Genomic DNA, 56,515 nt, shown 5'->3' on the forward strand with positions numbered 1-56,515 from the left:
AGGGTTCAGACAAGAGGCACAGTTAGAACACTCTGCCATCCAGGGAGTACACGGCTCTCATCCTCTTGTAAAAAAGCCTGGTGGCCTTTGGGTGTGTTTTATGAGAGTAACTGTCGAGGTGGAGCAGGGCGATGGAACCCTGGGGGTTTGGGGAAGTCCCATGACTAAGTCACGTGACGGTTTCGGCGTGGAAAGCTGAAAGCACAGTCTAAGGGAACTTCTTAGCAGGTCCCTGACAGAGATGGACGACAGGAAAATCAAAAGTATGGGGTTAACTGAGAAATAACCATTTTCTATGAAAAATAATGACTTCTCCTGGGGCTCATGTCAAGATTTATTGACCCAAGTGGTTACAAAGGATCAGAACCAGCGCGGGTACAGCCTGAGACCTTGGAGGGAGGGACCTTGGGCTGAAACTCACCGGGGTCAATACACATGAATGTCAAAGCGCTCTCGCGCAGGTTAGCCAGATAAAAATGTGTCTAGCACTTTCTGTGGATATACTTTCTCTCCGCCCACAAGAGTAATTTTACGGCTTGGCTCCTGCATCTACAGCAGTCTTCGGGATGCCTGGCCTGATTCTCATTAGTTTCCCCGTCACCAGCTTCCCTTCAAGGACGCCGTGCCAAGGCTATAGCCTGCTGCACCTGCTCCGTACCCAGGGAGGGTGGCTCTGGGGCGGTCCTGGCTGTATGGTGTGTGTAGTCCTAATGGGCCTAGGTTTCCCCACCAATTTCCATGAAACTAGACTGGGCAGGGGCACGGGGGGTGTTATGAAATTTGAGGCAAATTTGCAAGGTTTTAATGGGGGCGATTTATTGCCATACCAAACGTGTGTAAAATACATAATTTTTCTCACTCAGCCTCATAAATCCAAAGGGGTTAGTGATAATTAGGGGGAAAAAAACAAGTAAAATCGAGGCCAGCCTGGTCTACAAGAGCTAGTTCCAGGACAGGCTCCAAAACCACAGAGAAACCCTGTCTCGAAAAACCAAAAAAAAAAAAAAAAAAAACCAAGTAAAAAAAAAATTACAGACCAATTCATTCCAAAAACCAGAGGCAGTCAATAGGAAAGCTGAAGGTCAGAAACGTGTCTTAAAATTATTTACACAGGCTGGGCGGTGGTGGCACAGGTCTTTAATCCCAGCACCTAGGAGGCAGAGGCAGGTAGGGGTGGATCTCTGTGAGTTCAAGGCCAGCCTGGCCTACTCTGGTCTAAGAGCTAGTTCCGGGACAGGCTCCAAAGCTACAGAGAAACCCTGTCTCATAAAACCAAAACCAAACAAACAAAATTATGTACACAGAAGAGTACATATTCCATGACTGGGCCAAACCTCTTTTGTGCTCTGGTACCAGCTGGGAAGCCTGGTGCAGGATCTTAGCTGACAGATCCCTGGAGCTATAAATCTACTGGATGTACTAGACAAAAGTTAACTTACTGAGCAGCTCATTGGAGTTAAGGGGCTGGGATGCCCCTGAGGCCAGGTTAAAAGTGAGTTTGCTAGGGACTTCACAGCAGGGGCCCAAAGGAATTTAAGTGGTCTAAAAACCAGCACCTAAGTGTGCAGCAGAGGCAGGACGAGTCTGGTGGCTTGGCACCAAGGGGCTTGTCCGTTCCACCTGTTTGTTAAATTTGGGGTCCCCAGAGGCCGTAAGCTAGTCAGAGAAGATCATGCCATACAGCTGGGAGTCTGAGCATGGGTGGGAGAGGCCAAGCCCTGGATGGATCTGCACTGGACTCACGTCCCTAATGTTGTGCTTTCCTGTCCCTTTAAGCCACACCCACTCCCATTACCTCTGACCTGCCCACCGCCATCTTGGGCCCTTCCTTTTCTGCTTCCTTGACGTGCGTGCTTTTTATTATAAGGAAGACCTGGGAATGTTATGGTTTTGGTCCCTTTAAGAGACAAGCCACACCCATTCCCCTCCCCATCAGCTGAGGCAGGCTGATCTTCAGCTTCTGGCCTGAGCTCGCTCTCTTTTCCATCTTCCTCTGGGAGAGGCAGCTTCGCTTCTGCCTCTCTGCCCACTTCTCTGCTTCCCCCATTCTCTGTCTCCTCTCTCTCTCTCTCTCTCTCTCTCTCTCTCTCTCTCTCTCTCCCCCCTTCACCCTTCCTCCTCCATAACCCCCTGAATAAACATTCAACCTCACCTTGCATGTCATGTCTATCCATGTTTCTGTCTTCTGCCTGCCCGCCCGCCATGTGTCTCCCTGCCTGGGACCAGCCATTGCTCAGGGACCAGCAGCCGTCTCTGCCTGGGGCCCACTGCCTGCTGCCACATGGCCCGCCACCACTGCTCTGCGACCAGCAGCTGTCTCTGCCTAGGACTGGCTGCTCCCAGGGCCTGCTGTCTGCCGCCACATGGCCTGCCGCCACCACTCGGGCTGCCGCTCTGGGACCAGCAGCCATTTCTGCCTGGGACTGGCTGCTCCCAGAGCCCGCTGCCTGCCACCACATGGCCCGCTCCCACCATTTGGGGCCTACAGCATTTCTGCTGCCTACTGCCGCGGGGATCTTGCAGCATTCTTTAAAAAAGAATAACATTTTGGGACTGGCTGCTCCCAGAGCCCGCTGCCTGCCACCACATGGCCCGCTACCACCATTTGGGACCTACAGCATTTCTGCTGCCTACTGCCGCGGGGATCTTGCAGGATTTTTTAAAAAAAGAACAACACCTAAGGCTAGCAGGATGCTCACCTGTCGGAAATCCACACCCACAAGGGGCCTTCTTCTCACCCAAGAAATCAGCTGTACAACTCTGTGACAATATTAATAGTCACTAATATGTACATTTTTAAAAGAAAACTATGGTATGTGAATTATAATCCATAAAATTAGATTAGCAGCCCAGTGGTTATGGTGCACGCGTGCCTTTAACTCCAGCACTTCAAAGGCCTGATAGAAAGTGTGGAAATACAGACAGTGCCAGCCTGTAATGGGCATGAGAGAATCTCACCTATGACTGCCAAATACAGGTGATCATTGGGCATTTACAGGTTGAGACAAAGGCAGATCTCTGTGAGTTCGAGGCCAGCCTTATCTACAGAGTGAGTCCTAGGAGAGTCAGGGCTATTACACTGAGAAACCCTGTCTCCAAAAAACCAAAAAGGCAAAAAATGAAAACCACTTGGTTAGAAGAGTCCAGAGAGCTAAGAGTAGTCCAGCAGCTAAGAGTACTTGGCGCTCTGGCAGAGGACTAGGATTTGATTCCCAAGCACCCATGTTGGTGGCTCACAGATGTTTGTGACTCTAGTTCCAGAGACTCAAACCCTCGCACCAAAGTACACGCATGATGCACATATATCCATGCAGACAAAACAGATGCACACTAAAATCTTTTTGTAAAAAGTTTTTTTTTTTTATTTTTCGAGACAGGGTTTCTCCGTAGCTTTTGGTTCCTGTCCTGGAACTAGCTCTTGTAGACCAGGCTGGCCTTGAACTCACAGAGATCCGCCTGCCTCTGCCTCCCTAGTGCTGGGATTAAAGGCGTGCGCCACCACCGCCCGGCTGTAAAAGTTTTTAAAAGAGAGTAGAAGGGCAGGGGTGGTGGTGGGTGGGGGATGAGACTCACAGTGGAACACTTCACTAGCTCTACACTGGGCCTTATATTCCAACCCCAGCACTGGAAATCAGTGGTAAAAATGTAAGCTGACCACCGCAGGCCTGTGCTACTCTGGAGGCTGAGAAAGGGGGATCGGAGGTCGAGGGAGTTCAAGGCCAGCCTGGGCGTTTCCTAAGAACCTGTCCCTCCAGGTCTTTCTTTCTCCAGGTGCTGACAAAAAGTAAAAGGGACTTGCTGAGATGGCTCAGTGGATAAAGGTGTTTGCTGCCAAGTCTGATGACCTGAATTGGATCCACAAAATCCACGTGGTAGGAGGAGAGAACTGACTCCCAGTTGTTCCATGACAGCACAGACACTGAGGCACCGATACACATACAAGTAAATGAATGCTAAGTAAGTGAAGAGGGGCTGGGAATGTATTTCAGTCTTAGCACATTTTCCTAGCTTGTGCTAAAGCCTTGGGCCAATCCTCAGTACTGGGTGGCAGGGGCTATCTCGGCATATACAGAAGTATAAAGATGAGAAAAGATTTTCTGAAGATAATTTCTTAATATTTTAGACTATTTACCCAAGTAGTTCCTTTATTTTTAAAAATTATATATAAAACAAGAATATAATATTACCTGGCTACTGTGTTAAGTGTTCTACTGCTTTCATGTGTGGAATTTCTCATGATCAGAGAACTAAATTTCCCATGGTCATGAACTGAGCGCCAGTTCAGCGACCCAGCCTTTTCATGGAGCACAAGCCAATGTCATCGGCCCAGATTACGCCTAAGCATTGTTGAGGATTAAAGTAAGACGTGAGTGAGGCTGAGGGACAGAAGGGGAGTGGGGGAGGGAGGAGATCAGGGCAAAGGATGAATGTAGTCGAAGTACATGATGCACTTGGGAAACAACGCCTTTATGAAATCCAGAAAACATCAATAAACAGGGAATTAAGACAAAGCAAATGGTGGGTGACAGATGAATAGATATGCATGCCCATGTATATACAAACATGCACACGCTGTACAGGTACGTACGCATGCACACCCATGTATGCACGCCCATGGATATACAAACATGCACACGCCGTACACATACATGCGCACGCACGTGCTGATTTAAGACACGGGAAAGTAACCTCTAGGAGTTCCGACTATGTATGTGAGCCCCATCCCATGAAATCCTGCTCAACCCTGATGAGTCAAAAACAGAGTCAAAAGCGGCTTCTTCTAAAAGACTTCTGGGTCTGTGTAAAAGCCTTTAGGGTGTGTGACAACTCATGCCCATAATCCTAGTACTTGGGAGGCTGAGGCAGAGAGATTTACTGAATTTGAAGCTAACCTGGGTTATTAGAGCAAAACCCAGTCATATAGAAACACATACACACAGTGCCACTTCCCCGGGGTACTGAAGACAAGAAGACAAAGATGCACCAATAAGATGTACCAGGACAATCCCACCTGCATGGGACATCCAGGCAGAGGAGTCTACAGGGGTTTCTAGTATCCCTAGAATCCCTAAAGATAGCCTATGCCTCTAATCACTCTGGGTCCCAGAAAAGCCTCCGAGGAACTAAAAAAGCAGAGAGGTTTCCGCTGTTGTCTGAGGCTGTGGGCCAGCACCCAGCAACTACAGTTGGTTGGGACAGCACTCAGCTATGGGGCAGCTAGGAGGAGTAAGTGACAGGCAGGCTGTTCTCCCTCAGGAACACAGCAGAAACCACTAAGGGAGGAGAAGGTTTTCCCTGACAGAAGTCACTGCTTTAGCGGCCTGTCTTCACCCTATACGTGCCCCCAAATTGTTCTGTTCTAGGGGACTGACTAAAGGAGCCCATCCCTGGGCCACTCCACTTCCTGTAGAGATCCTGTACCCTAGACTTACCAGGAGTCTAGGGTACAGGATCTCTTCAACCCCCAGCTGGATGAAGCCCTGGGCACTGCAAACAGATTTCCTCCTCTTGATTTTTTTCCACACAGCAAATCCTTCGGGGTTGGATCAACAAGTCCTTGGATGTGTGTCCTGAGGAAAAACGGCATTCTTGTGAAGAAAGGCCATTGCTCCCTTCTACAAGAGCCACTGGTGTCACTTGCCCACACTCTCAATCACCACTCTGGTCATTCTGTCCTGGAAGGGCCCTAGGGAAGAAAGCAGGCAGTCTAGGCCTTTGTCTAGTCAGCCAGGCCTATAAGGGACAACATGTCTTTTCGGGGCCCAGTCACTGTGTTCCTGAGAAAATTATTGTCTCAGAAAGTCCCATGAGAGCAAAAAAATCAAGAGCAGGAGAGACCCTCAGCCCCTGGGGACAAGCTCTAGGCCTTGTTTGTCAAGGGTGACCAGGTATCCGCTCCCCATCTCCATAGGATGAACAAATGTCCCTCAGTCAGAAGCACTCTGTTGGAAACAGGAGACATAGCAAGCTCGAGATGGGACCGAAGAGATGGTTCAGTTGATAGAGCACTTGCCCTGCAAGTATGAGGCCCTACATTCAGTTCCCAGAACCAGTGTTTATAAAACAAACAAACTGGACATAGACAGCTCAGCCTGTAAAGCCCTTGCCATGCAAGCCTCATGAGCTGAGTTTGATCCCTAGGACCCACTGCAGAAGGAACCAATTCCCAAAAGTTGTTCTCTAACCTCCACACAGGGACCATGGCATGCGCTTACACACACGCATACACACACACCCTGCTCTTCCAGAGTACCCATATCAGGTGGCTCACAACCACCTGTAACTCCAGTTCTGGGCTTCTGACTCCCTCTTCTGGGAATCCAAGTACACCTGCACACATGTAGCAGATACATACCACACACACACACACACACACACACACACACACACGTCATGGTAGGTGAACATTGGGCATTCACAGGCTGAGACAAAGCCCTGGACAGTTCCTCCATGCACTCTAGTCACTCCCCCCTCCCCGTGGTCTCCAACACTAATTTTCCCCCTTGGCCTCACTGACTCCCACACTGCCTAGTTCTAGCTGGAGCCTCTGACCTCCTGGGCTTTCCTTGGCCAGCCATTAGACACCATCCCATGTAGCCTTTGATGTACATGCCTCAATCTCTGAGGTTAGGACCCCTCAAGAGCCTGATAGAAAGTGTGGATACTCTGCCCAGGGAAATACAGAGCCAGCCTGTAATGGGCATGATAGACTCTCACCCATGAGATCAACAGACTGCTTCAGATAACCATCCTGCCAGCCAGAGGCAGCGTGAACATTCTGTATGACAGTCCACATTGGGGAGACCTGGTCCCTCAAGTCAGGTCCTTGTATAGAAAGGATAGACAGACAGACAGACAGACAGACACACACACACACACACACACACACACACACCACAGTCGCATGTCAGATGGCTATGAGTTCCTATCGCCTAGGGGCTGTCTCCAGGGGTCAGCCCTGACACTGCAGCCAGAGAATCACATAAGATCCTCCTGCTGAGCTGGGTGGACACCACATCCAGTGGCCCAGCATCTCCTGTCCCTGGAAAATCAACACAGGCACCAGAGGCAGGGCCAAAAGCCCAGTCTCTCCTACAGAGCTGCTGTCTGTCCAACAAATCCTGGAGCCTGGGCTGGTTCTCTATCCAGCAGCTCTGGCCTTCTGTCTTCGCACTAGTGTGCTTAAGGGATTCATCCTGGCCACCTACCACCGAGGGCACTGGGCCTGCGGGCGGGCTTTCAGAGGGTCCAAACAAGGAGGGTGAAGATGTGGCTGCCCTTCTGTCTAAGAGGTGTTCTATTCCTTGCTGGTGCTCTGCACCCTCAGAACACCGCACTGCTTCCCAGGGTCTACCCTGACTGCCTGAGGCCTCTGCAAGATTCTCTCTGGCCGCACAAGCCATTGGGGATGGACTCAGGGGCTGAGCTGACAGTCTTGGGGACATATCAGGGGCACCGACCACCCAATTACTCAAGGGAGGTATTGAACTTGAGTCATCCAGGCTACCACCGTGCCCAGATGCTCTCAGGCAGTGCCCTGACTTCTGGGGACCCTGAAAAAGGGCTTCCTCCAAAGCCCCCTCAGATAAGGAGGACATATCCTCAGCAGTAATGGACATATCTTCTCCTAGGGTGTCCAGTGAGTCACCTGGAAACATGGCCTCCTCAGGCGGAGAAGGGAAGTCTTCTGAGCTGGGGCTGGGCTCATTTATGTCACTCTTTGCTTGGGGAGTTGGAGGAGGCAGAGGGAGATGAGCGTCCCTGTGGATGGAGGATGGAAGGTCCCCACTGCCATAAGACAGCTCCTCATCCACAGGAGACAGTATTTCAGTCAGGAAGCCTTCTATATATGAGGGACTGGCTACCTCTGTGACAAGGGGAGCTTTGTCCTCAGAAGGAGCCTTCGGGGTCATGGTGGCCTTAGGATCAGGCAAGGCCTGTAGGGGCTTCTTTTGTATGAATGGACCAGTGTCAGCATCCTGTGGTTCCTCAGGAGGCATATTTTCTTTACTGGGATCTGTTTTTTCTGAGGTGGACGTGTCCAAACAGAAGGACAGTGGCAGAGTTGAGTCATTAGTAAAAGGGGTCTGATGTGGGAACACTGTGAAGGTGGCCACAGGAGATATCTGCATGGTTTTCCCTGTATTCGATGTCCCAGTGGGGCTTCTACAGGTTCTGGAAGCTTCTTGTTCCTCCCCAGTTCCCGGGGAGGTATGAGTGGCATAGGATGCTCCATTGTCTTCCATGTCCAGGGAACCACGTGCAGGCAAGGAGCTCCCTGAAGGTGGCTCAACACCAGGGCTAGGTTCTTCAAAGTTCTCCTCATTGTTCTCATCCCAGATTTGGCTGGAGGACTCTGACAACTCGGACCCCAGTCTTGGAGAAGGGGCACGTGGGAATGACAATGGCCAGCCTGCCTGAAGTAAGTTGTACCCTGGCTCTAAGTCTCCTGCCACAGCTGCCTCCTCAGAGAAGCCACTCAGGAGTCTGGTCCTCCTGCCTTCCAGTTTCTGTAGGGTCACTGGACCTACATCCCTAGGAGCCCCCTCCAGCTGAGGAAGTCCCTGGGGGCCCCAGAAGGCAGGTAGGCCGGGTTCCTCCCAGGAATCATGAGCAGAAAGCTCCCTAGACCAGCTGGGGTCTGCATGCAGGGTATCTTCAGCTTCCAAGCTAGACAGGGATGTGGAGCTGTTAGAAAGATGGACGAGGGTGGCCGTGGCTTTCTGGAACTCCTGGAGAGATGAACAGGAAAGACTACTTGCTGAGCCCGCTGAAGGGGTGAGGGATAAGGCAGGGGCTTCCGAAGACCCTGAGCAGCTTCTAGAAGCAGACTTAGAACTTGTGTCCAAGATGGAAGCAGGCTGGGACGGAGGGCTGTCTAGGTGCCAGGCAGGCTGTGCCTCCTCCTCGCTGGCCACAGGAGCTGCTGAGATGAACTGAATTAGGGAGTGGCTCACAGTTGCTCACAGTTCCCACACCCCTCATAGTAGACTATCCCCGGAAGCAGTCCCAAACCGAAAAGATGGTCCAACAGAAGACACTAACAAGGGCGCTGGTACAAGTTACAGTCGGTGCTAACGTGCTCAGTCCTTTGATAACCCCTCGTAATTGTCCCAGCCCCTTCCCTACAGGTGGGTCATCATGTACCGATCCCTGAGTGTCTAGATTCAGTCTATACCACCTCAGTTATTGTTAGATCTGGTGGGTGGCTCTGTTTGGCTTGTTTTGAAGTTTTAGACTCAGACTATAGCCCCTGGGGCAGGGGAGGGGAGTCAGCAGGGTCCCCCATCCCACCCCAGCAGTATGGAAAAGCCTCACTTTGATCTAAGAACTGGTTTTGAATAGCCTCTAAGTGAAGACTTAAGGGTCTCTGAATAGCCCAGGGGTGGAGGTGAGAGTCCTATAGGGGTAGGAGTCTCACCTGGGGAAGCAGCCTCCTGGTCAGCTTCCAGGTGGGTGGAGGGGATGTCTGGGTTCTCCTGCTGAGAGGTTCCTCTCCTGCAAGCACACGGTGAAGTCCTGGCTGCTAGGGAAGGAGTCTTGCCTTCCCATTGCCTTTGCTCCAGGGCTCACAGTCAGCAACCCCCATGACACTCTTATGAACAGCCCTGGCCGCTCACCCACCATTGGAAGCAACCATTGCCACACAGGGGGTACCTGGGAGGGGGGTGGAGGGTGAGGGCAGTGGGAATGTGTGTGAGGGGGTGGGGGACATCTGACTACCTAGATCAGGTGACAGATGGAAACACTTTCAGACACCTGCGTCCCCCAGCTGTGTCTTGGGCCTTCACTGGGCAACAACTTAGATACCAAGAGGGAGTCAGAGCCAGTGGTGTACAGCTGGGCCCAGTTCAGGTGGGATGGGGGTGGGGTCTGGGTACTAAGAGATCCCAAAAGCTGACCAAGACTGTCTCTCTCCACGCGTCGGTGCCTTACCCTACCCACGTTCCACACCTTTGCTGCTCTGACTTCCAGTGTGCCTCTTCCTGGGGTTCCCCCTTTGGGCTTCTGGAAACATCCAGGCCTTGACTTGTTCTTTTTTCAGCCACCTGCAAGAAACACATTGGAAAAGTATGATACCCATTAGGGCCTCCCCCACCTCCTCTGTTGGGGATCAAAGGCTGTGCGCTTCCAGAGACAAAAAGGGTCCTTGAAGAGGGCCCCAAAGATCCCAATCATCAAACACCTCTGTCCACCCTGGGAAGACTTTCTGCTCACTCATTGAGTGCGAGGTGAAACCCATGGAAGCTGCAATTTGCAGAACCGCATGTAGTACCTGGAATGTCCTCTGAGCCCTCATCCCATGACAGCATCATGTGGTGTACAAGGCAGCCTCCAGAGGACACACAACAGGCCAACGCCCCCAGAGTCTGCAGACAGCACATGGCCACACCCTGACTCACTCTGGCTTCTTCACTTAGGGACTCTCCACACGGTCCATGCAAGCTCCAAGCATGGCTGTCCATAGGCTCTCTCTCCACTACCCAGGCTGCACTGGGCTTGGTCTGTAGGTGGCCTATGGGACAAACAGACCGTGAATACTGACATGTATAGATCTTGGTGTGGGGGTGACTCCCAGGAAAATTATCTGAAAATTCAAAATGGATGCAAGACTGGACTGTGGCATTTGATTAGTGTGAGTACCTAAAAGATGTGATCATGTGTTTCCCAAATTATCCTGTTAGATAGTTAGTGATATGAAGTCCTAGGGGGAGGTGAAGCACATAGAAAAATCATTTTAAATTTAAATCCAGTTGGTGGCACCCACCTTAAAACAAGAACGTGGGAGGCAGAGGGAGGCTGATCTCTATGAGTTCCAGGCCAACCTGGTTTATATAGTGAGACCCTTGTCTCAGAAAACAAACAAGAACTGTGTATCTCTCTTTCCCGCCTTTGGGGACCTCCCCTGGGTGGCTGGGAACCCTTGCCAGGGCTGTTCCTTTCCTTGTCTTAGCACTGTGCTGAGGCCCTTTAGTGCTGTGAGGGGATAGGCACTCAGGCAAGGGTAGGCCTTGGCCACGGCATGGTCTTCCATAGCAATCTAAAAGACCAGTCAAGTGGGCACAAAGCAGGGCACACAGAGTCAGGCTAGACCTCCGTATTCCTAGATCTGAGTCCTGCCTAGACCATGGTAGACTTTTGGGATCCTGAAGGCCCAAGGCCACTGGCCTATGGGACCAGAGCTATGTTGCCTTAAACTCTCATCCAGAGCCTGGGATGGAGGCTAAGGTGGCAGGGTCATTGCAGGTAGGACCGTGGACTCTCGAATGGCCATACTGGGGTGCTCCCAAGAACCTTGCAGGAGCCATCTTCTGACAAGACAGCAGCTAGCACCAGTCAGACAGCTGAATCCTGGACCATTCCTAACAAGCTCACCATCCAGGTACTTCCGTCCTCAGTCTCCTCTCCTGCAGGGTCGGTAATGAGTGTGCTCAGCTCAAGAGACAACTGGCTCCCTGGTGTGGTGTAAGTACTGATTGGCTTCAGTACGCGACAGCTAGCCTACACATGGCCACAGGGCAGAAGCCAGTGACATGAACGGCGAGGGGCACCAGGCCTAACAAATGTCCGCAGAGCCCTGAACAACAGCCAACAGAGGTGTGGCTTCAGCAGACAGGAAGGCCATGGAAATGTCCTCTGTATGTCCCCTGCTCACCCTGGTCACCTGTGGACTCCTGGGAAACCCCATCTGTCCCAACCCTCCTGGATAATCCTATTGCACTGGGAAGGGCTTGCTTCTTTCTATCCTAACTGACTTGGAATTCACTCTTTCCAGCCCCAGATACAAAGAGTGCCCTGGTGCCGCAGAGTCTGACAAGATTTGGCTTCTGAGGGTCGATGCTGAGTAGTGGGTGGAGGGGTGGAGCTTATGAACCTAGAGCTGCAATCCGGGGGTGGGGAACTCAGAGGTGGAACCAACTCACAGAGAGCCAGCCAAGCCTTGCCAGTCCCTCAATGTCAGTCCCAGGGCAAAGCCCCAGAGTGAGAAGTCACTCTCCCACTCCCTGAAGATCAGGAGTTCTGCCCTCAGGGAGGCCTCAGGGCAAGTGCATGGTTCAGAGAGTAAAGAATTTGATATGGATACAACTGGCGTCCGCTAATGAAGATGCTTCTGGCAGTGCTGCTTTCTAAGCTCTTGGAAACATCTAGATAAACCAAGCTAAAGCTGAAATAGCCAGATCAAGTATTGTCTTTAATGTCCCCAGAGGAGTAGCCAAGTCACCTCCCACAGGCAATGGAGTTGGCCAGTCTTCTAGCCAGGAAAGGGTCTGTGGTCTCGGGAAGGGGCCATGAGCATCCGTCCTCTTCAGCTTTCCCTGGGGACCTCCCTGTTCCTGCTTGACCGCTGGACACCAGACTTGGACAGGGTCCACTGGATGTGGAGGAAGCTCCTGGAAAGATCCACACAGGGATGGCCCACAGACAGTTTCCAGGGGCATTACCTGGAAGAAGCAGTTCCTCGGTCTCCTGTGGCTTCAGCTGAGAGACCGGGTTACCATCTTTCTCGACCTGTGTCAACAAGATAGAAGGGGAATCATGAATCCAGGAGCCACCTGAGGACAGAACTCCAAGGACTAGGATGATCAGGGCCACCAGCACCACGGGCGCTAGCTCATGGGCACCCAGGAGTCCCAACCAAGATCAAACTATAGACTGGGAGAATGGTATGGGAGGTGCCCCAAACCAGCAGGGCTGGGGAGAGGGACTTCCTGAGGGTTGCATACAGGAAAGGCTGAGTGTTTATGATGTTCAGAGTCCAGGGAGCTCGAGTGCAGCAGACCAGGGGGAGAGACACAAGGCTGTTTTCCAGGTCCTGAAAAACACAATTCCTGGGGTCACTCACGCTGATTAGCAAGTGTAGAACCCCGGACTTAAGATACGCCACATGGCTTGCTGCTTTGGAAGCTAGATGAGGCTCTCTACTGCTTTCCGCTGCTGCTCCCAACACCCTCCCCTCCACACCTGCCTCATATTCCGGTCATAATGTTGTCTAGTTTTCTGCCCCTGTGCCCAAACCTCTTCAGCATCACCAGACATAGATGCTAGTGTCTGGGGGGTGGGTAGCTCCACCATGTGTCCCCCAGACTGTGTGCTCAAGTATTCTGGGGTGCTCAACTCATAAGCTGAAAACCTGGGAACGAGAGCTTATTTGTAAGAGGGCCTTTGCAGATATAATAAGAATCTCTAGACAAGCCCATCTTAAAGTTGGGCAGGTCGTAACTCTAAAAGAAATGGGAGAGGGCTGGAGAGATGGCTCAGAGGTTAAGAGCATTGCCTGCTCTTCCAAAGGTCCTGAGTTCAATTCCCAGCTACCACATGGTGGCTCACAACCATCTGTAATGGGGTCTGGTGCCCTCTTCTGGCCTGCAGGCATACACACAAACAGAATATTGTATACATAATAAAAAAAAAAAACAGGAGAGGAAATGGACACAGGAGAAAAGAGACAGGCACAAGGAGACAGAGTCTGGAGACAACCTTAGATCTGGGGAACATCTGGAGCCAAAAGGAGCCAAAAGGACCTTGTCCTGGAGCCTTTGGAGGGAACATAGATTTTCCCCTTCTGGTCTCCAGAATGTGAGAGCACACATTTGCTTGAGTCATTCAGCTTGCAGAACTCCGAGTGGCAGCCTCCAAAAATGAATATGACATTTATCTCATCATGAGGAAGAGACTGAGGTCAGGGAGGGGGGAACATGGTGGAGGCAGAATGGAGCACAGGCCAAGTAGTCACACCAGCAGCCCGTGGACGGATGGAGCACAGGCCAAGTAGTCACACCAGCAGCCCGTGGACGGATGGAGCACAGGCCAAGTAGTCACACCAGCAGCCCGTGGACGGATGGGGGCAGAGAGTGCACCCTTATTTTCCTGGATTCTTCCTTGGGGGACAGAGAGCAAATCTACCAGGCCACAGCAAGATGGGGAGGGACAGCCAGGAATCATGTTAGACTGCGTCCTACTATGTTTCTGCCCTGAACCAGGAAAACGGACTCCCTTTATGCCAGGGAAGGGCATGTTCAGTCTCAGTCCTTGCCTGGCAGCAGGGGGACATGGCCAGGCCTTGCTGTTGATAGGTTTGTGTTCTGACAGTCCCAGGCCTGCAGTGATGGGCAGCCACATTAACTCTGAGCAGCTGCTCCTGCCTGGATCTCTCTGCAGTAGGACAGCCTGCCTGGGCAATTTCCTGTGACATCCCATGTCTGTGTCTCCGAGGGTTGAGGGGCAGGTCCAATGGGCACTTGGCTACAACTCAGATGTGCCCAGGGAGGCCTGGGTATCCCAGGTCACACACTGGCCTGATGGCCTGGTACGTAGGACTGTCTCACCCCAAGCTTAATGTTGCCCCCACAGAAGGCTGGCGCTGAAAGATTGAGCAATTTTCTGTTCTGGACTACCTTGGCTGTCATGTCCACTCTCCACAGATGGGCTTCCAGTCCCCGGTGTGACACCTGCCCACTTCAGCCTCTGAGGCTGCAGGAGCTTATCTGTAGCTGAAGTTGTCTGGGGAGGTGCCACTTCCTTCTGCTCTGGAGAAAGGCTGCAGGACAAGACACAGCAGACTAGATGTGAGTGGACCTCCAGCTGCTCCAGCCAGGGTGCCCATCCCTGACCACAAGACTCAGCAAGTCCTTGTCCCTAGAACCACCTTGAGCTACATCCAGGGGCAACTGGACCAGTGGCCAAGCAGAAGACAGGGTCCTGGTCCCTCTTCACTCAGCAGCTTCCCAAGCAGGGCCTGGGCCTCAGATGGAGCAGCTTGCTATGGGGCATAGATGGGGGCCTAGGAGCCTCTGGTCCTTTTCCTTGTTGCCTGGGCCCACCATCATGTGTGAACCAGTCAGCCTGCCCCTTAGGGCCCTGGGGAAACTCTAGAGGTTCAAAAGGGAGGGCTCTGCCTAGGGGCAGCTTCTGGGTCCTGGCAGTTTCACCAACATCAAGTGCTGTAGGTTCATTCAGGGCCTGGAACAGGCATGCTATCCTGGCCCAGTCTGTACTCTGCTGACAGGCACAGAGAGGAGGGTCCAGAGTGACTGTTCTTGCCAAGGCTGTTGAGAGGTACCAGAGAAAGCTCTAGAAGATCTTCTCTCTTGCAGGCCAGCCCGAGGGAGGTGATTCTATCCCCAACCCCACCCTCAAGGTGGAGGGAAGAAGCCCAGGAACTAAGCACTAGGGCCTGGGTGGTAATAGCCTTCCCAGGACTGGCAGTGGGTGCCTGGGGAAGAGGGGACTGCCAGGATGAGAACCATCCACAGATCACTCCGCCCCGACAGTGCTGCTGGGTGGAGCACAGTGTTTCCTGCTGCGGACTAGCACTTTAACTGTGTACAGGCTGTTACGTTTGTTTACCCTGCGTCTGTTTAATGTTGTAAAGATATGCTGCATTTGTTCATGTAAAGATGTGTTGCTTTGTCGGCCTAAGGAACTTGATTACTTGATTGGTCTAATAAAAAGCTGAGCTGCCAATAGCAAGGCAGTGGAGGGATAGGAGGGACTGGCGGACAGAGAGGGGAGAGGGAGGGAGGGAGGGAGAGAGAGAGAGAGAGAGAGAGAGAGAGAGCGCGCGCGAGCCTGGGCCAGCCAGGCAGCTGCCAGCCAGGAGGAAGCAGTGAAAGTAAGACATACAGAATGAAAGAAAGGTAAAAAGCCCCAAGGCAAACCGTAGACAAAGAGATAAGAGAAGCAGGTTAAATTAAGTTCTAAGTAGGGGGAGGGGGAGAGAAAAGGGAGGTGGGGAGGAGGCGGAAATTTTTAATAATAAAAAAAAAAGAACTCAAAAAAAATTAAGTTCTAAGAGCTAGTGGGATGAGCATAAGATAAGGCCAAGCATTCATTCATTAATAATAAGTTTCTGTGTCCTGCTTTATGGACTGGTGGTCTGAGAAAGCCTGCTACAGTTTCCAGCATGGGGAAGCCACTATAGGGAAAGGCCTGCTGCTCCTTTCACCCATCTGTGGTCAAGGGACACTCTTCATGTCTCTCCTCCGAACACAGGCAGGAACCTCATCCCCTTTTGCTGCAAAATGGCCAGGCCTCAAAGAAAGTCCAGCTGCTGCTGGCCATAGAACAGCTCCTACAGTCCCAGAGGCTGGAGTGGTCACACACATGCTTTCTGCTGCCCCAAGCCAGGCTGTCTGTGTGTTCTGTCATCCTACGCCCCACAGAGTGCTCTAGGGAGCGTCATGTGCCCATATCCCTCAACCACAGAGCCAGTAACTGTGGCGGCTGTTTGATCTGTCCTGGAGTTCAGGGCAGGTCTGGTCCTCCCACGCCCTTCTACCCACCCCGCCCCCCCCCATCCTCCTGGAGTTCAGGGCAGATCTGGTCCTCCCATGCCCTTCTCCCCCCATCCTCCTGGAGTTCAGAGCAGGTCTGGGCCTCCCATGCCCTTCTACCCCGCCCCCCATCCTCCTGGAGAAGTTCAGGGCAGGTCTGGTCCTCCCATGCCCTTCTACACGCCCCCCATCCTCCTGGAGTTCAGGGCAGATCTGGTCCTCCCATGCCCTTCTACCCCCCCATCCTCCTGGAGGAGTTCAGGGCAGGTCTGGTCCTTCCATGCCCTTCTCCCCCCATCCTCTTGGGAGCTCAGGGCAGGTCTGGTCCTCCCATGCCCTTCTACCCCCCCATCTTCCTGGGAGCAGCGGAGTGAAATGGATCCATGCAGCAGAAAACAAATATACGAAAGGCTTGTCATGGTATGTGCCAGAGCCATCTTCCCTCACTCCCACTCTCCCCCACTCACTCTGAAACTTTCAAGCTGTCTGAGAGTTCCTGGGGGTTGTGGCTTTGGGGGCTCCCAGGTCTGTGTTCCTCTGTTTTCTGATGTGTGTCAGAGACCCCTTCCCAGGCGACCTTGACGCTGGAGCTGGAACTCTAGGAAAAATAGCACAGGGCAAGCCTGGGATAGCCACCTTCAGCTGGTGCCCTCTACAGAAAAGCAGGGGGGCAGGAGCACATGGCAGCGGCCACCGCAGGACACCCTTACCACTGTAGATACAGTGGGCACCAGCTGGGACAAGCTGCCCCGTCCCTTACCAGGCCTAGACACCTGCTGATAGGTACAGACAGAAGATAGAGCTTGCTTTCCTGCCCAGAGTTGCCAAGAGGCATAGAGAACTCTAGAGTCAGGTAGTCCGGAGCCCCCTCTCCTGAAGGTTGGCCTGTGGCAGGTGCTTCAGAGATGAGGCCATTGTCTTCCTGCTTACAGAGTTAGGGGAACACAGAGTGCCCAAGGGTCCCTTGCCCTCATCTGTATTCCCTCTCATGCTCTTATCCGGGTGAAAGGAGCAGGGACTCAGCTCCACAGACACAGTGGGTACTTTGTCTGAGTGGCCTCTCCAGCACACCCAGGCCTGCTAGGGACACAGAGGTCCCCATTGCTACTGCTGGCCTATCTGAGTGGTACCTGGGCCTCCTCGAACTAGATCATTACCCCTCCACCTCCACCCACCAGGCTCTCCTCCTCCCACAGGGCCTTTCTTCTCCCCCTGGTCTGTAATAACTGCCATAGCTTGGAAGCCTGGCTCCTCCCCCAGGGCCCCCGGCAGGTCATCTTCTCCCTCAACACCATCACCCTGTTCCAGACCCTTTCCACCTAGAGTGGCAGGTGGGACACAAAGGGACCAAGCGAAGATGCTGGGAGCGCCCACCTGCAGCCGCTGGGTCCGGGCCTGGAGCTCCTGACGCAAGTGAGCCACAGACCTCTGCACATCGAGGATAGACTGCTGGTGCTGCAGGAGCTGCTTTCTGTCACGGTGCAGGGACGCGTACACCTTCTTCAGGTACTGGATTTCCCTCTGAAGTTCCGGAGGAGAAAATTCCAGTTAGGACACCGGGGCAGGGAGGGGACGCCCAGGGGCCTCTGCCTCTCATGCTGCCTGACGACCCACCTCTCCTCTCCCAGGCCTTTTGCCTGGCCCTCCCTGCTCAGCCTCTTAGCTTTTGCTCTCCTCTGGGTTTGGTCTGGGCAGGAGGGAACCCATGAAGCTGGGGTACTCATGCACCAATGACTTCCATATGGAGTTCTCTCTCCCTATTCCCCCTCCTCCCCTCCCCCCCAGGTGTTGGCTACTGCCTTGCCTCTGTACCACCCTTTTATTATAAAAGTCTCGCCAAGACTTCGGAAACAGACACTGCTCTACAGTGGGAACTTGAAACTCCCAGAGGCTAAGCGACTTGTCGCAGGCCACAGTTAGCAGGAGGTTAAGCGTGGTTTAGACCCAGGGATGTAGGGCCATGTGCCACTTAGATTTGCAGTCCTCTGACCGTGGGCTCTTCCAGGCCCCATAGAGTTGTAAGCATTACTGGAGGGTGGCAAGAGCTCAAGGACGTTCTGGGACACAGGGGCATTCTGGTGCCCCCACTGGGAGGGCTGCAGGCCTGCTTCTGTGTGACCGTTCCTTGTCCGTGCCTACCCGTTCCTTCTCAAGCCTGCTGAGGGCTTGTTGTTGCTTCTCCCACAAAGTGGCCCGTGCCGCTTCGCGCCCCTTGAGCCCCAGACACCTAGGGAAGGGAAAAAGCCACAGGCAGTCTTGAGAGTCTCTCCAGATTGGGAGATCCACAAAGCAGGACCAGGCAGCTCCAGCAGCCAGGTACACCTAGATGTCCCCCAACTGAGCAGAGTCTGGGAGCCCCAGGGGCCTCAGCCTGGGCTGTCAATCATCCCTCCCAGCATGTTGATGACTGTCTCATAGTCAAGGGTGTGAAGGCCTGAGGTGATGAAGTCTCCCACCTGCAGACTACATCCAGACAAGGGGTTCCCCACTGATAGATAGTAAGGACATGTCATGCCCAGGGTGGTGGTGGGCTGTGAATAGAGGAACCCCCAGAGGCCAGCCTCAGCAAGGCCAGAGGATTCTGGATTCGTTTCATTTATATATGAAAGTCCTATATCTAAGAAATCACTCTAAGGAAAAAGTTTCTCGGAAGTCATAATAGCAAAACATTGGCTACATAGCGAATGTCTGTAATTAGAGACGGGCCAAGGGAATGCTGATGGCCTGCAATGCCCATGTGCTGGCACGTATGTGGTGACGTGAGGCTTCCTGGCATGCAGCAGCGTGCGAAGCCTAAGCCCCCAGCAACACTCTGGAACACTCTGAAAATACTGCAGACACTACAGAGACAGGGACCGTGGCTGCTCGTTTAGTCTTTTGGGGACACTTACTATCTTCCCTAAATTTCTCCAAATGCCTATCACTGCCTGGATCACTTCAGTCATCTTTCTGTGTCGTCTGTGTCTGTGTGTGGGTAAGAGGGTGGGCACGTGGAGGGGGTGGGCACATGGACTGGGGTGGGCACGTAGACTGGGTGGGCACGTAGACTGGGTGGGCACGTGGAGGGTGGGCATGTGGACAGGGGTGGGCACGTGGAGGGTGGGCACGTGGACAGGGGTGGGCACGTGGAGGGTGGGCACGTGGACAGGGGTGGGCACGTGGACGGAGTGGGCACGTGGATGGGGGTGGGCACGTGGACGGGGTGGGCAGAACCAACCACACATTGAGCTCACCCTATCTGATGCTCCAGGCAGGCCAGCTCCGCACGGGCTTTTTCCTCCAGCGCCATTTCACGCAGTCGGAGAACTGCAGCCTGGTGCTGGGCACGCAGCTCTTCGTCTCTCAGACTCTGCTCCAGCATCGCAATAGTGAAGCGGTGGAAGGTCCTGGACCTTTCTGTTCCTGGCTCTGGTCTCTCTATGTCCCGCTGCAGAGACACAGACCAACCCAGTTTTGTCACTACAAATTCCTCTCAAGGGCTGGGAGCGGTCCCAACTCTCAGGAAGATGCTACAGACTCCAAGAAGTCCTCTCTAAACGCCCACCAGCTTATCCCCCTCACAATGCTCCCTTCCAGGCAAGGCACCCCTTCCTGACTGTAAGCTCCCAGAGGGCAGGCAGGGTCCTCATCATCCTGGACTCACGCCCATCCCAAGCTTGGCAGGACACTTGTTGATGCTCTGCAGGGTTTTAGCAAGGCAAGCTGGGCTGTGCACTGTCCTATCCAAAGCACCCTGTTGGCATGCAGGTCCTCAGCTATCACCCAGGGTGAGAGGAAGAGTTGGGGTAGCTACCAGCTGCAAGGATGGACACTGGGATGACGGGGTGACCCTTCCCAGATCAGGGCCAGTGGGGACCCACTACCCACCACCAGTATTATGTAACCTTAAAGTCATGCCCCATTCTTTTTTTTAAAAAATATTTATTTATTATATTATGTGTATAGCATTCCTTCCACGTGTGCCTGCAAGCCAGAAGGGGGCGCCAGGTCTCATTATAGATGGCTGTAAGCCACCATGTGGTTGCTGGGAATTGAACTCAGGACCTCTGGAAGAGCGAGCAGTCAGTGCTCTTAACCACTGAGCCATCTCTCCAGCCCCTCATGCCCCATTCTTTGTACCTTGTAGGTGGTTCTGTCTGAAGGGAAGAACTTGGTTAGTGCCAGCTGGGGGGGGGCTGGGTCCTGCTGCACCGGCTCCAAGACAGAAAACAGGCCTTGGTGGGGTCCTGAGGGAACCATTAACATGTGCTTAGGGCCTTTCCTAAGGAGGGCCTCTCAAATGAAGTATGTCCGAGGCAAGAACATACTTCATGCATCTACACACAACCTCTGACACACAGCTTCCCACCAGATCACAAGGCAATACTGGAAGGGACTGGTGGCCTCTTGTTTCCTAAACTGAAACTCCGAAATGGAACCCACAATTGTACACAGGACCAGACCAAACACAAGGTTCTCAGAATAACAGCCCTTGCTCTCACACACAGAAGGAGACACCGAGGCCAGAGGGGATGTCCCAAGTCGAGTACTAAGTTGGCACAGAGACACACAGAGACCAGACTCCCTGCTTACCCAGCTCCCTTGCTGCTGACCCCTGCCTACCACCCTGCTATGGTGAGTTTCATAGAGTAGGTGCCCCTCACCTTCACCCCCTGAGACAGGGTTTCTCTGTGTAACAACCTTGGCTGTCCTGGCATCTGCTCTTGTAGATCAGACTGGACTCGAACTCAAAAAGATCCGCCTACCTCTGCCTCATAAGTGCTGGGATTAAAGGCATGCACTACCATGCCTGGCATAACAATGCACATTTATAATCAATCCCAGCACTTGGGAGGCAGAGGCAGGAGGGTCGGAAATTTAAGGTAATCTTGGCTAACAGTGAGTTCCAGGCCAGACTAGGAGACCCAAGGCGAGATGCAAGCATAGTATCCCCATGCCCGCAAAACAAACAAACAAACAAACAAACAAAAATAACAACAAAAACAAAAATCCACAACTAAACTTACATACAAAGTGGACTCTAGGACAAAGCACACTCCAGAAGTGTCTCCATATCAAAAGGGTCAGTTCATCAAGAGCTCGTCAGAAACCTAAACGTTTACGTGCTATAGCACTAATCGAACTGCCCAGGGGTCTAGACAACCTTCCAATCTGAAGGTTCCGTAGTGTGTCTCCCAGCCAACAATAGTAGAAACAAAGAAGAAAAGTCACGAACATGTGGTGGGTCTGAGCAATTCTGTCACCAACTGGTAACAGACTGTTCCACCCAACAGAGAGTATGGCATATCCCAGCAAAAGCCTGAGTGTGGAGATCATCAAAAGTCTACAAATGGGGCTGGAGAGATGGCTCAGAGGTTAAGAGCACTGACTACTCTTCCAAAGGTCCTGAGTTCAATTCCCAGCAACCACATGGTGGCTCACAACCATCTATGATGAGGTCTGGTGCCCTCTTCTGGCATGTGAACATACGTGGAAGGAATGTTGTATACATAATAAATAAATAAATCTTTAAAAAAAAAAAGTCTACAAATGTACTTTATGGCCACCAGAAATCAGCAGAGGGGCCAAGCTTTCCAGGGAAGTAGCTGTGTCAGGCTGGGGGTGAAGCTATAGGCTGGCATACCTAGCTCCACGAGGCTCAAAGCTCATCTGGGAGGTTTTACAAGGTTCTTAGCCCTGCTCTACCCCTTAACTGCCAGCACACATCACACAGGACGCTCACCTGCAGAAGCTGCCCTTGCCTCCTCAGGGTGCTTCAAGGACTCCGTGTTGTCTCTTTGTGGGAAGGGTGGTGATCTGAAGGGCCAGGAAACCACCAAAGGTCACTGTCACTGCCAGCACCTGAAACCTGAATTTAAGCCTGCCCTCGCCCTCCTCTACCCTGTGGGGTGGCATCTGGTCCCAGCCTTGGCCTCACCTGGATTTGGTCGTCACCGTGTTGAGAGACGGTGTACTCGTTGTCACTGTGTTGAGAGACGGTGTACTCGGCTCTAGGCCACCACACGTCTGCTGCTGTTCCAGCTTCAAATCCTTTTCTGGCTTTTGCTGGACTAGGGGTTTCTCCATCCGCTGCTGCAAGGAAAGAATCTGATGTTGCAGAGCGTGAGAGAGGAGGTTTCACAGCCAGCTAGGCCAGGCTGGATCCCAGAATCAGGCAAGAGAGGCATACTGGGGTTTGTATATCACACACACCATAGATTATAAACTCTGAGCTCCAACAGAGACCTCGCTGCTCAGGGCCTAACAGACCCCAGCCTGGGATGAGTGGGAAGCAACGACCCCTATCTGTGACCCAGGTCTGGAACCAGCCATGGGCACCCCAGTGTGGGTGTTTTCAGGACGTTAGTGGCCAAAGCTTCCAGTCCCTTCAAACAAGTCCAGGGCCCCCAATTCATGTGGCTTTGTACTCCCTCCTAGACTAGTGGTGCCTCTCTGTATCCATGCGATGGTGCCCACTTTAGAAGGACCTCAGCCTGGGTGGGGTGGGGTAGAAGGGACATTGGGAGGCGAAGCACACCAGTTAAAGCCCCAGAAGGGGCATCCCACTGACCGTCAGCTGGTGTTTGAAGACAAGCTCATCTAGCGCCATCTGCGTCTCCCATACCTCCTGCTCTGTCCGCTGTCTCAGAAGGGCCAGCGCCTGCTCCTGCTTCTGCTGGTCCAGCTGTCATGAGAACCCATACCCCACGGTTCACCTGTGCCTTGTTGGCGACAGACTATGAGGATCACGTTGGTAGATCCCACACCTGGGCAGGGCCTGCCTCTCTTAGCGAATGACTACTCTTTCTACCTGGGACTTCCCTATCCGGGTTGAGTACCAGGGGTGGGGGCTGCTTCTAAACCCTCAGCTCTGTGTTTTGGATCCTTTTACTCAGCCTCATGCAACGGCTGCTCACAGCTAATCTCCAAACAGAATATGCCTAAAGGGGACACAGCTGTCATTGGCCTAGTATCATGGGGCAGGACATACCTTCAGTGACTGGAGAAAGTCCAAGGATTTCAGCTGGAAATTGGTCAGGTGCCCTCCAGAATGTGGCCCCTTGGGCTCCTGTTGACCTGCGGACCACGGAGGAGGGCACCTGAGTGGCAGGTATGCTCTGAGCCTCTCTCCTGGTTGAGCCTCAGCACTCACAGCTTCTTGGCCTGCAAGGAAACTCAGGCCAGAGGCCGGGAGGGAAAGCCCACACGACGCAAGAACTGCACTGGTAGCCAGCACTTCAAGAAGGGCCCCTTCCCTGAAGCCCTTCGAAACGGCATGGCTGCCACATGGCTGTATTCCCTCTCTCAAGCTGGCTGTGCCTCCCTCTTTCCACCATTCATTTCAGAAGCAGGAATCGAGTTAGCATAGGTGACAGGAGCCACCAGACAGACCCAGGTACCAGTCTCAGCTCTGTCCTGCACTTTCTAGAGGACCCTAGATCACTGGCCAAACAGAGCCTTTGTGTGTGGAGGGGATACAGCTTACCCATGTAAGGATTCCACAATAGCTTAACAGGGCCCGAAGGTCACGGTGGTTGACAGTGGTGCTCAGGTGGGTATGTGTTACAGAGGCGAGTCCAGCGTGCTCCTTGGAATTCTAGGGTGTTCCCCCTTAGATTACAAAGTCTCCAAGGGTAGCAGAGCAGGCTTCTCCCCCCCCCCCCCATGGCCAAGGCTCTACACACTGCTGGTGTTCACTACCCTGTAGGGGGTTCCACCAGGGGAGCTCTGGGGAAGAGCTGAGTTCAGGGGTTGGCTCTGTTCCCTCCTGACCTTATCCTTATCCTCAGCCTCATTTCTGCTAAGAGTTAGCTGTTAGGGGAGGGTTCAGAGGATGGTTGACTTGAACCCTTTGGCCTGGATGAGAGGGCCTTCCTGACAGCCCTCGATGGCCCTCAGTCACTGGCTAGTCATGATAGAGGGAAGGCTACAGAGAGACTCTCAATCCTCTGCCCAAGGAGAACCATCCTCCCTGGCAGACTGCATGTCATCACGGACAGAGAAGGAGCAGAAGAAAAGCTGTGAACAACAGTTACACAATCCCTGGGTATTACCACTGACAGAAAAGATCAGACGGTAGCAGGGTGCAGCCACAAGACATACAACGAGCACTCGAGGACTCTTGGAGGACCCCTGTGTAATTGGGCACAATTCTTGGGTTGACTGAGTTCCAGTTCCTTTGGAGAAGAAGAGGTTTCACTACTATGTCCAGGCCCTTGAGGATTCTAAGGCCAGAGCAGGTGCCCAACTCCATCATCCTTCCACGGACCTAAAGACTGAAGCCCAAAGCCTCTAAGCCATGCATCTGAGGGGGTATCTCCTAGTCTTCTTGGGCCATACCGGCACCCCACAGGCCACAGACTGCCTGTCCCTGAGCACTGACCTGTGACCCAGAAGAAAACTAGGTCAGCCCCCAGCTGAGATCACCATGGGCCTTAATCCCTAACTCTCCTCAAAAGACAGTTAGGAGCCCCCAGAATTCAGCACCTCCTAAAGCCAGTACTGCGGGACCCAGTAAGAGCCAGTACTGCGAGACCCAGTAAGATGGCCTCATGAGTGCCCAGCACCCACTGCAGCCGGTTGATGGCAGGAAGGACAATGACAGTAAGTGCTTAGACTCTGGTTTCTCTGCCACCCCCTCCCCCGTGGAGTCGCTGAGCCTGAGGGTAGAGCTTTGCCCCCAGAGAAGCAGCGAAAGGCACAGATGGTGTTTATTTTGGTACATTTAGGGGCTCCAAGTTAGACGTCAAAACCTGTGTATAAGAGGAAGAAAGAAAGAAAAAAAAAACCTGGGTGTGGTGGCCTGCACATGTAATCCCAATGTTTCAGAAATGAGCGAGAGCAGAGCCTGGGCTCACCAGACAGTCAGGCTAGCCTGTGTGGCGAGTCCCAGCCAACGAGATACTCTGTCTTAAAAACCAAGCTGGGAGTGTCTGAGGAATTATTACCCAGGTTGGCTTCTGGCCTCTACATATGCATATGAGCATGCTCTCTCTCTCTCTCTCCTCTCTCTCTCTCTCTCTCTCTCTGTCTGTCTATCTCTCTCCATAAAACATAACATTTTCTGTCCCACCTCTTCACAGTTCCAGGTCTTGACAGCCTATATCCCCCATCAACAGACATCCCACTGAGCAGGGATGTCCGGGTATTGAAGTTCAGAAAGCTCCACTGGACAACGCTGCTTGTATAAACTAAAGACTGGAACTCTCGTTGCCGTTCCCGTGACCGACCAGCACTTCTGCTCAGGGAACGGCAAATGAGGCTGAGGGATAGAGCAGGCTACCCCCCCACACACACACCCCGGTAAGGAGAGGGCCACCTTGCTGTGATTAGGAATTGCTCTTGACTCCCACACAAAAGCAGACCCTGCCCAGTCAGTCTGGAGGAAGAGAGCGTATAAACCCAGTCCCGGGTGGGCAGAGCCCAGGGTATTCTGGAAATCTCACTGACTCTCTGGGCTACACTTTCTGTCGAGAGATAGGGTTTTCCCCTGATTTAAATGATTTTTCTCAAATTTATGTAAACATTTAGTAGCCATGGTAACAGAATAACTGATGAAGCCTTATCTATAAAGCAGTGAAGCCTTACACTAAAGTCAGGAATGGACTGATTATAGAGGGGAGGGCTGGCCCTTATCTATAAGGTGGTGAAGCCTTACACTAAAGTCAGGAAATGGACTGATTATAAGAGGGAGGCTGGCATGTGAGGGTAGAGCTTTAGGTGTTTACCTTGGGTTCCATCTGCAGTACCCCATAAACAGGGTCTGGTTGTACATATCTGTTATCCCATCTCTTGGGAAACAGAGGCAACAGAATCAGAAGTTTAAGGTCACCCATGGCTACACAGTGGGTTAAATAAAGGCTACCCTGTCTCAAAAGAAAAGAAATGAGTACCAAAGGGAGGGTTAGCTCTGTGGCCTTCTGCTGCGATGGGGTAGCAGGAACCCACAGGAGTGCTCTTAACTCCCCACCTTCTGAACCATGAGCCCACACTTCCCTGTTCATCGAAAGTCCAGCTTGTTAGAGCAGCCACCCAGAAACAGGCTGGAGATCCAAGGAACACCGTCAACTGGGCAGGCTCTGGAGTCATTCAGGAGACAAGTCTCAGCAAACCTGTGGGGTCTATCCAGAGTGGGCTAACTGAGGTGAGAGACCCACCTTGACTGTGGGTCCTAACATCTCTACCAGTTATCTCTGGACCAAGCACCAGCATCTGCCATCTCTGCATCCTAACTGCTGATGCTATGTGACCAGCTGCTCCGAGCGCCTGCCACTTGGCTCTCCACTATGACAGTCTCTACCTTTGATAACTTTTTTCCCTTGGGTTTAATTCCAGTCAGGCATTCTGTCACAGCGATGAGGCGAGTAACTAAAAAAAAAAAAAAAATCAACCAGGGCCTTCTCTGGCCGAGGATCTCCACAAATGCCCTTCCTGCCTCTCCTGACCCCGAAGTCTCACCTGCCATCTCCTGGTGCCCCCAAAATGTAGATTTTGCTGGGATAGAGGCTTGAGCTCTGATCAATGTCAGGTGTGAGGTCATGCTCAGTCAGTATGGCAGGAGCAATAAGTCTGTGGACCTCTGAGGTTTTACTGTAGCCCTAGAGCCTAGGAGGGTTGCCAGCTCTTGCCTGAAGGCCCCCAGATATCCTACCCTAAGAGAAAGAGTCCCCCAGGTCCAGGGGCCAGAAGACTCCACCTGCTGGTTCTCACATTGTGTAGAGCTGGTAGCCCCTCAACACACACACACACACACTCAGCTCACACATATGAGTTGACTCACACCTATCAGCTATGTCCATAGCTCTGAACCCAATATGAGACACTCCTCACCCACCCTGCTGCCGCTCTACCTTGGAGGTTAAGCCTGGGCCTTTCTCAGGCCTTGATGCCTATCCTACAATCCCCTAGGGTCACTCTGATTGAGGAGTCCGGGCAGAGCTAAGGGTCACATTTAATGTTTCTCTAAGACAGGCGTGATCACTTTTGTTGTTGCTGTTTGCTTTGGTTTCATTGTGCAGTACTGGGAACTGAACCCACGGCATCATACATGCTAGGCAAGCACTTTACGCTTGAGCTGTATCTCCAGCACCGTTTACCTATTGTGTGTGTGTGTGTTTGCACCTTTGTTACTTGTTTGGTCGTTAGGTCTCACTGTGCATCCCAGGCTGGCCTGGAACTCTGTCTTACCCAGGCTGGCCTTACATTTGTGATCCTCTTCCCTCAGTCTCCTAAGGGATATGTTACTACCATATTCAAAACCTTTTTTCTGCAGAAAATAAGCAGATAGCAACGAAAGAGTGAACAGAGTCTCAGGCTTGTTCAAACCTGGCACCCATCTCCTGGCCATTCTGTGCAGGAAGACTTCCCCTGCAGCCTAGAGACCGCTACCCAGATGCACCCTGAGGGCAGGTAGGCTCCCCCAGGATTCTGTGGCTACTGTGGTCAGCAAGAGGATGCCTCGTACCCCTTCCAGGTGCCAGCTCTTCAGTCCCGAGTTCCTTCAGCTGAAATCTAGGAACTACGACACTTAAGTACCAAACAAAAGGAATAACCTGGGTGACAGTCATAAGGAAGGAAAGAAGGGTGGCACTCTCGGGCTGCAGGAGTGTGACTGTTTTGGAGACCAGCGATGACATACGTATGACAGACGCAGCAGCAGCAGAGTCGGCGGTGGGGGCTGGAGAGCCTCAAAACACTTTAATACGGACATGTGGCTGCCGTCCATATAGAACAAGGTCTCTACCCTGCGAGATCAAGCTCAAGCTAGGCAGTAGAAGAGGCCCATGGGAGGCCCCCCTGGCCACCCGACCAGCCAGCCCAGGGCCTGTCTTCAGGCTCGCCCTTACCGCAGCTCTGGGTGGTCCAGGGTGTTACCAAGCCTGCCTTTTTGGTTCCCAGTTTCTCCTCCTGCCAAAGGGAGCCACAGGTGGGGGCTGGTGCAGCTGGTAAACCAAGTGAGCTAGAAGACAATGATGAGTAAAGCCAGGATCAGGATGGGGAAAGAGGATGAGCACAAGTGCCCTAACTCAGCAGGAATCTGGGCTCCTATGGCTGCCAGCAGCTCTAGGACCCAGGCAGTGTGTCAGAGCCAGACCTCAGGGCTTAAGGTCTGGTCCATCAGTCAAGTATGGTCACAATGTGTGTGTGTGTGTGTGTGTGTGTGTGTAGCACCCTATCCAGTATGCAGTGTTAGCTCCATCACTACCAGCTCTGCAGGTGAGATCACAGCCTAGTGTGCCAATGTAGCTATCCTGTTCATCCCTGTTGGCTGATAAGGACACCCCCACAGGCTGTGTGGAATGAGGAGACACCTCACAGCTACTATTGTGGCTCTGCCCTATCGCTGTGTCTGTGATGTAGAGCCGGGCCATCAGGGAGAGGTACAGCCATGACTAAGGACCCTAATTCTTTCCTCTGCACGGTCTCAGGCAGCTGCCCTCCTCAGATGGGAAAGGTCAAAGTGGCCACAGTGGGTGGCAAGCTGTCTGGTCCAGGTGGGCCTGCAGCAGGTGCAGGGATTAGAAGGCTCTGGAACACAGAGGATGAGTATGTAAATTGGCTGGTGTGGGCTGTGAACACAGCCTCAGCTCAACTCTCCCCGAGGCACCATCTGTCCCTAGCACATAGTGACCTGGACTCCACCTGAATCACCAAACATGTCACCCATGCCTGTGTCCAGCAGCCCCTGAGGCCCACAGGCCTCTGTCTCTGGCCTTCTTCGAGTTAGGTGCTGTGCAAGGCTATGGTATGGCATGACCATACCCAACCCCCACCTGGAGTAAAGGTCTCTTTCTGAATATGTGGACATATGTTAAGGCTGCAAGGCACTGTGGGAACACAGACATGGAAAGAATTTCCAGAAAGCAGGAACAATTGGATAGAATTAAGTGTGAAGATAAGCGGGACCAAGTCCCATGGAGAGCTGGCTAGACCCCTGGTGTCCTTAATTGTTGAGAAGATGGTGACAGACTGGGCCCTCACCCATCACCAAGTGCCTGTGGGGTGGGGGAGAGGGTCCCACCTCTGCAGACTCAGCCTAATCGTGCAGCTGAGGGCAACAGAAGGGGAAACACAGCCTGGAACACAGGAAGGCTGACTTTAATCCTCAAAAGAAACCCGGCAGGGCCACCTGGCTGCGACCAGCAAGTGACCTCCCTGCTCTCCTGGGCCCCACCTTTCTGGGAAACAGAACTTGAGTATGATTTCTGTCTCTTCTGGTCTCTCCTGGCTATTGGGCTTGCTTGTACTGGTCCTGTAGAACTCTGTGACCCACACAGGTATGTTCATCTGGGGCAGGAGCCCAGTGGAAGACGGCACAGGTATGTCCAGCCTCAGCCCACAGACAGTATGTGCCCCCAGGAGAGCTACATTTTAGCATTTAAGAAACTCTATTGGTGACTCTTAGGGTGAACTATGGAGAAGATCCCAAGTGGGATACCCCTAGAGGGGAAGCCACAACCCCTGTGGCTTTGTACCAGGACTATCGGCACCAGGACCATCTGGGCCTGGGTCTGGGATATTGGGGTCACCTAGCCTGTCAGAACCTGGGATACTGAAATTAAATCTTTCTAATTTCTGGAACAGTCTATGGGGTTGTCGCATTAGCAGAGGAAACCCTCAGCACAATGCTGCCCCCTAATGGCCATTACGCATCAGTGACGACACAGGCTCTACCATCCGGGAAACACCAGATCTATCAAGAGGTTCCTAAGAGGAGGGGTGGGTTTCCTAGGGAGGTGGTGGCTGGAAGGAAGTGTTCCAGCTCCAGGAAGAGCAGGGGTGGGGGTGGGGGAGATCACGTAGGTGGGTGCGCTCGGCAACCTCACTTGGGGAGGAAAGTATGTGCTTGATCAAGGTAAACACACAGCTGAGCGAGATTTGACATAAACGCCCTCCCCAGCATTGGGCCAGAAGTGGAGAAGCTTCCCCGCAGCAGTTGCCTTAACCACAGCCCCCTTCACAGTCCGTTCTCCCTGCTCCGAGAATGTGGCTTCTGCTCTCACCCCTGGCATGAGAGCCTCCGCTTGCACGAGAGGGGCCACCCTCTAAGATAACGAACCAGCTGCCAAGTGGAAGGCAGCTCAGGCTGTAGTTAGCAGTGTAACGTAGCCCCAGTGCCTGAGAACCAAGACGAGGTCACAGGATATTCTGGTGAACTCCGTCAAGCACAGACACAGGGCCTCCCGGTCTCCCCCAAACTGTGCACCCCTGCTTTGGCCACAGCTCCACGGAGAGGCTGGAGTTACCTGTTGAGGGTGCTGCTGTCTAGGGATGGCAAAGTGAGAAGGACATAGGTTGCCCCTCTGGTGGGTAGCACATGGCGCAAAGAGTCCCAAGAAGGAGGCGGGGTGGGTGGGTGTTGGGGATCACCAAGCTTCTGATGCTGGAGGAGGCCCTGGGTAAGGCCCAGGCGGAAGGACAGTAGGCAGGTGCCGGGAAATATTGGAGGCAGAGAATGTTTTCTGGAGAGTGACCAAACATACTTCCAAGTTCTTGAAAGGACAGAAACCACAGCTGCACATAGAGGAAGCCATTAGCTTTCTGGTGGGCAATTGCTGATTCCTACAGGGAAAAACCCTCCTGGGTCCCCTCTAACCCTGGATTCAGTGGGGCCACTGAGGGCTGAGTGTGGTGGGGCAGAACAGGCCTTTCCAGGAATGGGAAGGAAACAGGTGAGATGGGTGTGAGGACCATGAAGGCTACAGAGGGGACATCTTAAGCTCCTGTGTGGACTGCACTGAGAAAAGGCTGGGGCCAGGGACGGGGACACAGCCAGAAGAAGGTACAGGGAAAAGTCCTAAGAACTCCTGGGACAGTGAACCCAGACAGGCTGACGAACCCTGTGTCAGCGTCCTCAGACACGGTCACCCTGCTAGCAATCAATGAGGAAATTAGGACAAATGCATCTCCCATTAACTGCGGGCCAGCACAAAGGAGTGTCTGTCGGTGAGTATGTCTCCCTGACCAGAGTGGCTCAGGCCAGAGGTAAACCAGATGTGTGAGGTGGGCCAGTATGAGAATCAGTACAACCCATGTCCCTCTCCACCGGCCCGATGCGCCCAGACTCTGGGCTCTGGGCCTTAGGCTAACAGGAGGACCCTCCACAGGGGACGTGAGGGGTGGGCTCTCACCTCCTCATGCAGGCACCGAGGGCCTGGAGAGTAGCCATCTCTCTTTGCAGCTTCTTCTCCAGCTCCCGGTGTCTCTCCTCTATGGCACCTTTGGAAAGGGCGCCACGACTTGATGAACCAGCAAGGCAAGGCTGAACCTGAGACTCTGAGGCAGGGGTGCTGGATACAGGACCTGCAGAGCATCGAGGCCTTGCTGGCCTTCTTGACCCTTGGGAAGGTGGGGCAAATAGGCAGCAGGCTTTGGGAAGAACCTCCACCCTCCCCCGACATGGTCTTGCTATATGTGACTCAGGGAGCATCTACTATTGTCACTACTCTCATTGTCTGGGCAGCTCCCATCCTGATCCCCAGACAGGAAAAGGAATGGGGCCCCGTCGCTCCCAGCCCAAGGATCAGCCAATAGGCATGATGCCCACCACCCAGTCCCACCTTGGGGCTGGCTCTCAATGTGAGTCCCCAGGTTTGAGCTCAGAGGCTTCCAGCTGGGGCTGTCCTGGACGTAGGTGCTGGGGAGAAGGGGCTTGCCCTGCGTGTCCACCCAGTCCTGGGGAGTTCCTCTGCTCCCGTCAGACACTAAACTTCTGAGGTAAGAGGGAGGCGTGAGAGTGGGGGTGGTAGGTGCTGTGCTGGGGCCCAAGGGCGGCATGTCGGAGGCCAGGTCACCAGCTGTGTCCAGCGATGTCGACTTGTGTAACTTGGTGGTTAAGATGTCGATACGCTGCTTGAGGACATCGGCCATGGTCTCCAGTGCCTGCAGCCGGGCCTGCTTGTACTGGAAGTGCGGGAGGCCCTATGGGCCCAGATGCTCAGTGTCCTGGGGGTCCAGGTAGACACATAGCCCCCAGGGCAGGTCCTGGAGCTTTATGGGGTCAGGGGAGGAATCAGTAGACAGTAGCAGAGGGGCACCACTTACGCCTTCCCGGGGGCATCCAGTGTTCTGGGTCTCAGCACAGTTCCATGGTTTGTTCAAACACAGACAGAAGCTGCAGAGAGAGAAGAGTGATTGGACACTCATCCCCAGCAACACGGCGTCGAACCGTATGTGCAAAACACACGTGTGCAAGCCAGGCGGTGGTGGCGCATGCCTTTAATCCCAGCACTCGGGAGGCAGAGGCAGGCGGATCTCTGTGAGTTCGAGACCAGCCTGGTCTACAGCGCTAGTTCCAGGACAGGCTCCAAAGCCACAGAGAAACCCTGTCTCGAAAAAAAAACCAAACACGTGTGCAGCAAGGAGAGACAATGAGGCCATCTGTGAGAGAGTCAGGGTTCACCACAGACCAGAGGTCAAGGCTAGGACACCATGTATCATATCACATGTGGCTCAGTAGAATGGGGACCAAGTGTGGGTGAGGTATAGAGACACATGCTGGCAGGAATGTCAGACTCCACCGTCTCTGGGAAATAGTCTGGTGAGTCTTCACATACCAAACACCAAATTAACACAACTGCCGGCAATTCTCCGTCTGGGTAAAAGTACCAGAAGCCAGGGTGTGAACAGATGTCTGCACATCATGCTCCCAGCAGCAATGCTCCCAACAGACAATGCTAAACAACAAACAAACAAACGAGGTCCATGAACAGATGATGGTTTGGCAACACGGGGCCCATCCACACAACAGTGTAGTGATATTTCATTTGTATTTTAATAAATAAAGCTTGCCTGAAGATCAAGAGTAAAACAGCTCCACTGGACAGCCTTACAGACCAGGCAGTGGTGACACACATCTTTCCTCCCAGTAGCCACACTAGTTTGCCATAGAAACCAGGCAGTGCACGCCTTTAATCCCAACTCTAGAGAGGAACACAAAATGCGAGGAGACAGCTCTTTCACACAGTCTCATTCTGAGATTCCTGGAGGGAGGATCACCATTTTGGACTGAGGTAGTGGTCAGAGTCAGCGGCTGGCTGTTTTGCTTTTCTGACCTTCAGGTTGAACCCCAATATCTAACTGTGCTCCACAATGGGATGTTTCTCAGCTTTAAGAAGGAAGAGGGAATGGTCCCTGTTACACCAGGGGTGAACCTCAGAGGCATCAAGCTGAGCAACATCGGCCACAAAAGGACAAGTCTCACAGGATTCCACACGTCTGAGTTCATGTAGGCCATCAGATCAACAGACGATGATGCCAGGGACTGGCAAAGGCTTCTGGGTTGCGGTTAATGGGACAGAGGACCCATTGTGGTGGGGGGGAGGGGGGAGAAGAGAATGTTCTGAGGATGGATGGTAGTGATGACTGCACAGTAATACGAATTGATGCCCCTGGATGTGCCTCTAAAAGTTAAACCAGGCATGGTAGTCTATGTCTGCAATCTCAGCACTCCGAGAGGCTGAAAAAAACTGCACAGTGAGACCCTCACCCAAAACACAGAGCAAATGCTGATGTGAGGTTATACGCCTTTAATCCCTCCTAGCAGGGGGAGGAGCATCTCTATGAGCCCTAGACCAGTCAGAGCTGCACAATGAGACCCTGTCTCCAAACAAATAAAAATAAAAAAAAAAAAAAGAAGCGAATCACAACAAACAACAAAAGAAGTTAGGTGGCGGCGGCCCAGGCCTGAAAAAGCCAGTTTCCTAGGCAACTGTGGCAGGAAGAGTTTAATGCCTGCCTGGGTAACTTAATAAACTTAATACAACTCAATAAAAGGCTGGTTTTGTTTGTTTTGTTGTGGTTTTAAAGGCTGGGAAGGGGGTAAATACCTTTAGTCCCAGCACTCAGGAGACAGAGGCAGGTGGATCTTGGTGAGTTTGAGGCCAGCCAGGGCACAGTAAGTATATAAATAAACAAAAGCAAGGGATATAGCTCAGTGGTAGAGGGCTTGTCTAACAGGTGTGAAGCTCTGGGTTCAGTTCCCAACACAGAAGACCAGGGGAGGGTGTATGAGACACCAGCGGAAAGAAGCCGATCAACTGGGCTAAAGTTGAAGCTATTCTAATCGCCCTTTATAATAACATACCATACAATACCAAAAAAAGATTAGAAAAAAAGGATGTTGAATATATTTTATCATACACAAATGATAAATGTTTGGAGATGGATGCATTTAACCTAATTTAAATATCATGCAATGTGTGCGTGTATCAAAACACCACATGTACCCCAGCCATCCATATGTACAATTTTTATGTTTTTATGTATCAGTTAAGCATAAACTTAAAACAAAATCCAGATGGATTGAGGATTTAAAAAATGGGTATCGTTGTAAATGTTATATGTGTTTCAGTATAGTTTTAAAGAGTGGGAATAGAAAGGGGGCCAGGATGCAGTAGAGAGAGACAGGTCTACAGCTTCCCACAGTGACGGGGACACCCCCTCTAACACTGCAGGACGCTGGAGGAGCTATGCAGGTTGTTGAGGACTACCCATGGGTACGGCAACTGGTTGGACCTGAGTCCTCCTCTGTTTGGAGATAGAGGCTGCTTTAGAAGTTCACAGATCCAGGCATCTAGGCTTCACTTCAGACATGATATCTCAGGATACAGCCAGGGAAAGACTGGGCAGAAGGAAGGAGGGAGCTGGGGAAAGGCGTCAAGAGGAGGAGGAGCGTCCATCCCATCCGGCTAAAGGAATATACAGAGGGGTAGGAGCAGGCACCAAGGAGGCCATCTCAAAGTTCCTCCCAACATTAATGCCAAAAACATAGCCATGAATGTCCCTAGTGAGCCTAGGGCAGGATATTTCTGGGAGCAATCTCCTATGAGGAGCTGCCAATCCCTTGTGTCTCCTCCTTCTCCTCGCCTTCCTGTGTTGGCCATGAGTACCTTAGCAGGTGGCCAGAATGAGATCAGGCCAAGGAGTGGCTGACAAGATCCAGAGGTGGAAGAGGGGAGGAGCTGTCCTGTTTTGGTGGTGATGGAAGGGAATGAGAGGGAAGGAAGGAGGGGAGGAGGAAGAAAAGAAGGGCACACGTTACTGGTGGGGATGGGAGATGCTGAAGCCACTGTGGCAAACAGCTTGCAAGTTCCTCAAAGAACTCCACAGAGAAACACAGTGCACACAAACCCCATACATCATCCTGGAGTGGACCTCTGGGTCCCTGTGGCTGGGCCATGTGTTCCCAGCCTGCTGTGATGGGTGCAGGTGGGCTACCCAGAACAGGAGTAATGGGTTAGGAGCTGGACACACAGGTGAAGTCCTCTTTCAGGTACTCAGTGCCAATCACAAACCCACATGTTGAAATCTTGAAAGAATAAATTTCTCATAAGTCTAAAATCCTGGTCCTGAAATATTAAAATTCTGAATATTGAAACCCAAACCCTGGGAGCTCGTGTCTGGAAAACCTAAGTTCCTAGGGGGGAAAAGCCTGCATGAGAGGGTGGCAAGCCAGGCATTGTGGCTTGGATCCTTCTGCTCTCTGCATGGCCTCGGCTACTGCATCCCGAAGAATGCCTAGAATCCTGGGGACATATTTGTACCTGCAAGGGATTCTCCAAAGTCCAGTATTTGGGAGACCTTCAGTGAACGGGAAAACGGTCCCCAAGAAGCAAGGCCCTAACAGAAAAACAGAAGCTTTCTGTCATGACTAAGACTCCCGAACAAGCCCAAGACCAGGCAGGTAGCATCTCTCAGAGATGGCCTGTATACGCTGTCCATGTCCACCCTGTGGCCTCCGTGGCCTTCGTCACAAACCCTTCACATTCTGTCTCATTTTATTCTGTGGGGTTCTTTTCCCACATCTGATTTGTCGATGCTGTCTTTCATTTGTGTTTTCACTTCACTCACATCCTCACAGGGCAGGAGATGTAAATTCACAAAGACGTCTAGAGAGCTCTAATGAATCATTTCTTGGCGCTTTCTGTCAGTGTGGCTCTGCAAAGAGCACATTCATACACTGGCTTGGGTGCACAAAATGTGCACCCAGGAAACACTGAGGCCCCCTTGGCCTGTGAGATGTCTTTCCTACAGACCCACTTCGGTGGAAGAGTAAACTGTTGGGACCCACTCTTTGGGTGACATCTCTCCCCAGAGGATAGCTTATCCCTTATCCAGATGACTAAGATGAGAAGGCTGGGTACTCAGCCACACAGATAGTGCCCTGTCTCCTACTGAGTGTGGCCTGTCTGCCCACAGCCACCATATATTCACTGTGATTGTCCCTGAGTATTAATGACAAGTACCTGTGTCCTGCTTGCCTATTATACTGCATAAAGTGGCCTCTGGAATGTTCTGCTACATTTATGTCTCTCAAGCAAATCTCCCTTTGAAATGTCAATATATCTCTTTAAAGACTTCAATTTTTGTATGTTTCCAGAATTTAATTTTCAATATTAGAAATTTGTTTGGGGGGCTAGAGAGATGACTCAGAGGTTAGGAACACTGGCTGCTCTTCCAGAGGTCCTAAGTTCAATTTCCAGCAACCACGTGGCGGCTCACAGCCATCTGTAATGAGATCTGGTGCCCTACAGGCCAGAACACTGTCTATATAATGAATAAAAGGATCTTTGAAATGAAAGGAATCTGTTTTCCTTTGGGTATTTCGGCATTTAGGGGTCTGCTGTTCTGGACTGTTGTGTGGCACGAACACCAGGGAGAGCATCAGGAAAAACAAAGGCAGATGTTCAGACAAGTGCAGGGATTCCAGGAGCACCCCTTGGGGTAGCTGAATGGGAGATTAACCTGAGTCACAGCACTGGATAAAGGAAATGTGAGGAGACCCTGGTGCACCAGCAGGCTGCAAAAGCTGCGTCTACATCTTCCCAACAGGGAACAAAGGGAAGGACACTCAGGACACCACTGCCAGAAAGTGTCAGAAGCTACCTTCTGAGGGCTGGGGGTGGGGCTGGCACCTTACAGTGTGGAGTAGGGGGTGGGGCTGGCAGCTTACAGTGTGGATCTCCTATAGGGATGCTGGAGGTAACAGACAGGTAACATTTGCAGACAACAATGTTCTCATCCTGTGCATTTAAAAAACAGGCTGGGAGCAGGCAGGATGTCTCAGTGGGTAAAGGCTCTTGCTACATAAGCCTGGCAACCTGAGTTCAGTCCTTGGAATTCATGTGAAGGTGGCAGGAGAGAGCCACCTCCACCAAGTTGTCCTCTGACCTCCACAGGCAAGCTATACAGCACGTCCTCACCTCCATACACACAATACTAACTAAATACATTTCTATGTTAAAAATAAGTTGTTCTGGGCAGCTACCACTTGGAAGGTAAAGGTAGGCAGATCTCTGTGAGTTCTAGGCCAGTCTGGTATATAAAGCAAGTTTTAAGACAGCCAGAACTACACCAGGAGGCCCTGTCTTGAAAAACAAACACCCCCCCACAACAAAAACAAACAAAAAGAAAGGGAGAGAGAGAGAGAGAGAGAGAGAGAGAGAGAGAAAAGGAGGAAGGGAGGGAGGAAGAAAGAAAGAAAGAAGGAAAGAAAAGAAAAGATGGGCTGGAGAGATGGCTCAGTGGTTAAGAACACTGGCTGCTCTTCCAAAGGATATGGGTTCAAATCCCAGCTCCCACATGGCAGCTCACAGCTGTTGTTAACTCCAGTTCCAGGATACAACATCCTTACATAGGCATACATGCAGTCATAAAATAAATACATAAATAAAAAGGAAAAAAAAAGATTCCAGTACTTGGGAGGCAAAGGCAGGAAGATCTCTGTGAGTTCAAGGCCAGCCAGGTCAACAAAGTGAGTTCCAAGACAGCCAGGACCATTACACAGAGAAACCCTGTCTTGAAAAACAAAAAACAAGAAACAAACAAAAAGGCTGTTCTGTAGAGAACTCAGTCAGTAACATGCCTACCGTATAAGCGTGGATTTACTTTCCAGAATCCACATTAAAACAAAACAGACATGGTGGTCCATCTTTATTATCCCAATGTTAGGGGAGCGGAGGCAGGAGAATTCCTGGAGCTCACTGGCTGGCTAGTCTATCCTAATTAGCAAGACACAGGTACCAGGGAGAGACCCTGACTCAAATACCCAAGGTTGATAACTCCTGAGTTCCAATATCTGAGGTCAACCTCTGGCCTACAAACACACAAACATGTGGAACTGTATACACACAAAGTCCATTCATGTGCATGCACACATATCTACACAAATGTGTTGCTTCTAATCACAGTGACTTTCACACCTCAGCAAAACACAGCAGTCAGTGTCTGCTCCATAAAGCACCGGGATTGCCACGGCTGGTCCCCAAGGAGCCACACTGTCATGAGCAATGTCCTGAGAGCCCCCAGCATCCATCCTCCCCTCCTCCACTCCGAGCTCCCTATATTTTTGCCCAGGCAGAGGATCCCTGCCATCCCCACCCACCTGTCTGGAGCCTCCTGGTTCCCAAGCACCATGCCAGATGTCACCTTGCTCCACTTCTGCAGTGGTGACCTGAGACTCCCGGGGGCTTCCAGGTCCTAAAGCAGAGAGGACACATAAGACCCACACCCTCATTTCAGGTCAGAGTTGGGCTCCAGCCTCTACCAGGGCATTTCAAAGAATTAGGGGTGAAGAGGCAAATAGGTCCCTCTAGTCCTGTCTATCTGTGGGGACTGTGCTGGAACTCCCCCCAGACAATCAAACAGGAACCAAGTTCAGCTAGGAACATTCCCCAACATTGCCTCCATCCCAGCCAGGGACAAAGGTGTCCCAAGCTTATCCTCTTCTCATTAGCATTGTCTCCATCCCAGGTATTCTCTCAAGCTGCCCAGAGCCAATGCCATCTCACCCCCCAGGGCCCAGTGGCACCCAACCACCCACCTGTTGATGGGCAGTAGGCAGGCGGGGTAGCAAAGAGCCTCAGGCTCAAAGGCTTGGCTAATTCCCTTCTCATCACCCACAGAGCACATACCTCAGACTGTACGGAACTGGGAACAAAGGTGACGATGCCAGGGCTCCTCTGGGAAACCACAGGGACAGCCTTGCCCAGGATGGCCTCTCGCTGTTTCCGATATAGCTCCTGCAGCCTCTGGTTCCGCAGCTCCAGAGCGTGTGCAGCCAAGGTCTTCTGCTCCATGGCCTGTTGGCGTCGGGCCTGGGCCTTCCGGCGCATGAAGTCACGCAAGGACTCAGAGTTACGTGGCTGGCCCAGAGGCTGCCGTGGCCTTGGACAGGGTGGGGTCTCCAGGGTGTCTTGCTCCTTTGCTGGTTTGCTCTGAGGGAAGTCCTGGGCAGGCTCTGTCCAAGCTGGCTTGACTTTTGAAGGAGGAGGGCCAGCACTTTTTTCCTTACTGTAGGGACTCTGAACAGAGGCCCTACTCCAGGGCTGCTGGAGAACAGGATGTACCCTCGCCTCAGAGCTCCATGGGCTGTACCCAGGAACCTCCCAGTCTGTACCAGCTGTGTAAGTCCTCTGTGAACAAGCTTGGCCAGCCAGAGCGCTCCAGGGTCGCTGTGAGAAGGGGCCTGACTTTTTAGGGGGGCTTCCAGACCTCTGGAAGGAGGGATCCTGTCCTAGATTTTCCCAGGCCCTCTGTGGACTGGTTTGCCAAGCCACGGCACTCCAGGGCCGCTGGGAGAAGGAGTCTGGCTTTTCTGGGGTGCTTCCAGGCCTCTGGAAGGAGGTGTGTTGTCCCTGTGCTGCCCAAGCTCTCTGTGGACAAGACTCCCGCTCAGCCGCCGCTTTCTTCCAGTGTTGCTGGCTGTGCAAATTTCCAGCCCTACCCAAGGAAGAGCATTTCCCTTCTGTTGCAATCCAAGCACTCTTTGGGGAGCCCTGAATGTCCCAGGGGTTCTGGAGTCCCTGCTGGCTCTTCCCTGCCAGGTTTTGTGGCTTTGGCTTTGATGACGAGAGCTTCCTTGCCACCCTGGGGCGCCTGGCAAGCTCCAGACCAGTCTGGATTTGCTGGCGCAGGTCTTGTAGGATCTCAATGGCACCCTGGATAGTTCCTGACTGATCATGGAAAGCTAGGTTGGGTGTGTGCTCAGAAACCTGCTGGTCACCACGGGCACAGGGAAGCTTAGAGAACCAGGTGTGGACAGATGTGTCCCCGACGGTTCCTGCTTCCTTGTCAGAGCCTGCAAAGACAAGCGATGAAGGAGTGTTGGGGTCTGTGGGCTGGGGGAAAGAACAGACTTGTTCCTCCATTCGGGACATCATGGGGTGACCAGGGAGACCTTGGCCTTGGCCCCACAAGCTCCCTCTCAGTCTCTGCCCTTATGATCAGCGCACAGGAGGGTAAGTGCTGCATTTGAGTGAGCCAGCTCCGCATGTGTTGGCGGAGTACACGGAAGGGCGGCAGGTGTCCCCCACAGGAGTGGCCATTTCCATCCACTCTCTTCACAAAAGCCCACGTAGCACATCTGCTCTCAAAGCTGAGAAAAGCTCTCTTCAGGTTTGTAAAGGTAATTACTCCCAAATGTCTATCTCTCAGGGAAATCTCGAGAGGCTGCCCAGTTTCCACCCTCCCCCCCGGGGGGGGGCAGCACAGAAATCTCTGTGCCTACTCACAAATGCCACAGCAAAACACAGCAGGCTAAGGCTGAGGCAAGAGGTACCTAATTCCGTGGCGGGGGACTTGCTCTGGAGCCGGGAGAGGGCAGGAGGGGGCCCAAGCAGCTGCCTCACCAGGGCTTGTCCTTTCCTCCAGGCGTACACACCAGTCAACTCAGAATCTTAAATAGAAAACACACAGCCGGGCCACGGCCCTCAGACCACTGGCAATGGTTCACACCACTTCTGGAGACAACTTGGCATACCCCGCAAGGGCTCACAGGGAAACCCCTCACATCCAAACCCCTGTGGGAACAAAGCCAGATGTTTAGTCACTAGCCAGCATGGGTGAGGAGCACCCCAGAGTGACTGATGGTGAACCCCAGGATCCTGTTCAATAGCAAGGGTAATAAAGACTCCCCAACAACAACTCTCCCCATGAGCACTCCACACCAGCCTAGGCACACAGCTCACATTTGACCAGGAACAACAGCAAGGCCGCAGCCTCGGTGACACCCACAACCAGCCACTCAGCCAGGGGCTCCTGCCAGGGCCACGACGGAAGCCATGTCACAACCACATACCTTAGCTGGGAAATTAATACACTCTGAAGCTGGCCAGAGTCACAGCAATGGGGCCAGGATCAGAGATGGCGTTAGGCCTCCTAAACAGTCAGAAATAAATGACCGGCGTGGCTGAGCTGCCCTTAACAGACACTGACATACAACAAACACGGCCAATCGAGGTTTTACTCCATGATCTCAGATTGCATCCACCAATACCAGCGCTGACTGGCCACCATGACGACCCCAGTCACAGGGCCCCACAAAAGCAGGAAGGAAGCAGGCTTTTACACTCGTATACACTTTCCCACATGCTCACAAGGTTCATTCTTACTCTCTCAAGCTATACTGCTCGGTTTCCCACGGGCTCACACACACACACAGGTTCACACAGGTTCATATGCTCCGTGGAAGTCTGTGCAGGACAATTGTGAACTTACTGTAAATTACGGATGTGGCAGACCACAGTATGTTCTTCCTTGCCGGGTGGTGGCAGCGCACGCCTTTAATCCCAGGATTTGGGAGGCAGAAGCAGGCAGAGCTCTGTGAATTGGAGGCCAGCCTTGGTCTACAGAGTGAGTTCCAGGTCAGCCAGGCTGATGATTACACAGAGAAATAAAACAAAACAAACAAAACAACAACAACAACAAAACAACGTTCTGTCTCCAGAGAATATGGACATGCCAGGGTACACCCATCATGTCCTTGCTTTAAAATGCATTCAACTATCAAAATGTTCGCAATTCTTTCTAGAAGGCCACCTCATGGGATGAACCATACTTCACAGTTTTCTTACACAGGCGTACACAAGGCTCACACACAGACACACATTCACATGTTCACATGCTTGCACACACTCACCCATTCACACAGGTTCTCAGCTCATGATAATCCACATACTCATACATTCACATACAGGCTCACATAACTCATATATGTTCTTTCACATTAGCACACATGCTTACACATTTCCACATGCTCATATGCTCACAAACAGGCATTCACTCATTCAGACATGACCACGCACTCAAATGCACAAGCAACCATATACATATGCTTTTTACACTCGCATGTGTGCAGTGCACATGCACACACAAGCTCTCACACACACAAATTGCTCACAGACACAGACATACTACTTTGGGCCCAACCAGCTCTGCAAAACTCAGATCACACCTGGTGTGTTCCCAGGCACTCCACCCACGTTCCTGCTCAAGGTGACACTATCTGAGGCTTGGAATCACATCTCCATGTGGACTCAGGCAGGACTTGCCCTGTTTCCTATGGCTAGCCCATCACAGCTCGGATGATGCAGAGCATTGACCCCTGAGGGCAGCGTACCTGAGTTAAGTCCTTCTCAGTCCTCCTCCTCCACTGACCTGTCAGCTGGGAACTGAATCAGCAATCTGCCATAGTTTAGAAAATTAAGCCATTGGGGACTGAAGAGAGGGCTCAGCAGTTAAGAGCACTGGCTGCTTCCTGGCTCTAATCCAACACCCACATGGCAGCACACTAACTGCAGTTCCCAAAAAGCTTACACCCTCTTCTGGCCTTTTTAGGCACCAGGCATGCAAATAGTGCACAGACATACATATAAGCAGAATGCCCATACACATAAAATTTAAATTAAATATTTTTAAATTAAAAAACCTCTCGAAAAGTAGTTAAATCATGATAGTCACCTATCCAGGCCAAAGAAAGACAAAGCCCTATTTTGCACAGACTGAGTGATCTCTTCAGCCGGAAAGAACTCTGCTGCACTGAGCTGTTCCAGGCTACTCAATTCTCCAGTCCTGAAACTACCTATCTTGGGCACCCAGCCACACCCGCCATGGGGACAAGGCTTCCAGGCCTTGCTTTCTCTAGGCCCCAGCTTCTTAAACTGTAGGTCTTGGTCCATATGGGGCTGCATACTTACAGACACAGACATACCACCCCCAGTCCAGCTAGCTCTGCAAAACTGAAATGTGGGGGCAGAAAACAATGGCTACAGTAAAAGGTTTCTAGACACACAGCATCTGTGGTAATTTGAATGTAATGGACCCTTATAAACTCATAGGGAGTGGCACTATTCAGAGGTGCAGCTTTGTTGGAGTAGGTGTGGTCTTATTGGAGGAAGTGTGTCACTGTGGGGGTGGGGTTTGAGGTCTCCTATGCTCAAGCTATGCCCAATATAGGGGACAGTTCACTTCCTGTTGCCTTCAGATCAAGATGTAGACATCTGAACTCCTCCCCCAGTCCCATGTCTGCTGCATGCTGCCATGTCCCACCATGATGATAATGGACGAAACCTCTGAAACTGTAAGTCACCCCAATTAAATGTTTTTCCTTATAAGAGCTGCCGTAGTGTTAACTCTAATGTAGATTTATAATGAAAAGAAGCAAGCTGAGAACGGAAATAAGCAAAATGTACAGATTGAGAAAAGGGGTACCAGGAAGTGGGATGGAGCTAAATCCTGTGTTCAAGGAGATAAACAGATTAGGAAATGGAATAAAGGGAGTGGTGACCTCAGGATCTTGCCCCAAGGCCAAGGCATATGACACGGGTGGAGCCTGAATTGCCTTGGAGACCCCAAGATGTTAGAGATGCTGGAACTTGCTGAGGAAAACTACTAACAGAGAATGAACAGCCCAAGAGGAAGAAGTACATTGTGGTCAACAAAGCTGAAAGGAGATCTAAAGAGTGTTTTGACGTCAAACATGAAGAGGCAGAGTTTGAAGTTTTCCTAGCTATTTTCATTTTTGCTTTGGTCTAGTATTTCCTCACTATATTCTCCTTTGGAAAGGTAATGGATATCCTGTATCATTATACGTTGGAAGTATGTGATCTGTTTTTTTGATTTGATTTCATAAGGAATTACAGTTAAGAGGTTGCATGTATCTCAGAAGAGACTTTGAACTTTGGACTTTTAAACATTGTTAAAACTGTGATAGACTATGGGGACTTTTGAAGTTGGACTTTGGAACTTTTAAATGCATTTTGCATTATGATAGTGTTACAAGCTTATAGGGACCATGGAGTGGAATGTGGTAGTGTGAATGTAATTGGCCCCCATAAGCTCATAGAGAATGGCAATATTAGAAGGTATGGCCTTGTTGGAGTAGGTACAGTCTTGTTGGAAGAAGTGTGTCACTATGAGGGTGGGTCGTGAGGTCTCCTATGCTCAAGCTACGCCCAGTGTAACAGTTTACTTCCTGATGCCTCCAGATCAAGATGTAGAACTCTCAGTTCCTTCCCCAGAACCATGCCTGCCTGTATGCCGCTGTGTCCCACCATGATGATAATGGACTAAATCTCTGAAACTGTAAGGCAGCTCCAATTAAATGTTTTCCTTTATAAAAGTTGCATGGTCATGGTGTCTCTTCACAGCAACGAAAACCCTATTTAATGCAAAATCAATTTAAAAATCCAATGCATCATGAATCCAGGATGCTTCTGGCAGTGCTTGTCCATGTTACATCACAAAGATTCCCAGCAGCCTCAGTTCTGAACCCATGGCAGACACACGGTGCATGCCGTCATTTCACACAACTCCAACAGATACACCTGAAGTGCCTCAGCAAGATCCCAGACCACTGCATCTCATAAACCACAGAGATTTTATTATACTCACAAAACATTTTGTCTTTCTAGAGACAAAGTTGTTTTATTATAAAATTGTACTTCCCTATGACCATTCATCAGTATGGGAGTCTCAAATCAGTACAGCTGAATTATATTGTGTTAGAGTGATTTAGTTTTTCAAGACAGGGTTTCTCTCTGTAGTCCCGGAGCTCACTCTGTAGGCCAGACTCGCCTTTAACTCAGAGATCTCCCTACCTCTGCCTCCCAAGTGAAAGGATTAAAGGTGTGTGCCACTATTGCCCCATAGAGTATTTGATTTTTAAAACTGCTCTTTGAGTCTTGGAAAGAGCAGGGATACAAGGAACATACCTAAACATAATAAAGGCAATATACAGCAAGCCAACAGCCAACATCAAACTAAATGGAGAGACACTCAAAGCGATCCAACTGAAACCATGAACAAGACAAGGTTGTCCACTCTCTCCATATCTATTCAATATAGTTCTTGAGATTCTCGCAATGAGACAACAAAAGGAGATGAGATCAAGGGGATACAAATCGGTAAAGAAGTCAAACTCTCACTATTTGCTGATGATATAATAGCTTACTTTAACAGTCACAAAAATTCTACCAAGAAACTTCTACAACTCATAAACACCTTCAGTTATGTAGCAAGAAACAAGATTAGCTCCAAAAAAAATCAGTGGTGCACGCCTTTAATCCCAGCACTCTGGAGGCAGAGGCAAGCTCTGTAAGCTCGAGGCCAACCTGGTCTACAAGAGCTAGCTCCAGGACAGGCTCCAAAGCTACAGAGAAACCCTGTCTCGAAAAATAAAAAACAAAAAAAACAAGACAAAACAAAAAAAAAGACGATTATCATATGTACTCACTCATAAGTGGTTTTTAAACATAAAGCAAAGAAAACCAGCCTACAATTCATAATCCCAGAGAACCTAGACAACAACGACGACCCTGAGACATACATGGATCTTATCTACATGGGAAGTAAGACAAGATCTCCTGAGTAAATTGGGAGCATGGGGACCACGAGAGAGGTAGAAAGGGAGAAGAGAGAAAGGGAGGGGAGCAGAAAAAAAATATATAGGTCAATAAAATAAAAAAAAATTAAAAAACTGCTCTTTGAATTACTGACTTGAGTTTCACTTTTAAAAAAATCTTTAAGGGGCTGGAGATATGGCTCAGTGGTTAAGAGCACTGACTGCTCTTCCACAGGACCGGGGTTCAATTCCCAGCACCCACATGGTGGCTCACAACTGCCTGTAGCTCCAGTTCCAGGGGATCAGCAACCCTCTTCTAGCTTCCAGAGGCTCCAGGAATGTATATGGTGCATATAGATCCAGATAGGTAAAACACTCATATATAAACTTAAAAAAACAACTGTCAAGTGGATTTTGGGGGTTGGGGCAGAATTTCCAACGATTTCTGAAAAAGCCCTAAGCACACGCCTGGCACATATTTATGTGAAAATCAATCAAGTTTGAAAAACCTTGAGGATGCTTTCGCATCCTGCGCTATCAAATATTCAGGAGAGATTTAATCCTTTATGCAAAATATGCAAATAAATAAGCACAGGCATCCATTAGTATGCAAATGTGCTTTTGTTTTAGCGGATGTTTGCATAATTGAACAGAGACCGTTTAAGACGGTCTGCTGCAGAACAGGACACCAGGCCAAGAAAGGTTAACCTTGGGGCCTCATAGTCCAGACTTGGTGCAAATCCCAGCTGCTGTCCATCAGCCATGGCTACAGGGCTAGTGCCTAGACTTCTCCATCTATAAGAGGTTTGACAGTGTTTAACTGTGTTTAACAGTGCCTCCTGACAGGGCCTAGCATGGTTCCTGCCTTTTCAGGCCGGTGAGAATAGGAGCAGAATTCTTCAGTCTCAGGATGAGGTGTTTGCCCAGGCTGGTCACACCCGGGTTTCAGTAGGGAGGGGGATGGTTGAGCTTCCCAAGAAGCATTTCAGTCCTGCCTTTATGTGCCGCACCCACCTGATCATGTGCTCTCTCTGCCAGGCACTGGGCCAGAGGCCCCATGTAGGGAAGACAGCCCCCACTGGCCTCTCACACTCATCCAGCCTCCCCATTAGCCCACCAGAGGAGTCCTGGTCGATAAATGGGTCCTGATGGGCACATTTTTTCTTCTGCCGAGCAGTTTAATGGCAATTAATTTTTTTACGGGAGGATTTTTAATCTGTGGAAATGGATGGAGTCCCCAAGTGCCCTGTCAAAGCTCCAGACCGACCTAATCTATGATAAAAAATGCAAAGCGAGGTGATATAATCTGAAATTAAATATCGTGCTTCATTTTCCTTTGGCCCGGATGGATGAATATTTTATATCTATTGTGATTTAATTTTTTGTTAACTACAGCAAATTTCTAATTCATCCAATTCCCAAGTCCTGTGGCTCTGACCCCTGAACCCAAACTCATCTCTCCTTAGCCCAGCTGTGGCTTCGTCACTGACAGAAACTAATGGTCACTACCATCAGGGTGACAAGGTGACTACGATGATGAATGCAGTCAGTGGCACGCCCTCTGACCCTGTGTCAGGCAGACGGCAGGTCATTTTTCAAGCAAGCCATTAAAACAAAACAACAGAAAGCGGGGCGGGGTGGGGGGGATGATGATGATGCGGAAGGTGGTTGTATTTTATGCATTTTCAGGGCACCTTCCAGAACCTTCTTGTTGTTACCGTGTCTCTCACTCTTGGGTGCCAAAGGTGTTTGTCCTCCCTACCCTGTATCACCTCTGAAAGACTTGTGTGTAGGCAGAGACTCGTTATCCTAGAAGACACGGCTTTGCTTGGGAGCAGAGGCACCTCTCTCTCAACATGTCTCAAAGACATCCTAGACTCTTCCTGACCCCCCAACATCTGAAAATATGGCCTTTCGTTGGGGTCCAGCTAGATGGGGGGGAACCCTCCAGTTTACCCCCCACAAGCTATAGAGGCAGCACCCTGACTGGGAGGCTGGGTATCTATAAGGATCCAAGCTCAGGCCAGGCAGTGGTGGCACGCTCCTTTAATTCCAGCACTCAGGAGGCAGAGGCAGGCAAATCCCTATGAATTCAAGGCCAGCCTGGTCTACAGAGCAAGTCTCAGGATAGTCAGAACTGAAACAGAGAAACCCTTTCTCAAAAAACAAAAAAAGGATCCAAGCTCAATCTATCCTAGATAGAAGCCCACCGGGCTCACCTGCCACCCACAGGTCACTATCTAGATCCCCTGAGGACCTGCCATAAAACTGGCAGCCATCCCATGGGTCAGGGCAGAACACGTACCTGCAGGCAGCTCACAGAGCCTCCCCACCCCCACTGCCCAAACATGCTTTCACCTGAAATCCCGGATCCCAAATCAGGGAAGGCACACAGCAAAGTGTCCACACATGTCAGACAAAGGGGAGAGCCAGGGCTTCCACCTTCCCCATCTTTTCAGCATGTTACTGAGAGAGCAGCAGGATGACAACACTTGGCGTGTGGCCAAACGGCTTTATGTCATTCCCATCTGCAGAAGCTTAAAGGACAGCTCACATCACTTGGGGAGTTGTGGACTTCCGCTTCACAACAAGGAATCTTCAGATCTTAAGACTCCCAAGCTTCCTTGCCTGTGGTAGAGTTGGCAGCCATGTCCCCAGCACAGAATCAAGAGCCTTGTGTCACCCTCACCAGCTAGAATCACAGACTCTGTGGTCCCTAGTAGCAAATCTCACCTCTGCCTTTGACAGTTCTGCGGGGGACAGATGACTTTGGAGTCTCTCTTTTGTAAGAAGTACTTCTGATCCTTTTGATGTTTGTCCTTGGAACTGAGTGAGGAGAAGGGGAGAGAGGGTGCGGGGAACCTTAATCAGACAACCTGCAAGCAGGCAACACATTCACCTTGACCCCAGAACCTGGGTTAGTGTTTGCTGAGTGAAGGAATGATTGAATGAACCAAGTCGCAAGGAATTCCAGGAGTAGCGTCTTTGCCCTGGACATGACTCCTACCAGGGAAGGAAGATGGAGGCTGGAAATGAAGAGTCCACTCTGATTGACAGACATGTTGGCATCACTCTGATGGGGGAGAGCCTCTTCAAAGCTCCACAGGAAGTTCAGTGGCCAACTAGAGTGAACTTGTTCACTTGGGAGGCTGAAGTAGGAGGACAAGTTCAAGGCCAACCTAAGCTACTAGTGAGGTCCTATCTAAACAGGAAAGAGGAAGAGCACTAAGAGGAAGAGAAAGAGGAAAAGAGAAGCAGGAGGAGGAAGACGGGGGAGGAGGAGGACATGTCCTGTGGGATTCCTGTCATGTGACATGCCCAGCGTCATCAAAGCTACAGAGATAGGAAGCAGAACAGTAGGTCCGAGGCTTTCCTGCATGTCTTGCTTTCAGAGGAAAAGGAAAGTGTGACAGTCAAGAGGTGGGGACCAGTGGGCCTGGGAGGGCTGTGGCTTCTGCATTCCGTACTTGATCTGTAGCCCAGCAGCCACACTCATGGTATGGAAGAAAAGATGGCTTATCTGACAATTGCTAGAACAGGATTTTGTGGAAGGCAGAAGAGAAGATAGGGCAAGGCTCCAGGAGGTCCTGTCTGACCTGTCCCTCAGCCAGCTTGGGACCCTGCCTACATCTGCCATTGACTCGCAACCACATGGCAGGGAGTGCCCCAATACACCTATGCCTGCTGTCCAACAGGTGCCAGCTGGAATACTGACCAGCCTTTACCCTAGCTATCACCTATGCCCCTCCCTCTCCATTCCCTCCCTTGCATCTACAAAACCTCCTAAAAGTCTACACAGAGTCTAACATGCAGTCTAACCAGCAGCCCCTGAGCCCAACATCCTCAGACAGGGTTGAGGCTCCTGCTATCTCTTCATCCAGGTTCCTTTTTGTTGAGCAAAACCATAGCTGTTGGGATGTAAAAGTCTTCAGCCCCACCACCCATCCTTCAGTACCCCCAGGGCCAGGCAAGGTCATCTTGGGCATTGCCTTCCATCTACAAAACGGAATAACAAGCCTCAAGGTTAGAAGGGATCTCGAGGTGTGGGTTCAGAACAGGTGGGCCTACAAGGCTGTGGGAAGGACGTGGCCCTTCTCTGCACAAAGGATGCCTTTGCTGGAAGACAGCACCTGGTCCATTCCTACCATGACTCCTTCGTTGGAGAGGCAGAGAGTAAGAATCCAAGCTCCTAAGCATAGCAGGATGTCATCCACTCCCTGACCGATCCCTTTCTAGCCAGGGTCCTTTCTAACCATAAGTGTCCTTGTTAGTCTCAGGGTCCAACCTAGAGCCACTCACCTGAAGCATGGTGCTGGGGAATCCTCGAGAGCCCCCGTCTCAGGCTGAGAGGTGCCCGATCTTTGCTTCTATGTTCAGCTGCACGAAGGATGCCTGAGCCAAGAGAATGGAAAGAAGAGATCAGAGCGAAGTAACTTCCAGAATGGAGTTCCAGTTTAGAGCCCCTGTAAGCCTTTAAATTGTTCCTCTGCTCAACACCTCAGGCCAGAAAACACATCCCACAAGGCCATCTGGACATATACCATGGTGACTAGCTAAGAAGTCACACAGTCTCGTCAAAGCCAGCATAAACATCTTGGCCCGGGAAGCTTTCTCAGGCCAACTATGAGCAGAGCCCTCTAACCGGCCAACTTTCTTCTTTTTACACAGTCTAGGACCCAAGCCCAGAGAATGGTGCCACCCACCACGGACAACTCAATTAATACAACTGAGATAATCCTAGGGCCAGCAAGATGGTTCAGGAGGTAAAACCACATGGCCATGTAAGTTTGGTAACCTGAGTTCAATCCACAGAGCCCTCATAACGGTGGACAGAGAGAACTAATGCTACGAAGTTGTCCTCTGACCTTCACACACTTGTCATGGAACACATGCCACCACACACATGCATCATGCATACAGAGAGGATTTTGCTTTGTTTTGCTTTGGTTTGGTTTTGATTTTTTAAGACAGGGCCTCTCTGTGTAACAGTCTTGGCTGTCCTGGAATTCCCTCTGTAGACCAGGCTGGTCTCGAACTCACAGACATACACCTGCCTCTGCCTCCCAAGAGCTGGGACTAAAGGCATGTGTTACCGCCATCGGGCAGGATTATTTATTTATTTATTATGTATACAGTGTTCTGCCTACAGGCATGCCTGCAGGCCAGAAGAGGGCACCAGATCTCATTACAGATGGTTTGGTTATGAGCCACCGGTTGCTGGGAATTGAACTCAGGACCTCTGGAAGAGTCAGTACTCAATCACTGAGCCATCTCTCCAACCCAAGAATTATTTTTTTTTAAAGTCCATTTCCCATAAACTTATTGCCCAGGTGATTCTACAGCTCATCAAATTGACAAGTGAAATTAGTCATCACACGAGGTGACTTTGGCATAAACACAGAGGTCACAGTACTGACAATAGAGCCTGTGCTCTTAAGAGTCTGGGTTCTGCAAGGAGTTAGATTTGAGACCTCGTGTATTGTAGCAGAAAACTTTCCACTTTGCTTTCTCTCTGAGACTGTTTATGAGGCTGAGTTTAAAGGTGATGAATTGTTTAATTTCAGAGAAAAAAATTCCAAGCAATGCAGTGTTCAAGCTATAGCATGGCTATTGCTGGCTTTTAGCCAGGTTTGCAGTGAAAATCAGAAGCAAGAAGCAGAGAAGGATTTGAAAAGCCTTTGGTTTGACCCGAAAAGAGCCTTTCGCAACGTCGGAGCTGAGGATGATCTGCATGAATATTAATTTCAGGAGAGAGCTGCTGGGGCAGCCTGCTTGCAGAGGGACACCTAGGCACTCAAAGGCCACTGAAGCCAAAGTCCAAGTGGGCCCACTACAGCTAGGCTGGTGGCAGACCTTAGCGTTGTCCATGTGATGCTAGTTTTGAGGCACAGAGAACACAGATCACGAGCTTGTGGAGGCTCCTGATGAGATTTCAAAGCAAAGTCTTGGGAGGCAAAGCCAAGATTCCTGCAAATTGTTTGCCCTCGGAAGGATGGAGTCTGAAGCTCTGAAGGTGAAACCTAAGCTGCAAAAGAGACCCCAGGAAGTTAGAGCTTCCTGGGCAGTAGACGTGCTGAGGAAAGCTGCCGGCAGCAGCACAAACAGCCCAGGAGAGAGAATGCAGGGGCTGCAGCAAGTAGGGCCTAGAGGTGGGACTGCCCAAGCCCTTTGGAGTTCATACCATGTTCCATGCACCCTAAATGCTGGACACAAACTACATAATACATACTACAGGGGCTGGACGGATGGCTCAGTGATTAAGCACACTTGCTGTTATTGCAGAAGATACTGGTTTGGCTCCCAGCAGCCACTACAGGCAGCTCATACTGATGTGTTTATATGAGTTCATCTTCTGGCCTCCATGGGCACCAAGGCACACATGTAGTGCACATTCAGACACACAGGCAAAACAGTACGTATGTTAAAAAAAAATTAAGCTATAGGATATAATATTTTCCTGATAGTTTCAATCTCAGCTTGGCCTAACACCTCCTTGATGTTTCTTTGTTTTCTTTGAAATGGACGTGTTTGGCCCATATCATTGTATCTTAGAAAAACAAAACTTTCTGCCTTGAGTCTCAGAGGAAAATTTGATTGGATCTTTTAGCAATTCTAGAAACTTTGAGCTTCTTGGAGATGGGCTCAGTGGATTTTTGCTCTGAGGTAAGACCTCAGAGTCCACGGCAGAATGGTATGGTTTTGATATTAAAAGGTTTCAAAAGCTCCTGTGTTGAAGGCTTGATCCCAAATGGTGACAGCACCTGAGGTGTGACCAGATGCTAATTCTAGGAATGTGTTAATCCACTGATGGGTTTCTAGCCAAATAGGCTAGGGGAGCTTGATGGGAGGACAGAGTGTGTCTTTGCAGGGTACATTTTATCCCTGGGTCCTTATCTCTGTCTCTGCTTCACGTTCACTGCGTGGTGTGCAGGTTGTCTCCACCACGCCCTTGCACCACGCATGCAGGTTGTCTGCGCCATGCCCTCGCACCACGCATGCAGGTTGTCTCCACCACGCCCTTGCACCACGTGTGCAGGGTGTCTCCACCACGCCCTTGCACCACGCATGCAGGTTGTCTGCGCCATGCCCTCGCACCACGTGTGCAGGGTGTCTCCGTGCCACGCCCTTGCACCATGTATGCAGGTTGTCTCTGCAATGTCCTTGCACCATGATGCTCTTGCCTTATAGCAGGTCCAGAAACAATAGATGACCGTGGACAGAGCCCTCTGAAACACAGGCCAAAGAAAATCCTCTTCTAGATTCTTTTTTTTCCCAATATTTTGTCACAGTGTATACTAACACGCATCTCAGAGAGCAGAGTAGGGCAGTCGTGGGGGTATGGTACACGGTGACTGGTGACGAACTTTGTGCTTCCTCTGTACTTAACTGTACTTTCCAAAAAAAAAAAAAAAAGTACTCCTTGATAGAAAGTCACAGAAGGACAAGACCCATGGGCCCCCATTTCTGAGGTACCCAGAGTCATCAAACCCACAGAGACAGGAAGCAGAAGGAGGCAGGTGCCAGGGGCTGGGGAGGGGATAGGCTGTTGGGGTTGGAATGAAGGATGGGTCATTCTAGAGAAGGATGGTGGTGATGGCTACATAACAAGAAGCAGGTGCCTACAGTGAACAGAACATTTTTAAATGGTAAAGATGGGACTGGAGCCATGACTCAGCAGGTGAAGGTACTTGTTGTGAAGGCCCACATCTTAAGTTCCATTCCCAGGATGGATGATAGAAGGAGAGCCCCTGACTCCTGCAAGCCGTTCTTGACCTCCACAGCTGGGCTGTGGCAATGATCCCACACACATATACATACACACACAAATAAATAAATGTAATCGATTTTTAAAACAGTAACATGACTAATTGATGGGGGTCATTGGTTAATTAAATAAAGAAACTGCGTGCCCTGATAGGTTAGAACATAGGTGGGTGGAGTAAACAGAACAGAATGCTGGGAGGAAGAGGAAGTGAGCTCAGTGACGCCATGCTCCCCTCTCCCGGGCAGACGCAATAGCTCTGCTCTCTGAGACGCATGCGATGAAGCAAGCCGCCAGGTCAGACATGCTGAATCTTTCCCGGTAAGACCGGTGCTACACAGTTTATTAGAGATGGGTTGATCAAGATATCAGAATTAGCCAGTAAGGGCTAGAGCTAATGGGCCAAGCAGTGTTTAAAAAGAATACAGTGTCCGTGTAATTATTTCGGGGCATAAGTTAGCCATGTGGGCGGCCGGGTGCCGGGGACGCAGCCCCGCTGCTCCTATTACAACAACTAATTTTATGTTCTGTACTTTACCACAGTTTTTGAAAACAAACCTATTGCCTTAGAAAAGAGATCCTCAGAGAAACCCCTAAGCAGCTGCCTGGCCTCCAGTGTCTCCACCAAAAAGCTCTTGAGGTATTTGTTTAACTGTCACCCGCCTTTCCCGCTCCAGAAAACACAACCTGTCTTGCTGTGGGTAGCAGGTGGGCTTTGCTGGTTGCACCTAATGGTGCCCAGGTCTGTTTGAACAGCCCCCGAGGCTGCAGAGACAAAACAAAGATCCCACTCCCAGGAAACTAGGTCCCTCCTTCATCTCCCACAGGCCCTCTGGGTCTCTGTCTTCCAAGGCTCCATCTCTCCCATACAACATGTAGCTCCCAGTTGTCTGTCTCGAGGGTTGTCTGTCCCGTGTGCCTCGGTCACCATCATAGCCTGGTCTGAAACACTACCTTTCTGGAATCAACCCTCCTCTTTTCCCACAGTCTGTGGTCCACACCTGCTGGGCAAAGCAGCCACTGACCTGGGCAAGCAGCCACCGGAAGGTCATTTGTCATCCTTGGGGTCTTCTTCTGGAATCCTGTCGAGGAGGTCTTGTAGAGGCACGAGGCACTAGAGGGGACAGAGGTGCCCAGGGAGGCACAGCTAGCCTGCCACTGTGCCTGGGCCCGGATCTTGTCCCTCAACTGCTCCAGACGAGGGTTACTCTTCCTGGGCTGACGCTGGGGCCCCAACACCAGGGGTGGCCTTTCTTTCCAGGGCCCATGGAAAAGTGCGCATGAATCATGCCCGCCTGAAGAGCCAGAGAGTCGGCCAGATGACACTGAGCTGTTCGCATCCCTGGTGTCCAAGCACGGGGACCACACGGGCAGGCTGCAGGTCTTCATGTAGGGGCTTGGCTCCTTAATACAATCAGACCAGGCCACCGAGGGAGTTGCCCCAAGAGTCCCCAGCTTCTGGGAAAGCATAGGCCACCTCAGAAAGCTGTCCTTGGCTGCATGAGGATGGAACTCTTCTTCCCTTGGAGAGAGTGACAGCACAGCCAGTCAGAGAGGAAGATCTCAGATGGAGTCCTGTGATCCGCAGAACCCCTTTCTCCTTATCTCTACCTCAAGCCTGAGAAAGACAGGAGGAACCGAAAAATGCCACCACCACATGGACACGCCCTGACATTCTCAGACACTAACCACAACCTTTTAAGGTTGGTACCATGATAAGTTCAATTTATGGATGACTAAATTGAGGTTAGGAGGAGCCAGGCCAAGCCCAAAGGCACAAGCAGGTTTTGGTCAGAGACCCACACACTGGACCTCCGCATCTTCCCACCTCCCACAAAGACGCCATCCCTGGGGGAAGGTGACCACAGGACTAGTAACAGTGCTGATAGTTTTGTTACGTCCACACAAACACTACCTGGGCTTGATGGTGGCCTTCTGACTCGCCATTCTCCCTGAGGCCTTGGGGGAGTAGAGACCTTCTTGCTGGCTGTCCCTGGGGCAGGTCTGCCAGGTTACCCTTCGGAAGGTGGGCAGCACACCCATGGCTGGGGTTGGCATTGCACCAAGGCAGGAGGGTATGGGTGACAAGCCACACCACCTGGGGGCCCAGGTCTAACGGTATAGTCACATGGTAGCCTGCAGGTCTACCACCCAGTGCCCATCATGGACTGGCTACTGCCTTGCTCTGGGTACTGTCCAGTATGGGTCCTCCAGCCCTCAGAACAGTCATTAGAGATGGGTAGGGACAATGAGTATTAGCCCTGGGTAGACAATGGCTGTGGGACTTCCTGATGGGCTGCTTCTCATGGGGTGGGAGAGAATTCCAGGTGACCCATGACAGCATAATAACCCCGTGTCACTGAGTGACGGCCTGAGGCATCAACCCCTATGTGTGGCTCTAGCCAACAGCTGCCCCTGACATTCTGGGGAGCACACATTCAACAGAGACTTCTGAACGTCAATCTGGTGGGAAGGATTGGGTTCTGAGGTTGGTAAGCCCTATGCTCAGCACAGTTCCACAAACAAAGGACTCAAAGCCCAGCCCTAAGCAGGATAACCTTGGACACCGGGACCACGCCCCACCCAGGGGATTGTGGGCACCTCACAGGCCCTTTGTTGCCTGTTGGCTGGGAAGGGAAGGTGCGGACAGAATCAGGAATCCCACAGGACTTGGGGCTTTTCTTCCCAAGAGTTCCCAGAGAACAGAAGACTACAGCATGAAAATACCCAAGACTTGATGTTTCTGTTCCTTAATGGTGCAGGAGATGGTTTACAGGGCTTGCGTATGTTGGGTGAGCCTCTACCTCTGAGCTATACTCCATCCCTGAGACTGTTACTGACGGGTCTGATCTAGGGAAAGGGACACAAATCCCCAAAGAC

At 51.3% G+C, this 56,515-nt stretch overlaps 2 protein-coding genes across 2 annotated transcripts; both read right to left on the minus strand.

Moving 5' to 3' along the window:
* Positions 1–10,413: 10,413 nt before the first annotated feature.
* Ccdc187 (coiled-coil domain containing 187) lies at positions 10,414–18,782 on the minus strand. The gene is made up of 9 exons (XM_041674910.1): positions 18,742–18,782; positions 18,414–18,501; positions 17,649–17,795; positions 17,035–17,196; positions 16,742–16,872; positions 14,397–14,539; positions 12,726–12,814; positions 12,224–12,510; positions 10,414–10,516 (listed from the first exon to the last, which is right to left on the minus strand). The coding sequence occupies exons 1-9, from the start codon at positions 18,780–18,782 to the stop codon at positions 10,414–10,416; spliced, it is 1,191 nt and encodes a 396-aa protein (XP_041530844.1).
* A 9,151-nt stretch (positions 18,783–27,933) lies between these two features.
* LOC121462935 (coiled-coil domain-containing protein 187-like) lies at positions 27,934–55,678 on the minus strand. The gene is made up of 10 exons (XM_041674911.1): positions 55,551–55,678; positions 54,661–55,157; positions 50,173–50,265; positions 48,607–48,699; positions 39,167–40,332; positions 38,638–38,732; positions 32,298–32,367; positions 31,814–32,174; positions 31,385–31,556; positions 27,934–28,212 (listed from the first exon to the last, which is right to left on the minus strand). Exons 1-10 carry the CDS (start codon positions 55,676–55,678, stop codon positions 28,017–28,019), a joined length of 2,871 nt encoding a protein of 956 aa, XP_041530845.1. The 3' UTR covers positions 27,934–28,016.
* Between the last annotated feature and the right edge of the window lie 837 nt (positions 55,679–56,515).

This window comes from Microtus oregoni, unplaced genomic scaffold, assembly GCF_018167655.1.
Source record: "Microtus oregoni isolate MIOR12 unplaced genomic scaffold, Mior012 000025F_ref0000491, whole genome shotgun sequence".
Classification (NCBI taxonomy): domain Eukaryota; kingdom Metazoa; phylum Chordata; class Mammalia; order Rodentia; family Cricetidae; genus Microtus; species Microtus oregoni.

Excerpts from the sequence above, each read along its gene's own strand:
- Ccdc187 (XM_041674910.1), bottom strand. The coding sequence starts at position 18,782 with ATGTCCTTACTATCTATCAGTGGGGAACCCCTTGTCTGGAT. Across the intron at positions 16,873-17,034 it reads TCAGCAGGTGTCTAGGCCTG|AGTTCCAGCTCCAGCGTCAA; the intron begins GTAAGGGACGGG and ends TATTTTTCCTAG. Across the intron at positions 14,540-16,741 it reads GACAGCTTGAAAGTTTCAGA|CCTTTCTCCAGAGCAGAAGG; the intron begins GTGAGTGGGGGA and ends CTTGTCCTGCAG.
- LOC121462935 (XM_041674911.1), bottom strand. The coding sequence starts at position 55,678 with ATGGGTGTGCTGCCCACCTTCCGAAGGGTAACCTGGCAGACCTGCCCC. Across the intron at positions 55,158-55,550 it reads AAGGCCACCATCAAGCCCAG|GGAAGAAGAGTTCCATCCTC; the intron begins GTAGTGTTTGTG and ends ACTCTCTCCAAG. Across the intron at positions 28,213-31,384 it reads CTCGGTGCCTGCATGAGGAG|CTCACTTGGTTTACCAGCTG; the intron begins GTGAGAGCCCAC and ends ATTGTCTTCTAG.